This window comes from Benincasa hispida, chromosome 2 (genome assembly GCF_027475165.1).
Source record: "Benincasa hispida cultivar pf3 chromosome 2, pf3_genome.v1.1, whole genome shotgun sequence".
NCBI classification, from domain to species: Eukaryota; Viridiplantae; Streptophyta; class Magnoliopsida; order Cucurbitales; family Cucurbitaceae; genus Benincasa; species Benincasa hispida.
Window position 1 is genome coordinate 27,581,327 of NC_143479.1, and position 72,089 is coordinate 27,653,415.

At 36.3% G+C, this 72,089-nt stretch overlaps 1 protein-coding gene and 1 non-coding gene across 2 annotated transcripts; one reads left to right on the plus strand and one right to left on the minus strand.

Annotated features, from left to right (window-relative positions):
- Window positions 1-28,537: 28,537 nt before the first annotated feature.
- LOC150037781 (uncharacterized) lies at window positions 28,538-40,550 on the minus strand. The gene is made up of 6 exons (XM_090311028.1): window positions 40,542-40,550; window positions 40,161-40,321; window positions 35,225-35,345; window positions 34,063-34,125; window positions 29,338-30,039; window positions 28,538-29,197 (listed from the first exon to the last, which is right to left on the minus strand). The coding sequence occupies exons 1-6, from the start codon at window positions 40,548-40,550 to the stop codon at window positions 28,538-28,540; spliced, it is 1,716 nt and encodes a 571-aa protein (XP_090167154.1).
- Window positions 29,684-29,787, plus strand: LOC120072447 (small nucleolar RNA R71). The gene has a single exon (XR_005480503.1). It is a non-coding gene; the product is annotated as a small nucleolar RNA R71 (small nucleolar RNA).
- Window positions 40,551-72,089: the final 31,539 nt, after the last annotated feature.

Below are 72,089 nucleotides of genomic sequence, written 5' to 3' on the forward strand. Positions count from 1 at the left end.
ACAACCCGCAAATTTTCTTTGTCTCCCGCATCATTTTTTATCACATCCTTTCCTGCGGTGGGCTGATTCTTTGATTGTGATGGGCTGATCGAACCGGTCGCGTGTTTGAGGTTATCACATTGCTCCATGGAAATCATTTACTATGATCAGTGTGATAAATATCATAAGGATAAAAGGTATGAAAGAAAGAGTTTGCAATTACAAAGAGTAGTAATCATGCAAAAATTAAAATAGATTCATGAAAGAAAAATAACAAAAGGATACTAAAAAAAGGATATACTTCGTCCCTGATGAGTGTGTGCCACTTATCAACGTAGGGACTACATGTTTCTTCTTCATACTGGTTTCCTCATGTCCACGAAGGTTTTCTCGCATTGGAAATCTCCTCCATGATACATCTTGACTCTTTGTCCATTTACCTTAAATACATTGGTCCCATCTTCGTTTGTTAATTCTACCGCTCCATGCGGGAATACTTCCTTAATTTTGAATAGTCCAGACCAACGCGATTTCAATTTTCCTGGAAAGAGTCGTAACCTATAATTGAATAGTAGTACCTTCTGACCTGCCTAGAGATTCTTTTCACACAAACACTTGTCATGCCATCACTTCGTGCATTCTTTATAAATTTTGGCATATTCATACGCCTGTAGTCTCCATTCATCTAGCTCGAGTAATTGAAGTTTTCTCTCTTCCCCTACAGCCTTTAGATCAAAGTTAAGCTTCTTAACTGCCCACACTGCCTTATACTCTAATTCCAATGGTAGATGACAAGCCTTCCCAAACACCAACGCATATAGTGACATGCCTATAGGTGTTTTATAGGCAGTTCTATATGCCCACAACGCATCGTCAACCTTCATGGCCCAATCACTCCGCGATGGATTCACCACCTTCTCTAAAATCATCTTCATATCTCTGTTAGAAACCTTGGCTTGTTCGTTTATCTGGGGGTGATATGTGGTGGCGATGTTATGGTGGACATTCTATTTGATCAATAGTTTGTTAATGATACAATTGACAAAGTGGGTCCCATCGTCACTTATTATGGCACATTGAGTGCCAAAACGAGTGAAGATGTTTCTTTGTAAGAACTTGGAGACTGTTGTCGCATCATTTGCAATGCATGAAACCGTTTCAATCCACTCAGAAACATAGTCGACGGCCAACAAAATGTATTTATGACCATTTGACGGTAGAAATGGTCCCATGAAATCTATACCTTAGACGTCGAATAGTTCCACTTTCAATAAGATGTTCGTCGGCATCGCATTTTTCTCTGAAATGTTTTCAGTGCGTTGGCACTTATCGCATTTCATAGAATATTCCCATGCATCCTTAAACAAAGTTGGCTAGTAATACCTGCTTGCAAAACTTTTGCCGTTGTGCGCTGTCCCCCGAAATGTCCTCCATAGGGTGATTCATGACATTGAAAGAGTATGCACTGAAAAGCAGTCTCTAGAACACAGAGTCTCAATATCTGGTCTGATCTTCTTTTGTAAAGAATTTGCTCGTCCCAGTAGTAGGATTTACATACATGAATGAGCCACTTCTTTTGGTGGGATGTGTAATTTTTCGTAAATTGTTTGTAGACCAAGAAGTTGACAATATCTGCATACCAAAGTAGTTCTTCAATTTTAAGTAACTGCTCATCTGGGAAGGATACGTTCACCTCTGACTTAATGTGATCCACTTAAGATTCTCTGACTTCGATAAATGGTCAGCGACCTGGTTCTCCATTCCCTTGGGGTCAATTATCTCCATATTAAATTCTTGGAGGGGGTGTAACATTGTCTTTACCTTTTGTGCTAAAACTGTCCCTATCGCATACCCGTTGGCATCGCACATCAGCTCGAATGGCTTTGTCCAAATGGGTGCGATCAAAATTGGCACTGTAGTCAATTCGTTCTTCAGTGCTTTGAATGCGGTGAGGCAGTGTGAATCAAAGTCAAAAGTTCTATCAATATCCAGTGACGCATTCAACTGTCGAGCTATTTTGGAGAAGTCCTTCACAAATCATCTGTAGAACCCCGCATGTCCTAAGAAACTCCTTAAAGCTTTCACATTTGGTGGAGGTGGAAGTTTTTCTATGGCTTCAATTTTTGCTTTATCCACTTCTAGCCCATCCTTTGCAACCTTGTGCCCAAGCACAATTCGTTCTTTAACCATGAAATGACATTTTTCCCAGTTCAACACCAGATTAGTCTCTTCGCATCTTTTTAATATTCTCTCCAAGTTTTTCAGAAAGGTTTCATATGTTTGCCCATAGACTGATAAATCGTCCTTAAAGATTTCAACTGAGTCTTCAAGGTACTCGAAGAAGATTTCCATCATACACCTTTGAAACTTGCTGGGCGCATTGCATAGTCCAAAAGGCATGCGACGAAAGGCGAACATTCCATATGGACAGGTGAATGTGGTCTTTTCTTGATCCTCTAGTGTGATCATAATTTGGTTATAGCCTGCATACCCATTAAGGAAATAGAAATAGTCATTCCCTGCTAGTCGGTCGAGCATTTGATCAATGAAAGGTAAAGGGAAATGATCTTTCTTTGTTGCTGCGTTGAGCTTCCTGTAGTCCATACAAATCCGCCAGCCAGTGACGGTCCTCATGGGGATCAACTCGTTGTTTGCGTTGGGGACTACTATCATCCTGCCCTTCTTGGGAACGCATTACACGGGGCTAACCCATGTGCTATCGAAGATAGGGTATATAATGCCGACATCTAACCATTTAATGATTTCTTTTTTAACAACCTTTTTCATCGCAGGGTCTATCTGCATTAAGGTTCTATCGAGTCTTTCTGGTTTTCTTCGAGCCGAATTCTATTCATGCAGTACGTCGAGCTAATAGCTCTGATATCTGCGTGCGTCCATCGATTACTCTAATATATTTCTTCAGAACACTGAGCAGCATAGTTTTTTTTCTTTCGGTAACGCAGAGGATATGATTACTGGCAAGGTTTTATTTTGGCCATGGAAAACGTACTTCAAATGATTTGGTAGAGTTTTCAGCTCTAGTGTAAGTGGTTGCTCTAAGGAGTGTTTCTGTGTTTTTCTTTCTTCATTCAAACTTAACTTTTCTTCATTGTTCATTGTCTCTATTACTGCACGGTAGGTTTCTAATGCTGTCGCATCCTCTCTTACTTCATTTTCTTCCTTGGACTCCCAATCTTCAACGTAATTGTGTTCATCGTGGGAATATGATAATCCTTCATCTTCTGGGAACTTCATTTCCTTGATAATATTAAACCTGAGCTTCTTTCCATTGATGCTCATTGTGATTTCTCCCTTGTGGACCTCTATTTGAGCATGACAAATAGACAAGAATGATCGTCCCAATATGATTGGCACATCTTTATCTGCTTCATAATCTAGAATGATGAAGTCTGCAGGTAGAATGAATTTATCGATTGTGACCAAGACATCCTTCAATTTTCCTTCAGGGTGTACCAGGGACCTATCTGCAAGTTGGAGAGTCAACGTTGTGGGTGTCAACTGACCTACATTCAATTGTTTGAAGATTGAAAGGGGCATTAAGTTTATGCTTGCCCCAAGATCGCATAATGCTTGACCAATGTAGATACCTCCTATTGAGCAGGGTATTGTAAAGCTGCCTAGGTCGCGCATCTTTGGTGGGATTATAGTGTTTGATTCTTGTGTTAATGACACTGTGGCGAATTTTCCTGTGCTTCTTTTCTTTGAAACCATATCCTTCAAAAACTTGGCATACACCGACATCTGCTCTATCGCTTCTGTGAATGAAATATTGATGTGTAGTTGTTTCAATATTTCCAGGAAGTGATGATACTGACCTTCATCGTTTTGCTTCTTTCTCAGTCTTTAAGGGAATGGAGGTAGTTGTACTTTCACTGTTCCATGGTCTGGAGGCTTAGAGGTGATTGCATCTTCAGGTTCCATAATCTTGGGCTCCTTTGACTCAGTTTGCATCAACAGTTTCTTTGATTCCATCACATTTAAATTGGTCCTGTTAGGCTCCTTCCTAACTTCCACCATCGCCTTTCCACTTCTCAGGGTGACTGCTTGGCAGTGGTCTTTCCTTGTATTCCTCGGGTTGCGTGGGAGCTCAGTTGAGCTAGGCAGTGTCCCCTGCGGTCTGTTTTTCAGCTCTCCCGTAATTTATCCTATTTGGATTTCTAAATTGCATGTGGACATCGTTTGGCTCTAGAGGACTGTTTCATTTTTTTTTCGATGTATTGTTTTAACAAATTCTCCAGAGAGGAAGATGGTAGTGTGTGAGAGCTGCTGGCTTACTGTTGTTGTTGACCGTTAGTTCTTTGGAAACATTCTATTGGTCCTTCTCTTTGCGCCATAGGTTGACAGCCTTGTTGTTGGTTACTTTTCCAAGTAAAATTAGGGTGGTTTCGCCATCTAGGGTTGTACGTGTTTAAAAAAGGGTGGTTCTTGACAAAGTAGATTGACTGTGGATTTCGTGGACACTCTTCAACATAATGCGATCCTTCACATGTAGCACAGCTGGTGCTTGTCTGTTCTATCGCATTGACTTGCCCTCTTTGCGTTCCGGGATTGTTTATTGTGATGCCCTGTATTAAATTTATCATCGCATTCATCTGATTTTGATATGATGCGATGTCACCTTTACTTGTGTTACCTTCTCTAGGTTTTGCTCTTTGATCGCTTTCTTGCCAATCTTCGTGGTTTTTCGAGATGCGATCAAGAATGTTGTTTGCCTCATCATATGTCTTGTCTAGTAAACCTCATGCTGCTACCGCATTGGCAGCTGTCTGCGATACAGAATTTAGTCCATGATAGAAAATCTCCATTTGGAGGCAATCCGACAATCAATTATGTAGGCAGTCACGCACTAGTCTCTTGAATCTTGCCCACACGTCACTGATCGATTCATCTTCTTCTTGTTCAAAATTTGTGATCAATTTCCTCCTTCTCGCATTCTTTGTAGGAGGGAAATACTTCTTCATAAACTTCTCCACAATTTGCTTCCATGAAGTTATCTCTCTTGGTTCAAAGGAGTATGCCTATTTTCTTGCTTTATCGCATAGTGAAAATGTTAATAGCGTGAGTCGAACCTTTTCTGCGGAGATATTAGGGAACACAAAAGTGTTACAAATTTCAATGAATCTTCGTATATGGGTGTGCGGATCTTCACCACGCCATCCTTCAAACTGCCCTGCTATTTGTATCATTTGTAACATTACTGGTTTCATCTCGAACCTTGATCCATCGAATGTTGGTCTGATGATTCCTGGAGAGAAATCATATAAATTTGGTGACGCATAATCCCTGGTGGATAGGATTTTCCATTATGTTGAATTCATTTGAGGCTCGTTCTTCAGGTTATTCAGCCATTCTGTGAGTTCTTCTTTGTCTTCTGCAAAATGTTCTTTCGATCTCTGAGTTGTAGTTGGGCTTAAGAGGGTATCCTTCGCTCATATGACACTTGCTTCTTCCTTTATCGAAGGAATGGAAATGCACAAAGGTCGAAAGCTGCAAAGATCAAAGAGGTTTGATGTTAGTGCAATCTATACCGTAGTCCCCGACAACGACGCCAAAAACTTGATGCGTTGATTTATGATGCGATGATGTGTGTATGCGATAATGTACATATGCGATGATCATACAAGTTTTCCCAACAAAGCCCAAGTATAAGCCTTCTTAGGTTCCTGATAAATCCAGGGTCGAACACAGGGACTATTATATATATATATGCAATAGACTCTTTGATTCTATTACGATGGTGAAAAAGAAGTAGATGGTGTTTTGAATTAGATTTTCCTATGCGACGGAGTTGAAAGTGGAGTGATGAAATCGTAGAGTTACAATAAGTATGCGATGAAGGGGTTGAGAAAGGGTTTAGCTAACATTTCCCAAGATTGTGCATAAGTTATGCGATCATGCTATACACAAATATCAGTACTATATTTCTCAATGCAAGATGCCACAATTCCCATTTCTAGGATGCATGCGATGTATGAGAAACAGCAGATAGAACTTATTTCTAAGTTTCTACTCTTGCTTATGCGATCTAATCTGACTCTCTGAAGCCTAGATTCTAATTTGACTCTCTGAAGCCTAGATTCTATCTTTAGACTACTCTTTCAAGTACGTCCAAATGGTGAATGATGCATACATAAGACAAGATAATCGCATAAAATGCATATCTTAAGTCATGCTAGCTAAGTACTTTTCAATTCATTCAGAATTTAGTTACTCATGCATGGTATGGAGAGATTGAACATAAATCAAAATGAAGTTTCCATTTTCTGCAAATAAAGAACTAAATACAAAATAACAAATGCATTTAAGAGATAATAAGCCTAATAAGCAATGTCTTGCTTCCCGTGGCCTTTTACACTGCTCTTTATAACTTCAATTTTGTTCTAGTTATGGATTCTTGCTCTCGCAAGGGTTGGCCTTCTCTCCTTTGTATTGCTTTCCGGTAATCTCTCGATCTGTCCGGGAGCCATTTCTTTTGGCTTCGCCTCGTCTCCTTGCTCTCTCTGTCCTTTATTTATATGTATATGTATATGTATATGTATGTGTGTGTGTCCCTCTCTCTCTAGTGGCATTCGGTATTTATAGATTTCAAGGTGAAGCAGCTTTTCTTACTAATGATTGCAATGATGGGCGGCATTAATTTCCCTACTCCGTTGCGCCGTTTAAAAGTCACCAAAAGTTCAATGTACTTGCTATAGTATGGCTTTTAACGTCTTGTCAATTGAATTCGAAATCGACCATTATCAACTTTACGTCCCATCATGATTTATTATACTATCGCCTTGATGTCAGGTCTTTATGCGATCACTTTTTGAGAAACTTGTCACGATCGCATGACTTACGATCGCAACTTCAAGCGTGCAGTCGCATTGTGCCCTTGGATTGCAACTTCATATGCGCCATCACATTGTACCTGCACAAAATAGGTAAATTAACTACTTTTATACGATGAACATTAGCGATCACAATTCCTTTCAATTTGGTGCTTTCAGACATGATATTACTTATTTTATCATCACTTTCTCTCATTGTTTTACTAATTTGAGATGTAATAACTTGTATTTCTACAAGTTATCTTTGTCATTATGTAACTTAAGCATGTATGTGGTGACATACAAGTGGATCATCTCTTAAGTTATAACCAAAATGGTCTATAGTATATGGATATAAGAGGGAAACCTTATCTTGGTAACGCTACGGATGCGGCCCGCTTTATAGAATATTTACAAGTGTTGTGACTTGTTACATATGGTCTGATCCCAATCATTCATGTGGGGACATGCAAGCGGGGACATCCTATACAAAAAGTTTGTATAAGACCTGACCACGAAGTGTTAACGTCTCGTTATATAACGCAGTTCATGACAGATACTTCACTTTACTAGAATGGCCATAGGTAACATGACCTCATTCCTGAGTGAGTTGAGAACTCCTGCCATTGAGGGTGGTCCTTTGATTTGCATGGGCGTGAGTGGCTAGGTCGCCGACTCAAACCTACCACTTTGGGGATTTGTCTGATTTGGGAGCTGGAAACTCAGCTACATAAGATGGAATTCACTCCTTCCTTGAAGCAGAGGTAAGTAGATAGATTGCTCCCTTAAAGGCTGATCTCAGAGCTTGAATGATATGGTGCCATGATAATGGGCAGAAATACACGTAATCATAGTACTAAGTTCATAAACAATGTTGGATTGCATTGATGAAATATGTTAATTTGCGTCCATTAAGCATTGATTTCATAATATTACGATCGCATGCGTTCAACGCATTAAAACAGTCGATTTTTGTATTTTTGTATAGAATATGCATTGACGCAATGCAAGAATTGCAATCATAGGAAATCACTGGTCGAAAGCAACTTCACTGTAAGGCTTTACGATGATTTTGTTCGCAAACATTCGCCCAAGAAGAATCGCCGCAACTTTGTCAGCACAACATGGTGGGCACATCTGGTGAAAGGTTAATCAATCGTGATGGGACAGAAAGCTAATGATAGTCGAATCCGAATTAAGTTGACAGCCGATAACAGTCACAAAGTACATTCAGCTTTTCGTTGACAATTATTCGGCGCATCAGTCAAGAATTAAAGCCGTCCCATCTGTACAACCATGAGAGAGAAGCTGCCTTTCACCATGGATGCTTTTTAAATACCAAGGGAATTCTTCAGAAAAGAGGTTGACGAGTTGATGAGTTCACAATTCTTTAGTTCATACATCTTTGTTCTTAGCTTTCTTTCATTTTAAGACAAAAGCGAGGAAGGAGGTTGTGCCAGCAGACCATTCAGGTAAGCTTGGGAGAGCGCCGGAAGCTTCAAGGGCAGAAAGAGGGCCAACGCCTGCAGAAGCTGGAACATCTTTAGAACCGAATAGAGATTTCAGTGTAAAAGCCTCGGTCAGCAAGGAATTGCTACCAGGCTCTCTACCTCTAACTTCCATTGTTATTTTATACTTAAACTCATTTATAAAAATGGAATTTCCTTCTGTATATATGTTCGCTCTCTATTATTTATGCATGAGTAGCTAAATCAGTTGAATGGGTTGAGAAGTATTTAGCTAGCACAACTAGGGAATCTTCATTCTTTGTGATTATCTTGTATTATGTATGTTTCATTCGTCCATTAGAGATACTCGGGAGGGTAGTCTAAGGACAGGATCTAGACTTGGGAAGGTCATGTAAGAATCTAGGCTCGGAAGAGCCAGATTAGAATGCATAATCGAGAGATAGAAGCTTAGAAATGAGCACTATTTGTTATTAAGCATCGAATGCATCCTAGAGATAGGATATGATTGTATGCGGTCACCTTGCCTTCATGCATTTTGCATAATCGCATAGGACAAGAGTAGAGACTTAGGAATAAGCTCTATGGGCACTTTTGCAGTCAACACATGCGTCCTAGATTTAGGAGCATCGCATTGGCATTGGAAAATGACTTGCGGTGTATGGTGGTAACATGATCGCATAGTATGACGCATTCCCAAGTAACGCTAGCTAAAGATCTTCTCAACCCGTTCATCCCATACTCATTGCATCTATCACACAACTTCCTTTTCACAAATCCGCTGCATTTGTTTATTTTCTCATTAACGCAATCAACAATAAACCAACAATTTATTTACTTGGTTACCGCAAGGTTTTCATAAAAATTACCAATGCAATCTTTTTTCACAAGTCCCTGTGTTTGACCTTGGACTTACCAGGAAATTCAGAAGAATTTACACTTGGATTTCGCATGGGAAACTTGAGTGCACAACGCAATTTCATCAACGCATATCATCCATATTTCCACTTTATAAAATCAAGCATCAAGTTTTTGGCGCCGTTGCCGGAGACTTCGGCAAAATAGAGTACTAACGGTAATTTTTTTGATTTCTTTGTAGACTCTCAATCTCTGGCGAATTACGACCCGGTGATTGAGAGGACATTCAGAAGAAAATTAAGAGACCGCCAACAACAACAAGAAAGAACACCAAGAATGGCAGAACAACCGGTAGAAAGGGCTGCGAATGCGAACAATATGATGGCCAACTCCATCCTTCTGGCGAATGCCGCAATAGACCCATCCGAGACTATGTGTCACCTAACCTTTATGATTTCTCTCCAGGAATCATGAGGCCGGCGTTAGATGGATCGAGGTTTGAAATGAAGCTGGTAATGTTGCAGATGATGCAGGCTACTGGGCAGTTTGGAGAAAGGCGTGGCGAAGACCCGCATGCCCACCTCCGAAATTCATAGAAATCTGCAACAATTTTGTGTTCCCGAATATCTCAACTGAGGAAGTTCGACTAACTCTGTTTCCATTTTCTTTGTGTTATCAGGCGAGGAAATGGGCATATTCTCTCGAACCGGGGGAGATAACTTCGTGCGAACAGGTGGTGGAAAAGTTTATGAAGAAATATTTCCCACCAATCGAGAATGCTAGGAGATGGAAATTTTTTTAAAAAAATTGAACAAGAAGATGACGAATCGCTCAGTGATACCTGGGCGAGGTTCAAGCGGCTGGTAAGAGACTGTCCACATAATGGCTTACCAGACTGCCTACAAATGGAGATTTTCTACCAAGGATTGAATCCCTCTTCGTAGACCGCTGCCAATGCGGCAGCCGCTGGTGGTCTGCTCGACAAAACATATGAGGAGCCTAAGAGTATACTTCATCGCATTTCCAAAAATCATGAGGATTGGAGGGAAAACGATTAGAGATTAAGAATTAAAGATAATGACGCAAACAATGGGGTCATCGTATCCCTGCAAAATCAAATGACTGTGATGATGAGTTTGATACAAGGCATTGCAATTAATAACACGAGAGCGAAGAAAGGGCAGGTCCGCGTAATTACTCAAATGACCGCAAGTTGTGTCATTTGTGGAGATTCTCACCCAATGGAAGAATACCCAATAAACCCGCAGTCAGTATGCTTCATGAGAGATAATCCCAATTCCAATACATATAACCCCGAGTGGCGAAACCACCCATATTTTGGGTGAAAAAATCAACAACAAAGCTTTCCACCTGTGGCACAAAAAGCAGGGCCACCCGGATTTTTCCCGCAAAACAATCGTCCAACGCATAGCCAAGCTATCAGCTCACATACACCGCAATCTTCGTCCTTAGAGAGCTTGCTGAAGCAATACTTTGAGAAAAACGAATATGTGCTTTAGAATCAAGCTACATCCATTAGAAATCTCGAAATTCAAATGGGACAAATTGCGGGCGAGCTGAAAAATAGACCGCAAGGACCATTGCCGAGCTCAACTGAGCTCCCTTGCAATGCTGGGGGTAATGGGAAGGAATAATGCTTAGCAATTTCCTTGCTAAATTACAACATGACTGTGGAAGTAGGGGAGAAGTGCAATGCGACCAACTTGAATGCGGTGCTAACCGAAGACCCATTGACCTGTAGTTTGGAGAAGCCCGAGAAAATAGACCCTGAAGTTGCGTCCACCCTTAAGCCTCTAGATCTTGAGACAGAAGAAGTCCAACCACTAATAACTCCGCAAAGATTGAAAGAGGAACAAAATGAGGAAGAAAATATCGCAATAGTGGTTGCAGTGCAAAATGCTATGATCCCGCCTAAAATGGGCGACCCAGGAATCTTCACGATACCATGCTCTATCGGAGGGACCTATAGTGGCCAAGCACTATGCGATCTTGGGGCAAGTATAAACATAATGCCGTTATCAATCTTTAAACAATTAAATGTCGGCACACTTACGCCCACAAAGGAAACTCTCCTGCTCGTGAACAGATCTCGAATACATCCTGAAGGAGAGTTGAAAAATGCCGCAATCTTAATCGATAAATTTATCCTGTTGACAGACTTCCTCATTTTGGATTATAAAGCAGACGAAGATGCGCCCATCATATTGGGACGACCGTTCCTGTCAATCGATCACGCTCAAATTGATGTGCGTAAGGGGAAAATTGTAATGAGTATTCATGGGGAAAAACTCCGGATTAAGGCAGTAAAGATCCCAGAGGATAAAGAAAAGAGTGAAAACCCACCATGGATGTGAACAAACCAGCCTGGAATAAGTGGTCCCTGAGTTACTATATAACTCAGCCTTATCAGGGACACAATCCTTTTGAATATCCTTTTCCTGCATCAATTACTTCATGAACTTTTATCTTACGCGTTATTATCTAGTATCACAATTACTTTGTTATACTGACTATCTATCTACACTGTTCTTATTTCTAAAAAAAAAAAAAAAAAAAAATTGTTGTTTTGTTTTAAATCATTTGACCCTCTCTTTGTTTGTTTACAACGATTAAGGCACATGATTGTCGAGATGTAACATGAAGCAACAAACTATCTCACTGTATCACCGCAATCAAAAAAAGAGAGATCGTCGCAAAAATGGATGCATCAATACACAATGTGGGTGACAACGTAAATTTGGGGGTGTACTCTTCTTATCTTTATTTCAAATTTTGTGCTGTCACATTGCATGTTAGTTTTAAAAGCTTTTTCACCGCATCCTCTTTGATTACCGCAATCATTTGACGTAGATAAATTTAGTAGTTTACCATATTCTGTTTCTTTGCCAAGTATGATTTCAATGATGAAAAATATGCTTCTATTTCTTTCATATATACTAGAGTCAACTTAGTCTTAAGATAGTCACCTTAGGAAATATTTCTAAAAGTTCAAGGTTTGCTAGTTTTCTTCCAAACTCTCTTTACAACGAATTCTAAGAACATCGAATGACTCATTTCAATCTTTTGGCAATGAGGACACTGCCGCATTTTAAATTTGGGGGTGATGTATTTATTTTCAATCTTGCTATTTTCTAGAAAAAAAAATTGAGAATAACAACTCCATTGTCAAAGCAATGGGAAACCTATGTTGATAAGAGTTAAGTTGTGAAAGGCACTTACCCGTAGTTGGATATCTGCATGACACACGTGGGGGCAAGCCAAAACGAAAGTAAGTCACAAGATCAACACATAAATAAATTACCGCAACTCCATTGGCAAATAGGTATGAGTTTAGTCTGAGAAAGAGTGCATTGCTCGTAGTTGGATGTCCGCATGACACCCGTGGGAGCAAGCCAAAACGAAGGCAAAGCACTTGGATTAGCGCAAGGTCAGAAAAAAATATCAATGAAGAAAATTTTTATGCAAGGATAAAATCATTTAACACCCCGGTAAAAAATTTTCTTGAAAGGTAAGTTTGTAGTCCCTAGGTCTTAGAAATATTTTAAGAAGAGACTTGAATAAGACTTAAGGAAATCCTGGTATATAGGATTTGAATGAAGCATTCTTGAGAAATCTAGGAAAAGAACTTTGCGGTTGACTTACTAAAGGAATCTTTAGCTTATACTTGAGGACAAACATTGTTTAAATTTGGGGGTGTGGTAACGGGCAGAAATGCACATTATCATAGTGCTAAGTTCTTAAACAATGTTACATTGTGTTGATAAAATATGTTAATTTGCGTCCATTAAGCATCGATTTCATAATATTGCGGTCACATGCGTTCAACACATTAGAACAGTTGATTTTTGTATTTTTGTGTAGAATATGCGTTGACACAATGCAAGAATTGTGATCATAGGAAATCATTGGTTGAGCGCATCTTCACCGCAAGGCTTTGCGATGATTGTGTTTGCAAACATTCGCCCAAGAAGGATCGCCGCAACTTGGTCAGCGCAACATGGTGGGCACATCTGAGTAAAAGGTTAATCAATCGTGATGGGACAGAAAGCTGATGACAGTCGAATCCGAATTAAGTTGATAGCCGATAACGGTCACAAAGTACATTCAGATTTTCGATGATAATTATTCGGCACATCAATCAGGAATTAAAGTCGTCCCATCTGTACAACCATGAGAGAGAGCCGGAAGCTTCAAGGGCAGAGAGAGGGCCGACGCCTGCGGAAGCAGGAACATCTTTAGAACCGAATAGAGATTTCAGTATAAAAGCCTCGGTTAGCAAGGAATTGCTACCAGGCTCTCTACCTATAACTTCCATTGTTATTTTGTACATAAACTCATTTATAAAAATGGAATTTTCTTCTCTATATCTCTTCGCTCTCTATTATTTACGCATGAGTAGTTAAATCAGTTTAATGGGTTGAGAAGCATTTAGCTAGCACAACTAGGGAATCTTCATTCTTTGCGGTTATCTTGTATTATGTATGTTTCATTCGTCCATTAGAGATACTCGGGAGGGTAGTCTAAGGACAGGATCTAGTCCTGGGAAGGTCAAGTAAGAATCTAGGCTCGGAAGAGCCAGATTAGAATGCATAATTGAGAGATAGAAGCTTAGAAATGAGCACTATTTGTTATTAAGCATCGCATGCATCCTAGAGATAGGATATGATTGTATGCGGTCACCTTGCCTTCATGCATTTTGCATAATTGCATAGGACAAGAGTAGAGACTTAGGAATAAGATCTATGGACACTTTTGCATTCAACACATGCTTCCTAGATTTATGAGCATCGCATTTGCATTGGAAAATGACTTGTGGTGTATGGTGGTAACATGATCGCAAGTTTGACGCATTCCCAAGTAACGCTAGCTAAAGATCTTCTCAACCCGTTCATCGCATACTCATTGCATCTATCACACAACTGCCTTTTCTCAAATCCGCCGCATTTGTTTATTTTCTCATTAATGCAATAAAAAAAAACCAACAATTTATTTACTTAGTTACCGCAAGGTTTTCATAAAAATTACCATCGCAATCTGTTTTCACAAGTCCCTATGTTCGACCCTGGACTTACCAAGAAACTCAGAGGAATTTACACTTGGATTCCGCTGGGGGAACTTGAGTGCACAACACAATTTCATCAATGCATATCATCCATATTTCCACTTCATAAAATCAAGCATCATGTCACACACCTTCTCATGGCCCGAGAGGTGTCCATACATAGTAGGACTATGTTGTATTGTTTATTAGAGGGATCAGTGGTACTTAAGGAGTAAGATGTAACTAGGAGGGCAAAACGGTAAATTGGTCCAGTTGTACTTACGAGCATATGTAAAGGGTTATCGTATTGATGATTGGTTATATCTGATGGACAAAGAAATATATCTGTGGTAAGAAGAGTTCAGTTATCGGTCTTTAGTGGAATGCCTGGTAGTTAATGGATAGTGGATCTCGTGGCTAAAGAGTTGAGTTAACTATTGACGTACTATTGGAGCTTCGAGCCATTGGTCCATAAGGTCCCCTTGGTAGCTTGGATTCAAGTTGAGAATCAGTTTTCTGGTCAGTTTGAATTGTTCAAATTGACAAGAGGGAGTTCGATTATATATGATATGATTGAACTAGTTAATTATATATGATATAATTGACTTTATGTATGAGATATATTAATTAGAGAAAAATGGATATAAATATAATTTATATCTAGTGGAGGAGAAAACACTATGGTTAATATACGATATTAAACTATACGTTAATGAATATAATATGATTATATTTATTATTTTATTAATGGGACAATTGTAGGATAATTGACCACCGTTTGCTCTGTAATTGTGAGTCAGTGGGAACTTCCATTGGGTTAAGAATAAAATGAAAATTTTTTTCATTTTGCAATGAACATGGTTAATTGCTCATGAAGTGTTGCATTCAATCGCTTAGTGAAATGAGAGACTATACGATAGCTAACATTTTGCTACCCGATCGCTTACACCCACGCGCGCATCTACTAAACGATCGGCTACCTTTTGCTAAACGATCACTTAGCGCCCGAGCTTTACTAACCGATCATATAGACGATCGCTTACCTTTTCCTACACAATCATGTACCTCACCTAAACAATCAAGCACTTTGTCTATACGATAAATGCTGCCTTCTCCCACTTGCTTGATCGTTGTATACGATCTCTTTTCCTTTTCACCTCTACCAAATCCAAACAGAGCCCACTCTTTCAATTTTCACTCCGAAAATACTAGGGGTTCTGATTTGTGGTGTCATCTCTAATTTCTTTTGTTCGTGTGGAGTTCGTTTGTGGTAGATGATCGGGTGTTGCTGAACGATAGCTTATTGTTCCAATGAGAGCGAGAGCGTCCATTCCTAGAGAGGGCAAGATTTACCGAGAAGAAAGTCTTCAACTGGTAAGTTTCCTTGTTTTTGTGTTTATTTATCTCTAAGCATACCGATAATTTAGTAGTTTGATGCATATATGTTTTTGTGAACGTAAATGTGGTAATTCTGTCACAATGCTTTTGGAAAGATCCACTTCTACTCAAAGGTGCTCTTGAATAAGAGTTCCTTCAAAGTCTATGTGGTTTATCCAAATATAATGCTTATAAATAGATTTTAACCTACGATGTCTAGGTGATAAACCGTTTTATTACCTCACACCGCTCATGTACATTATAAAACTGGTTAACAACGCTTAATTATTCGGCCATAATCCCTAGGAAAGAGGTGTTCCATAGACTGTCAACTTAAGAACCTCTAGCCTTAGACAGGATTATATACCGATTGAGTTTGTAACCGTGTTTTATAAGATAACAACCTATTTTAACTATTAAAACAAGTGATGTGAATTCAACCATTGAACCATTGCATGTACCGAAAGGACCAATTACAAGAAGCAAGGCAAAGAAGATTCAAGAGGCATTCACACTACATCTTCAAAAACTAGAAAATTCACAAGAACTAAAAAATAATTTTGAGACCAAAGTTTTATATAATGTTAGTTCAATGAGTCGAGAAGAGAATGGCATGAAGATGGCACGGGAAAAGTCCTATAGTTTGGAAGATGGCACGATGGTAAAAAAAAAGTGTGTAGATTTTGTAAAGAAAATGTTGTCAAGTGTGCACTACATGGAGAAATGTGATGTCAAACCTTGTCAAACATGCACAACTACTTTGCTGGTTTCTAGAGGAGATATTTAAGGCAATTTGAAGACTTTCTACATTTCTATTTTTACATTTTGACTTATAATTTAGTATGCAATTAAGTTTTAAGTTTCTAGGTGTTATTTTCTACAATTTGCAATTAATTGTATTTGAATGACTTTTGAGTTTCTTGGTCTATCCACGACCATTTGGCCTATAAGATGGCTTGTAATGTTCTTCAAATTTTGCTTTAGATTTGATATTTAAATCAATTCATTGGATTAGTCTTGATCAAGTTAATTCTGGAGTGAGTTGTCTTAGGATCTAAGAGTGACCATCATAGATTCTAAGTTCGATCTAGGTAGTTTTCTTTGTGAGTGTTTGCAAGGATCCTAGAAGGACCTCTAGCTTTGCATCCAACAAGCATCGCAGACGCTTATCATTTGAGTGACCATCATAGATTCTAAGTTCGATCTAAGTAGCTTTCTTTGTGAGTGTTTGCAAGGATCCTAGAAGGACCTTTAGCTTTGCATCCAACAAGCATCGCGGGCACTTATCATTTGGTATCAGAGCATTTGTTCATCGTTCTTGGCTGACTTTAGAGGTGTTGTCTTTACTTTATTTAAATTTATTTTATTTCTATTTTTTTCTCCATAGCAATTGCTTTCATCTTGTAGCAAGATATACTACAACTTGTTTTATATCTTGTTACAAGATGTAAGCAATTAAAGTAATCAAAGATCCATATTTGTTTTATTTTTAGCCTAAGTTTAGTTACTCTAGTCCTAGTTTGTGAGAGTTGATCATTTTGAATTGGTTTTTATCAAACTTTTAGTGAGATTGCACCAAAAATATAAGCCATCCCTTACATCTTTGACCTAGTACCAAAAGCCTACCCTTGAGTGATAAACACGAGTGTTCTTGAGTGAAATTGGTGAGAAGTGTGGTGAGGTCCTTTTATTACTAACTTTAAAATGTCACAGGGTGAAGGAGTATCACAAGTACAAGATACTAATATGGCTATTCTTCAAGCCATTCAAGGCATTATGGAAATGATGAGGGAAGATAGGCAAGAAAGAAGGGCACAACAACAAAGAGTCTTACAAGAAGATGAGGGAGTAATTGACTTAGTTGAACAAGAAAGACAAATTGGAGGAAGAGGAAACATGAGAGGAAGAGAAAGAAATAATATGCACCCTAGACGAGGAGAAAGAATCCATGAAGATAGAGATAGTGGAGTCAAGCTCAAAATTCCACCATTTTGTGAAACGTCGAATGCGGAGGCATACTTGGAATGGGAAAGGAAGATAGAACATGTGTTTGATTGCAACACATTCAATGAGAATAAGAAGATGAGACTTGCCATTGCCATATTCACCAACCATGCAAAAAATTGGTATCAACATCTCAAATCCGAGAGAATGAGGAAAGAGGAGGATCCCATTGAAACTTGGGAAAAACTTAAAGAAGCCATGAGAAAGAGGTATGTTCCAAAACATTATGAAAGCGATTTGAGAACTAAATTGCAAGTTTTGAGGCAGGGAACAAAAAGTGTAGTTGAATATTATCAAGAGATGGAAACTTTAATAGAAATAGAAAATATTCAAGAAGAAGAAAAAGACACCATGTCTAGATTCCTTGGAGGTTTAAATTGAGAATTACTCATATTGTTGATAGATATCCACAACTATACTTGGAAGAAATGTATCATTATGCAATCAAAATTGAAGAAGAATTGAGAGAAGAAAAGGAACATTCCAAGAGGTATAATTCTAAAGCTAATACCTTTTCAAATTCTAATGTTTGGAACAATGATGGTTTTGTGAATAGGGGTGAAGCAAAAGGGAAGTTTATGACTCCTAAAAGAGTGGAAGCCGGGAGAACCTATATTAAAAAGAATGAAGCTTCAAAGAAGGAAAGAGAGAAATCTAGTTTCATTCAATTTTGGAAGTGCAAAGGATTTGGGCACATGAGTAAAGATTGTGTCAATAAAAAAGTCATGGTCATAAGAAATGGAATTATTGATTCGAAAAATGAATGTGAAGAACAAGGTGGCCAACTTGAGGAAGAATCCGAAGGCTTTGATGATGAGTACATTGAAGAAGGTAACTCCATATCTTTAGTTCCAAGAAGAGTACTTAATGTACAGATGAAGGAGGAGAAAGTTGAAGATCAAAGGGAGAACTTATTTCACACAAGGTGCTTGATTGAAGGAACCCCATGTAGCTTGGTGATTGATAGTGGAAGTTGCACAAATGTAGTAAGTAGTTTTCTTGTAAAAAGGCTGCAACTCACTACTCGTCCACATCCAAAACCATATAAACTTCAATGGTTAACAAACAAAGGAGAATTAAAGGTAAACTCCCAAGTTCTTATTTCTTTTACTTTGGAAAGATATAAGGATGAGGTTCTTTACAATGTAGTACCTATGCATGCAGGTGATATGTTATTGGGCCGACCTTGACAATATGATAGAGAAGTCATATATGATGGTTTGTTGAACAAGTATACATTTACTTTGAATGGGAAGAAGTTTTTTTGCATCCATTATATACATATGAAGTACAATGCGATCAAGTAAAATTAGAAAAGAAAAAAAAAAGAATTTGAGGATCAAGAGAGGAGAGAAGAAAATAAGTTAAAGAAGAAGAGCGAAAAAAAAGGAGAAAAGTGAGGGACAAAAGGTGAGTAAAAACCAAGAGAGAAAAAAGAGTGATTTTGAGGAAAAAAGAAAGAGTATGAGTGTGGTTATGAGAAAGGGGGAAGAGAGGAATATATTTTCATTTGAAGCACCAAACTTTGTACTTATGTGCAAAAGAATATGTTTAGTAATTGAACCTAACCCTAATGATGGTTTCCTAGTGCATTTAAATCTCTTTTGTAGGAATTTAATGACATGTTTCTACATTAAGATGAACCTATGGGTCTACCTCCTTTAAGAGGAATTGAGCACAAAATTGACTTCATACATGAGACAACGCTTCCAAATATGGCAGCCTACAGGACCAATCCAATCGAGGCAAAGGAAATCCAAAGGCAAGTAGAAGAACTCATGGATAAAGGTTATGTTCAAGAAAGCATGAGTCCTTGTTCGGTTCCAGTCATTTTAGTACCCAAGAAAGATGGAACATGGAGGATGTGTGTTGATTGTCGAGCCATCAACAAAATAACGGTAAAGTATCGACATCCTATTCCTAGATTAGATGACATGCTAGATGAATTACATGGTGCAAACTTGTTTTCAAAAATTGATCTTAAAAGTGGTTACCATCAAATTCGAATGTCCGTGGGAGATGAGTGGAAAACGGCTTTCAAAACAAAATTTGGTCTTTATGAGTGGCTTGTTATGCCATTTGGTCTTACCAATGCACCAAGTACTTTTATGAGTCTAATGAATCATGTTTTGAGAGAATACATTGGAAAATTTGTTGTGGTATACTTTGATGATATTGTTGTTTACTCTAAAATCTTGAATGAACATATGTTGCATGTTAAGACAATTTTGCTTAAACTTAGAGAAGAAAAGCTTTATGCCAATTTCAAAAAGTGTAGTTTTTGTCTAGACCAAGTCAATTTCTTAGGATTCATTGTTGGAAAGGATGGGGTGAAAGTTAATGAAGAAAAGGTCAAGGCTATTCGAGAGTGGCCAACACCCACCAATGCAACCGAGGTGAGAACTTTTCATGGTTTAGCTAGTTTTTATAGAAGTTTTATTAAGGATTTTAGTAGCATAGCCTCACCATTGAATGAACTTATTAAAAAGAATGTGAAATTTGAATAGAAAGAAATCAAGAAAATGCATTCAATGAATTGAAAGATAAAATGACTAATGCACCTTGTCTTGCTTTACCTAACTTTGACCAATCTTTTGAAATTGAATGTGATGCAAGTGGGATAGGGATTAAAGCTGTTTTGATGCAAGAAAAGAGACCAATCATGTTCTTTAGTGAGAAGCTAAATGGAGCACAACTTAGCTACCCCACATATGATAAGGAATTACATGCACTTGTAAGGGCTCTGAAAGTTTGGCAACATTACTTGTGGCCAAAAGAGTTTGTCATTCACACGGATCATGAAAGCTTGAAGCACCTCAAAAGCGAAACAAAGATGAACAAGAGGCATGCTAAATGGGTAGATTTCATTGAGACATTTCCATATATCATTCATTACAAGAAAGGTAAAGATAATATGGTGCTGATGCATTATCAAGAAGGTATGCATTATTTTCTTCCCTTAGTGCAAAAATTCTTGGTTTTAAACATATGATTGATTTGTACAAAGTAGAGACATCTGAATTTCATGATGTGTATATTTAATGTTTAGAAGGGAAAAACATGCATGCTTATATTGTGTTTGATGAAATGCTTTTTGGGAAAGGAAAACTTTGTGTTCCTAAGTGTTCCATTCGAGAGTTGCTTGTGAAGGAAGCTCATGGGGGAGGATTAATGGGGCATTTTAGGGAAGTTAAAACATATAACATGTTGGTTGAACATTTTTATTGGTTGAAAATGAGAAAGGATGTGAATAAAAGTGTGCAAACAATGTTTCAAATGTAAGAAGGCTAAGTCTAAGACATAACCACATGGTCTTTACACACCTTTAGATGTTTCTAGTGAACCTTGGATTGACATTAGCATGGATTTTGTTTTAGGACTACCAAAGACTAGAAGACATCATGATAGCATTTTTGTGGTAGTTGATAGGTTTAGTAAAATGGCACATTTCATACCATGTAATAAAACAGATGATGCTACTAACATAGCTAATCTATTCTTTAGGGAAGTGGTTAGATTGCATGGAATTCCTAAGACCATTGTTAGTAATAGAGATGCAAAATTTTTAAGTCATTTTTGGAAAGTTTTGTGGGGTAAATTGGGGACTAAGCTTTAGTTTTCAACAACTTGTCACGCACAAACCGATGAGTAAACTGAGGTGGTTAATAGAACATTTGGAACTTTGCTTAGGTCATTAATGTCTAAAAATCTTAAGTCTTGGGAGGAAACTCTACCTTTTGTAGAGTTTGCTTACAATAGAGCAATACATAACACCACTCATTGTTCACCTTTTGAGGTTGTGTCTGGCTTTAATCCATTAACTACGTTAGATTTGTCACCCTTGCCATCTAATATGTTTACTAGTGACGCAGCTATTTCAAGAGCAAAATACATCAAAAATTTTCATAAAGAAGTCAAAGAAAGGATTGAAATGAAGAATCAAAAGCTTATCAATAGAAAGAACCAAGGCAGAAAGAAAATGATTTTTAAACCCGGTGATTGGGTTTGGGTTCATCTACGAAAGGAAGGGTTTCAAAGGATGTCTAAACTTCAACCAAGGGTAGATGGTCTATTTCAAGTGATAGAGCGGATCAATGATAATGCCTATAAATTGGATCTTTCAGGTGAGTACAACGTAAGTTCTACTTTCAATGTGGCTGATTTGACTCCTTTTGATGTAGGGAATGAAGACCTTGATTGGAGGACAAATCCTTTTAAAGAAAGGGGGGATGATGTGAATTCAACCATTGAACCATTGCATGTACCTAAGCGACCAATTACAAGAAGCAAGGCAAAGAAGATTTAAGAGGCATTCACACTACATCTTCAAAAACTAGCAAATTCACAAGAACCAAAAAATAATTTTGAGACCAAAGTTTTAGGTGTTATTCCAATGAGTCAAGAAGAGAATGACTTGAAGATGGCACGGGAAAAGTTCTATAGTTTGGAATATGGCACGGTGGTAAAAAAAAGTGTGCAGATTTTGTGAAGAAAAAGCTGTCAAGTGTGCACTACATGGGAAAATATGATGTCAAACCTTGTCAAACATGCACAACTACTTTGCCGCCTTCTAGAGGAGATATTTAAGGCAATTTGAAGACTTTCTACATTCCTATTTTTACATTTTGACTTATAATTTAGTATGCAATTAAGTTTCAAGTTTCTAGGTGTTATTTTCTACAATTTGCAATTAATTGTATTTGAATGACTTTTGAGTTTCTTGGTCTATCCATTACCATTTGGCCTATAAAATGGCTTGTAATGTTCTTCAAAACTCAGATTATTGATGTAAAAAGCTTGTGTTTATTCAACCCTTTGGTGTTGTCTTTTTCTTTCAAATATTGCTTTAGATTTTATATTTAAATCAATTCATTGGATTAGTCTTGATCAAGCTAATTCTAGAGTGAGTTGTCTTAGGATCGAAGAGTGACCATCATAGTTTCTAAGTTCAATCTAAGTAGCTTTCTTTGTGAGTGTTTGCAAGGATCCTAGAAGGACCTCTAGCTTTGCATCCAACAAGCATCGCGGGCGCTTATCATTTGAGTGACCATCATAGATTCTAAGTTCGATCTAAGTAGCTTTTTTTGTGAGTGTTTGCAAGGATCCTAGAAGGACCTCTAGCTTTGCATCCAACAAGCATCGCGGGCACTTATCTATAAGTATTTAACCTATGCGAGCATGCAACTTATCTTTGTTCTGGATGTTAATGTCTAATACAATTTATAACAACTTATAAAAATAGACATGCTTTGTATCCATAACATTCAACAAAGGCATTCAATATTTAATATCATCCAAGCACAATTGCAAATCCCGCGAGACAAACCTTTCAAGAGCAAAGTGGAAGTCGATTTCCACTACTTCATTCTCTCATGAAAACATAATTCTTGGGAAGGGATCGAATCTTGTGCAGAACCATGTGATCACTTTGCCTCAATTTAATTTCAGAAAGTAAAACACGAAAAGTAAATATATAGAAGATTAAGCATGCCAAATTACAACATAGAGAGAAGAATGACTACTTTTTGTAGACCTTGTCTTCTTCTCTTCTCCAAGTCTTGAAGTTTGTCACGTATTCTTCTTTCACGAATAGAACACCACCAATAGAATCTTTCCTGCTATTCTATTGGCAAGGATGGGATTGTGGCATCCTTGTTGAAAGTGAAGGGAAAACGATATGTAGAGAACCTTTCTTTGTAATCTTGTTGGAGAGAGTGTGTCGCTTTCTTTTTCTGTTTTTCACATAAAAAAACAAAGAGACCTTCAATTGCAGAGATTTTGTAAATAATTAAAGTGAGAGGAGTTGTAACTCCGCTCATCCACTATAGGGAGTTATTTTTATTTGATTTATATTTAAAATAAATAAAATAATAATTAATTAATCATATTAATTTATTTATTTATTTTAACTAAATATCATGTAATTAATTATATACATTTTAATAATATTCAAATATACTTCTCTCCTATAACCTATAGTTTTAATATGAATCTTATTCACATTAATTTTACCCTATAATTTTAATATGAATCCAATTCATATTAATTTAATATTTGAATCTCGTTCAAATATTAATACTCTCATATTATATAGTTTAAATTTGAATATCGTTCAAAATTAATTTTATATTACAATGTATCTATATACATTATATTAACTGTATCATATACAATTAACATAAATTCACTTAATTAGTTTGAACATTTCAAATTCTTTCAAAACTAATTATCCTTGTTTTACCCATTGTGACTAGAAGGGGGACTTAATGGACCTCCAGTTATAAGCTCGAATGATATGAGATTAATTAATTAATCTCTTAAATTAAATTAATCAACATTCATTCACTATGGGGCACTCCATTGAAGATCTATAGCTACAATCCATTCACTATGGGACACTCCACATTAACTAACTATAGAATATTTTGTGTCCATTGATATAAGCATTACAAGTAAGTCGATCTTTCACAAGTTGTTCGTAATTATAACTGGATTAAATTATCATTTTACTCCTATAATTACCTCTTGCTCCTTAAGTACCACTGATCCTCTAATGAACAATTTGTTTATTGTCCAACCATAAACAAAGCCCCTCTCAGGCTCGTGAGAGGGTAGGGCCTCATTGCTGAAGTTTTAGAATTAGAACTTAAGGGAACAACTTATCTACTTACCCTAAAGGCAGGAATGAGTGAATTCCATCTTTTGTAGCTATGTTCCCAGCTCCTACTCGGTCACATCCTAAAATTCTAGGCATATTGAGTCAGAGACTCGAGTCACTCTTACCTGTACAAATCAAAGGATAATCCCTTATAGGCCGAAGTTCATAACTCACTCAGGATCAAGATCGAATTACATATGGTCATCATTTGAAATTTTAATCTCTTCAGTCAACGGTGTTACAAAGAGAGATTATATATTTTGTGGTCCGGTCTTATACAAACTCATTATATAGGATACTCCCACTCATATATCTTTACATAAATGATTTGGATCAAGTCATTTGTAACTGATACATGCCACGAAATGCATGTTTTTAGGTCTTTATTTGCATACTTTTACTTAGAAAATTGAATTTTTCATGTGTATTTCTCTAAATCCAATCTAAATTAGCTAAAACGAGCTTATGAGGGTTTAATTGTGATTAAAAGGTGTTATATACTGATTTTGAGGTGATTTGGTGAACTTTGGCAAGTAATTCTGATTGAACCGAAGTTTTTTTGTTTAATGCGACTACATTGCCAGATTCACTGTGGCCGCATGAGTAGGCCCTAATTTTCCATAATTCAACCCAGTCAATCGTGGTTGTGATTTTCACATTCCAAGTAGTTATTTAGCCTCCATTTCACTTGATAGACCTTCCAACATGGACTAGGCCCTCTTCAACTAATTTAGGGCCTATAAAAGGAGGAGAAAGTTTTCATTTCAGAATATAACTCTCGACCTCCGAAGTCACTATGATTTCTCCATAGTTTTTATCATTAGTATCAGTCCATTTTAATTTTTTCTCAACTTCTTAAGTCAGATGCCTCAAGATTTAAATTTCCTCAAAGATGTAACACCTCTAGGTCATATCATCCTGTGAAAGCGTGTGGTGAGGAATGATTCGTCCTTGAAAAGAGGGATTCAACCTAGGGGAAGATTAGGAATTTGAGGACATCTTTCAACTTCTATTTAGTTGTAATTTCCAATCCTTATAATTCACTTATTTCTTGTAGATCTTTTATTTTATTTTCATGATCGAACTCTATATTGTAGCTATGATTTATGATTCAATAAAGTTCAATATTTTATCATTAGTCATGAGCGAAATCTTCCTAGGGTTTCGACAATATGGATGCCTAGGGTTTTTATGGCTTATGTAATGTTGCACTTCAAACACTTTGTTTTACACACTCTCTTTGTTGAATTAAAAGGTAAAATTGATATGATAAATTGGCCATGTTTGCATGCTATCGTGTGATGCTTTAGGAGTGTATAAAGTAAAACAGATTGCAAGAATAAAGTCTAAGTGTTGCATTTTGCCTTGATGCATTTAAATGAATGCAATGCGTTGGGGTGTTAGTATTATACATAGAAGGCACACAACTCCTTATAATAACATTCAAGTTTTCCTAGATTAAACACCCAAGTATAAATCTAATCTAGGTTCCTGGCAAGTCCAGGGTCGATCACAGGGGATTCAGTTTTACTAACACAGATTATGCGTTGTACATGCAGTAGGAGGTTTTTCCTAAATAAATGTGAAAGATGTATTATTTACACTAACATGCTATGCCTGTGCAAAACAATAGAAAAAAGTTGAGTGGATAATGAAGGATCATGTGAAAATAGAATTTACGTAGGTGGACGCACCGGTTAAAGATAATTGCACACAACTGATGTAATGTGGATGAAATGGGATGGGTTGCTTATCTTTCTGTTCATGCGTTAGACATCATTCAACACTTCTCAATGCGAATAACATTCACACTTATCTCTAGGGTGCATGCGTCTAACTTAGAATGCAAGAAACACCAGTAAGTCTATCTCTAGCTGTACTAGGTGTTCTACTTAATACGGCTTAGCTATTCTTTCGAACAACTAAGTAAAGAAGCTTTCACCAAGTTATCAAGTTGGTTTAAGCGTTGGAATAGACTTATGCATGAAGTACTAATGCTTTCAACATAAACAAAAGATAAACAAAAAGTGATGATCAAATATATGAATTTTATAAAGGATCAATGAGTCTTTACAAAGAACTATATCCAATCAAAATGAAATGGAAATGATATTAAGAGAGAAACTGAGTCAAGCCAAAGAATACAATCTCTTGTAGTTCTTTTGCTCAATCTTGTTATGTACAATCACTTTAAAGAGCCGAGACTGAGTATCTTTCTCAAGAATAACTTTCTCCACTCCCTGACCGGCGATGGTGGTGGTTCTCAACTCCTTCGATCGTCTTACACCTCGGCACAGCTTGTACAAACTAAAACTAATTGTACAAATTTACAGAGAGTATGGAGCTTCTAATTGTCTGAACTCTTAATTCTGGAGGGTCTTCAAGTATTTATAGGCATTAGTCTCTCCACTTGAAGGATGGGCTGCATTTAAGTCCACGCTCTGGTCAGCATTAAACTCCATGTCCTGGTTGGCCGCCTAACCTTTGGAAGCTTTTCAGACGTCGCCTGCTGCAGGAAGATTTTTAGATGCCACCTGCTGCTGGAAGCTTTTCAGACGCTGCCTATTGCAGGTGCCCATGCTTGCAAGTGGTGATGTGACACAATCAGCCCGGAGTAATGAATCTTCTATGCGTTAAATTCCCTCCGACTCAATCAGCCTGGAGTAATGAATCTTTTATTGTCAGTTCTTGCATTGAAATCCAGCAAAGTAGTGCGTTAGCGCCGCGATTTTTAGTGATAAACTTATTTTACATGAAATTGCTATTGTTTAAGTAAATTCATGCGTCTCTATTAAAAATGAGGAGAGTTTATCATAAAAAAAAAAACTAATTGTTCTAACTTAAGAGCAAAGATAACTTATATTTTTACAAGTTATCAACCACCCCTAAATTTGAACAATGCTCGTCCTCAAGAATTCTAGATGTCACATATAAGAATGAAACGATGCGTCCAGTCTGGTGTTATTAACACTGGGGCTATTGTCAACGCAAACTTGAAGGTTTCAAACGCGTCAGTGCAGTCTTCGTTTTTTACATAGGGCTGGTTCGCCTCCAATAATGCGCTCAGAGGTCGCACAATCTGAGAAAAGCTTTTGACGAACCGTCTATAGAAGCCGACATGTCTTAGAAAACATCTTAGTGTTTTGACATTCTCTGATGGTGGAAGTTTTTCTATTACATCAATCTTGGCTCCATCCACTTCCAAGCCAGCCTTGGATTCTTTATGCCCCAAAACAATTCCTTCTGTCACCATGAAGTGACATTTTTCCCAATTCAGTACTAATTTTTTTCCTCGCACTGATCGAGGATGGCTTCTAAGTTATCCAGGCATGCGTCTGAATGCGAAAGTGCAAGTCTTCCAGGGTCTTCTCCAGGAAGTCATAGAAAATGGCCATCATACAACGTTGAAATGTCCCTGGTGTATTGCATAGCCCAAAGGGCATGCGTCTGAATGCGAAAGTGCCAAAGGGACAAGTGAACGTGGTCCTTTTTAGTTGCTGCGTTGAGTTTCTGATAATCCATACAAATTCGCCAGCCTGTGACAGTTCTTGAAGGAATGAGTTCATTATTGTTGTTTACTCTCATGGTCATTTCCCCTTTCTTGGGAACACATTGAACTGGACTAACCCAACTGCTGTCGGATATTGGATAAATTTAACGCCCGCGTCCAGCCATTTCAGAATCTCATTTTTTACCACTTCTTTCATAATGGGGTTAAGCCTTCTTTGAGGCTCGATTGACCCCGTCTTCCCTTCCTCCAGCCTAATTTTATGCATACAATAGGATGGACTTATTCCACGAATATCTGCAAGCATCCACCCTATTGCGCGTTTATATTTCTTCAACATTTGCAAAAGTGAATCTTTATTAGGCTTTGTGAGATTAGCAGAAATGATAACATGCAATGTATTATTAGTTCCAAGAAAAGCGTATTTCAAATGTCTGGGTAACTGTTTTAATTCGAGTTCAGATGGTTGTTCGAGTGAAGGACGCGTTGGTTTTGTCTGCCGCTCACTCAGACTTGGCGGCTCAGATTCCTTCAAAGTTCCCTCCAGCGAGTTGAAGGGTGACAAAAGTAGGTTGTGCCTTGCCAATCCTCAATTTTTTAAAAACTGAAAGGGCATGAGATTGATGCTCGCTCCTAGGTCGTACAGCGCATGACCCACATCTAATCCTCCTATTGAACAAGGAACTGTGAAGCTCCCTTGGTCCTTCTGCTTCTATGGTAGCTTGTTGCTTACTAGCGCATTGCATTCCTGCGTTAGTGCTATTACTTCCTTCTCACTGACTTTTCTCTTTTTCGTCAAAATGTCCTTAAAAACTTCACGTATGTTGGCATCTGCTCCAAAGCTTCTATGAGTGGAATGTTGATGTGCAACTGCTTTAGGAGCTCAAGAAATCGCTTGAACTGATCTTTATCATTCTTCTTCATCAGATGCCTGGGGAATGGTGAGTTCAGAGGCACCTCCTGCTTTCCCACGTTAGATGTGCTGGTTTCCGAATGGCTTATATTTTCTAGCGTTCTCTCTTCCTGATCCATTGAACATGTAATGCGTTCTTTCAAAGGACTATTGTTTCTTGGATTCATCTTTCTTTTTGCAAGGGCTCTTCCATTCCACAACGTCACTGCGTGACATTGCTCTTTCCCGTTATTATTCCTAGGTGTCTCTGTATTGCTAGGTAGAATGCCTGGCTGCCTGCTTTTCAACTCGCTTGCAATCTGCCCCACCTGGAGATCCAGGTTTCTGATTGATGACGCCTGGCTCTTCAGCATTGCGTCGTTCTGGGCTATGTATTCCTTCAATAGGTTTTCCAGTGGAGTTCCAGAAGTCGATGCGTGGCCACCTCTATTGAAATGTTGTTGATGTTGTTGATGCATTTGTTGATGCGTTTGTTGAAAGACAGGCGGCGGTCCATTCCTTTGCTGATGGCTCGCGCCTAGGTGGTGCTCTCTGATTTCCTCCTGTCCAAGAAAAATTCGGATGGTTTCTCCATCCAGGGTTAAGTATTAGAAAATGGGTTATTCTTGATGAAATATACTGACTGAGGGTTTTGAGGACACTCAGCATATGAGTGAAAATCTCCGCATCCCACACAGGTTACCATGGGTTGCCCAAACGCCTCCACTTGATTCACCTTCTGCTGGTTTGGTGCATTACCTAGCGTTATGTTCTGTAGAAAGCTGGTCATGGTAGCCACTTGAGCAGGGAGCGTGGCTATCGCGTTGGCATCAATAGAGTTAATGTTCTGAGATCTTCTTCTCCTGCCATTTCTTCCACCATATGTGTTATCTACCCACTCCATGTTATGTTTGGCAATGCGGTCTAATATTTCTTTAGCTTCAGTATATGATTTGTCCATCAGTCCTCTGGTTGCTGCTACGTCTGCTGCCATCTGTGATGCCCTATTTAGTCCGCCATAAAACGTCTCCATCTGAATAGTCAAAGGTAGTCTATGGTTAGGGCAGTTCTTGACTAAGCCCTTGAAATGCTCCCATGCATTGCTCAAGGTCTCAGTGTCTTCCTGTTCAAAGTTCATGATTTCCCGACGCCTCTTCGCGTTGGTGGTAGGTGGGAAGTATTTCTGCATAAACTTTTCCACCAACTTTTCCCATATGGTGATTTCCCCAGACTCTAATGAACTCACCCATTGCTTTGCGTCGTTTCGCAAAGAATAGGGAAACAAGGAGAGCCTGATTGCCTCTAGTGTGATTCCAGGAATCACAAAGGAATTGCACGTTTCCAGGAAATGCTTCATATGAGCACGAGGATCTTCGCCACGGCTACCCTCAAATTGCCCAATAGTCTAGAGCATTTTAAGCATAACAGATTTCAATTCAAGCCTGGTTCCATCAGGCGTCAGATATATGATTCCTGAAGAGAAATCATATAGCACAGGGGACGTGTATTCTCTCATAGGACGCGTGCTGTTGTTTGCCATCAGGATTGGGTTCTGTGTAGCGTGAGCCAGTTTCTGATTTTGTTGTTCTTCCACCATTGCTCTTTCCCTTTCTTGCTTTCTGAGTAACTATTGCCTCAACCTTTGACGACGGTTGGATTGATTCCTATGCCGGAAGGTCCGTTCAATCTCGAGGTCGTATCTGAACTTAGGAGTGTTCTCCCTGTTCATACACGTTCACAAGCCTGGGCATAGCTTGTAATACTTCCCTTAATTGAAGTGTCCCTACAACAAATACGAACAAAATTTCTGGTTAGTTCTTGTTGCTAAATTCCGCGGCAATGGCGCCAAAAACTTGTTCGCATGCTATCGTGAGATGCTTTAGGAGTGTATAAAGTAAAACAAATTGGAAGAATAAAGTCTAATTGCTACGTTCTGCCTTGATGAGTTTAAATGAATGCAACGCATTGGGGCGTTAGTATTATGCAAAGAAGGCACACAACTCCTTATAATAACGTTCAAGTTTTCCTAGATTAAACCCAAGTATAAATCTAATCTAGGTTCTTGGCAAGTCCAAGGTCGATCATAGGTATTCAGTTTCACTAACACAGATTATGCGTTGTACTTGTAGTAGGAGGTTTTTCCTAAATAAATGTGAAAGATGTATTATTTACACTAACATGCTATGCCTGTGCAAGACAATACAAAAGAGTTGAGTGGAGAATCAAGGATCATGTGAAAATGGAATTTACGTAGGTGGACGCGCCGGTTAAAGATAATTGCACACAACTGATGTAATATAGATGAAATGGGATGGGTTTCTTATCTTTCTGTTCATGCGCTAGACATCATTCAACACTTCTCAATGTGAATAACATACACGCCTATCTCTAGGGTGAATGCATCTAACTTAGAATACAAGAAACACCAGTAAGTTTATCTCTAGTTGTACTAGGCGTTCTACTTAATGCGGCTTAGCTATTCTTTCGAACAACTAAGTAAAGAAGCTTTCACCAAGTTGTCAAGTTGGTTTAGGCGTTGGAACAGACTTATGCATGAAGTACTAATGCTTTCAACATAAACAGAAGATAAACAAAAAGTGATGATCAAATATATGAATTTTATAAAGGATCAATGAGTCTTTACAAAGAACTATATTCAATCAAAATGAAATGGAAATAATATTAAGAGAGAAACTGAGTCAAGCCAAAGAATACAATCTCTTGTAGTTTTTTGGCTCAATCTTGTTGTGTACAATCACTTTAAAGAGCCAAGGACTGAGTATCTTTCTCAAGAATAACTTTCTCCACTCCCTGGGCGGCAGTGGTGGTGGTTCTCAAATCCTTCGATCGTCTTACACCTCGGCACAGCTTATACAAACTAAAAATAAGTGTACAAATTTACAGAGAGTATGGAGCTTCTAATTGCCTGAACTCTTAATTCTGGAGCATCTTCAAGTATTTATAGGCGTTGGTCTCGTCCACTTAGAGGATGGGCTGCATTAAAGTCTATTCCCTGGTTAGCATTAAACTTCATGCCCTGGTTGGCCACCTGACCTCTGAAACTTTTCAGACGCCACCTATTGCAGGTGCCCATGCTTGCAAGTGGTGATGTGACACAATCAACCCAGAGCAATGGATCTTCTATGCATTGAATTCCCTCCGACGCATGGCTCATGTGTTAGCACGTTTCCTGCGGCACTTGTCTAATGCGTTATGGTCCGTTCTTGCATTGAAATCCTGCAAAGTAATGCGTTAGTGCCGTGATTTTTAGTGATAAACTTCTTTTACATGAAATTGCTATTGTTTAAGTAAATCCATGCATCTCTATTAAAAATGAGGAGAGTTTATCATTAAAAAAAAAAAACCAATTGTTTTAATTTAAGAGCAAAGATAACTTATATTTCTACAAGTTATCAAGCTACTTAATTAAGTGATCTAGTGGAGCTCTAGTGTTGAGAAGGTTAGGGTGTAAATGGATGTCATAAAGGGATATGGGGCTAATAGCCTAGAAACAGGACTATTACGTCACTTCAGAAATAAGAAGCACTATTGGATAAAAAAACTGAAATTGAGCGAATCTAAGATCCAGCTAACTGTGGAAACATTAGGAATTAGTTGCTTAGACCTCCTAAAGAACTTGACACAAGACCAAATTGGAGTGGATTTCTGTTCATGTGTAAGTCATTTTCCTAGTATGATGTGGCCGCATCACTAAGGCATAACATCAGAAAGGTTGAAACATCGTTTGCCCCTATTCGTTCATCATTGTTTAGTGTTTTTAATCTTTTCCCTCTCCTACCACAATATAAACATTCCATTGGTTTCGTTGGCCCATAGTCATAATCAACTTTAAAATCAATCTAGTCCTATGAGATTCAACACTTGGAATTCTCCAAGTTTATTACTTCATTGATAGTGTATGCTTGCATTGAAACCTCATTACCTATAATTTTTGCCTCTCATACATTTGGTCGATCAAGTTTTTGACACCATTGTTGGGAACTAGAGGAATTTTTTAGTTTATTATTGACTGTGATTGATCAATTCAACTGTATTGACTCTATATCAAGAAAAATCTAACTCTTTGTTGCTGTTTATTTTGCAAGGAGGAGTTGATGCATAAGAAGAAGGTCTTGCCCTTTTCAACCAGATCCTGAAATAGAAAAGATCTTTTGCTAATGAAGACAAAAGTAAAGGCAAAAGTTTCAGAAGCAAAAGGAGTTGAGCGCAAGAAAGTTTTGCTGAAGCTGCATTCGTGCAGCAAATTCAAATGGACTACTCTTCTATAGATGATCCTCCTATCCCTTCCATCAACGGGGTACAACAGAATGACGACCAACACCCACCATCACATCCACAACCTCAACTGCAACTATAACATCAACAAACTACAAACCCTAAAAATCCTATCTTCATCGTAGAAGATAGAGATCGAGTAATTAGAGACTACAAAACTCCTGCATATAAACCTTGGACACTGACATCTAGATCCATCAATTGATGCATCCACATTTGAAATAAAACCTCTTATGTTTCAAATGTTGGACTCATTTGGTCAATTCGTTGGCCTACCTAATGAAGCCCCCTATAAACATCTGAAATTTTTTATGAGAATTTGTCGCTCTTTACACATTAATGGTGTTTTTAAAGATGCATTAAGACGTAAATTGTTTCCCTACTCTTTGTAGGAAGACACTGAAGAATGGCTTGACTCGTTACCTCCAACCTCCATCACCATATGGGATGACCTTGTGTATAAATTTCTAAGAAAATATTTTCTACTAGACAAAAATGCCAAATTCAGAGGTGACATCGTAGCCTTAAGGCAATCTCCATTTGAATCTGTTGATGGAGCATGGAATAGATTCCAAAAGTTGGTCAGGAAATGCCCACATCACGGACTTTCAACATGCATCATGATGGAGTAGTTTATAATGGGTTAAACTAAGCCTCGAAAACAATGGTGAATGCATCAGTGGGAGGATCTTTTCTAAAGAAGTCTGTGAACAATGCCTACGAAATTATGGATACGATTACAAATAATAACCAAAATTGGGGAGATGCAGAATGCACTTCAGCCACAAAAACAGTAGATGAAATACAAGAAGTTGATACACTTACATCCATGAACCAATAATTGACAGTCATACAAAACATGTTGCAAACTTTTGTTGGATAATAAAGAGTGGTAATTATTCAAGTTGAACCTCAAACTCAAATTTTTAATTTTGTACTGCTAATCATTTTTCTAATGAATGTATGTATAACTCTAAATCAGTGTGTTATATAGGTTATCAGAAGGCATAAGATCATTGGAATCCATATTTCAATACCCACAATCTAGGAGGGACGTCACACTCGAACTTCGCATAGGCGAAACCTAGTAGCAGTACAAGTACAACTCAATAAAGCATAAGGATAACTTCACCAGCATTCCCTCTAGCTCCACGGCAACAGCCGCGAGTGCAACTTCTAGTACATGCCCCAGAGCCTACAATGGTAGATCTAATAACTAGTATATGACAAGAAATGACACTGTTATGCGTAATCCAAAGCACACCTCCAAGGATGTTTCCCAATAGCACAAAAGCTCCGAAAGTGAATGGAAAGGAACAGTGCAAGGTTGTCACACTTGGAAGTGGACTAGAGTATGAAGGACGAAAAATTCCTAGAGAACAAGAATATAGTGAAGAGAAAAGATCAACGATGTCAAATCTAAGGAAGAAATGACCCTTACAGTTGCAGAAAAGAAGAAAATAGATGAAAAAGACATAAAGAAGGATGAAGGAAAGACATCGTTAGTTGCAAAGGAAAAGAATACAATGTCGGTATATAAACCACCAATCCCTTCCTTTAGAGACTTCAAAAGGAAAATCAAAACACACTTGTTAAAAAGATTCTGGATATCTTGAAGTAGTTACATATCAACATTCTGTTAGTTCAAGCATTGGAGGAAATGCCCAACTACATGAAATTTCTAAATGACATCCTATCCAAGAAGCGAAAACTGCCAGAATATAAACTCGCACTAACTGAGTGCTACAGTGCTTTGGTTAGCAATAAGATCCTGCCAAAACTAAAAGATCCAGGAAGCTTTACTATCTCATGTTTGATTAGAGGGAAAGTTTAGGCAGAGCACTGTGTTATCTGAGAGTAAATATCAACTTGATGCCTTACTATGTTTTCAATCAGGTAGGAATTGGGGATGTATAATCAACCATTCTGACCCTTTAATTAGCCGACATGTCAACTACCAAATCAATAGTGAAGATTGAAGAGGTGTTCAGCAAAGTAGACAAGTTTGTGTTTCCTACAGATTTCATAATTTTGGACTGCAAAGCTGATAAAGAAGTGTCATTAATTTTGGGACGACCATTCTTAAGGAGAACACTGATTGATGCGTAGAAAGAAGAATTAACTATGAGAGTCAATGATCAAAAGATGACCTTTAATGCGTTAAATGCATTAAATCTTGGAGATATGGATGAGTGTTCATTTATTGAAGATATTGATGTTTCGTTTTCTAATGTGTAGGGTTTAGTGCTTGGAGAAATATAGGAAGAAGGTCTTGGAGACATTGAAAAGAATACAGAGGAGGTCGCGGCAATAGGAGTAACAGCTAGCATAAAAGTAGAGCACAAAGCATCTAAAGCACTGAAGCCATCAAGAATTGAACCACTTGAGCTCGAATTAAAACCACTACTTTCACATCTAAAATAAGCATATCTTGGTCAGAACAACATAATGCCAATAATCATTGTTGCAGAACTAACAGAGCAGAATGAGCAATTATTGTTGCAAATTCTAAGAAAGCATAAGCAAGCAACCAGAAGGATAATCGCTGACATTAGAGGATTGGCCCCATATTCTTCATGCATCCAATCGACCTTGAAAAAGGAGCAAATAATTTTGTTGAAAAAAAAAGGTGATCAAATCGGAATATAAAGAAGGTTATGCATAAAGAGATCATTAAATGGTTAGATGCTGGATTATTCTATCCTATTGTCAACAACTCATAGGTTAGTCCAATCTAGTGTGTGCCCAAGAAAGAGGATTTGACTGTACTAACCAACAAGAAGAACAAATTGATCCCAACAAGAATAGAAACTAGATAACAAGTATGTATGGATTATCATAAACTCAACAAAGCCACCAAAAAGGGTCACTTCCCATTGTTATTTATTGATCAGATGCTGGATAAATGGGAAGGAAATGAGTATTATTGCTTCTTAGACAGATACTCAGGGTATTAGGGTATCAAAGTAAGATAATATTCACATGTTATTCACATGCCCCTATGGCCTTCGATTTCAAGCGAATGCCATTTGCGTTGTGCAATGCTCCAACCAAATTTTAAAACTGTATGATGGCAATATTCTCAGACCTTGTGGAGCGAATCGTTGAAGTTTCATGGGCGACTTCTCTGTTCATGTTGAAACATTTCGAGTTTGCCTCGAGTATTTGGAGCAAGTATTGGAGCGATGTGAAGAAACTAATCTTGTACTGAATAGAGAAAAATGTTCACTTCATGGTGACAGAATGCATCATAATAGGTATTAGAAGTGGATGAAACTGAGGTTGAGCTCATCTCAAATCTTCTTGCTCCCACTTCAGTAAAAGATGTGAGAAAATGTTTTGGGCAATGCAGGTCTTTACAAAGGATTCGTAAAGAACTTCTCACACATTTCAAGACTCTTGTGCAGATTATTGGAAGTTGATAGACCGTTTCTTTTCGACCAATAGTATGAAAAAGCATTCAAGGAACTTAAAAGAAACAATGAAAACCGCGCCCATTATAGCAGAGCTTGATTAGTCATTACCATTTCAACTAATGTGTGACGTCAGTGACTAAGCGATTGAAGCATTGCTAGCTCAAAGAAGGATGAGGTTATTCACTCGATTTATTATGCAAGAAAAATGATGAATGAGACCCAAGAGAATTATACAACCACAAAGAAGGAATTTCTTGCAATAGTGTTCGGTATTGAGAAATTTAGGTCCTACCTAATAGGGACCAACGTCATTGTCCACTCTAATCATTTGACATGAAAATATTTCCTAACAAAGAAGGATGTAAAGCCAATACCTATCAGATGGATTATGCTCTTGCAAGTATTCGACCTGGAAATTTTGGATAGAAAAGTGACGAAAAATCCAATAGTCGATCACTTATCACACTTGAAAAAGAAAGGTTAAGAAATTAGTTGAAGTTAGAGATGCCTTTATCGGTGAATAGTTGCTAGCTATCAACGATATGATGTGGTATGTTGACTTTGCCAATTAGATGAAGTCAGAAATTGAAAAAGTTTTTCCATATCTCAAGCACTATTATTGGGATGACCCTTATTTATTCATGCTAGGATTGGACAAGATTTTAAGGTGATGTGTTGCAAAAGAAGAAGTGCCCGATATTCTTTAGGCATGTCAGAAAGCTCCATGTGGAGGTCAATTTGCAAGAACTAAAACAGTAGCTGAGGTATTACACAGTGTGTACTTTTGGCCAACACTATTTAGAAACGCCTATAAATTCACTCAGGAATGTGAGAAATGTCAAAGGATAAGAAATTTGACAGCCCACAGTGAGATGCCAATTAATTACATCCTCGAGGTTCAAATCTTTGACGTATGGGAATTGACTTTATGAGGCCATTTTCACCATCTTTCGGAATTCCTATATCCTTCTTTTGGTAAGTACATTTCAAAATGGATAGAGGCAGTGGCGGCTGCTTCTAATGATGCCAAGGTAATAAAAAATTTTCTCCTAAAGATCATTTCTACAGATACGAAACACCGAGGGCCCTAATCAATGATGAAGAAACCTACTTCATCAACAGAACTATGGCAAGTCTGCCTAAAAAATACAATGTGAAGCACTGGATTGTCACAGCATCTCATCAACAGACTAATGGTCTAGTCAAGCTTTTAAATCGAGAGATCAAAATTATTCTCGAGAATATCGTAGATCTATCAAGAAAAGATTGGTTGTTGAGATCAGAAGAGGCACTTTGGGTTCATAGAACTGCTTTTAAAGGTCCATTGGGAATGTCGCCATATCAGATAATATTTGGTTAAGCTTACGACCTGCCTTTGGAAATAAAACATAAGGCATATTAGAATTGAGTAGCAAGCTAGGGACAAAAGAATGTTACAATTGAGTGAAACGGAGGAGCTCCGAGGAAGAGCAGCAAGTATTGTTATTTAACTCTAGACTAAGGTTGTTTCCAGGAAAACTTAAGTCGAGATGGTCGGGATGGTTCGTGATTCATGAGATATACTCGCATGGTGTGTTCGGACTTAGAGACTAACGTGTCGTGAACGGCCCTGGCCCAAGCAAAGATAATTTATTTTCACCGATCCAAGACTTAAACCACAAACGTAGCCAACTGATAAGACCGGGTTTGAATCCATAAGGAGACTGTTGAATTAGCTTAGATCAATTAATGAATCCCAAGTAAAAAAAGGGTTTTGGTTTTTTAGATTTGTTTTCAAAATAAATTAAAGGCCAAACAAAGAAGAATAAATAAAGGTTAGAATAGAAAAGATATTGAATCAAATTAATGGAAGTTCTTGGGATTAGTTTGCATGCTTTTTATTTTCTATCATTAATTACTAATTAATTCAATTATGTGAACCCCTCAACCTATTAGAAATTCTAATAGCCCAATTAGCCAATTTTGATAACAATCTAAATTAGCCCTAAATCAGTTTTAAACTTTTCCTTCATAACGACATACGAGTTAAAACTGAAAGGCATTGAGTAAAGGGTTCAATTGTCGAGACACACTACAAGCTTGAAAGCCACATCTTATAGCGCAATTTATTTAGGAAGATTATACTAGGAAATACATGGATTTAGCCAGAAAAAGTCTAGATCCTAAACATGTGATCCTAATATGTGCAACTTAATCACTCAATTATCACAGGCTAGAATGATTTTGCATACAAGAAATTTAATAAATTAGTTTCTCAGAAAAATTCATCAAATTTCTATGATTAATAAATCAAATCCACCAAAGGGTTCACGATAATTGAATAAATTAAATAGTAACTTCAAGAATTAAGGCATACAAACTATCTCAAGAAAATTACCTAGCCTCTAAAAGGCATATTAAAATCATCAGATGAATGAGTCGAGGCTAACTTTAAAGTAGATCGATCGGGAATTTGGCTTCAATTTCTCTTAGACTGAACTAAACTCTCATAATTCACTTTATTTAGAAAACGAAAATGTTTGGCAGCTGTAACCCTTTTTTTTCTACTTGTTTGTTTGCTGGACATCAATGTTGTATTTATAGGCTGCTCGTAGTGTCACAACACTGCAAAGTAGCGTTTCAATGCTTGCTTGCGCCGTGTGGGTGTCAATTTTGCATCAACTGTCGTAGTGTTGCAACGCATAAAGAGGGCATTGCAACACTGAGCACACTGCCTTACAGCGTTGAGTGTTGAGCATTGAGGTGCATTGCAACATTTCTATTGATTTAACTTCGGAGCGTCACAACGCTGCCTTGCATTTGATGCTACTGCCTTCCAGCGTCGAGTGAGTGTTGAACCAAGGCTTAACAAGAGCGTTGCAACGCGGAATGTTCCGCCAGATACTCAATATTCATTGCTTGCTACTTGATACTCGCTGCTCGCTTCCTCGGTGCTCAATATGTGTTTTCTTGGTGGAATTTGTTGATAGAACTCGATGGTTGACTGTACTCGATGGTAATTTGGTTGCCTTAATTCCTTTTAAGCCCGAAAGTTTAAATAATATTTTAATTGCTCAATTTAACCTTGTTTGGCTTCAAATCACCAATTTCACCTCATGATCGCTTAGTACCTACAGAATAAGGAAATAAACATGTAAAATCCGAAATGGACCAAAATTAAGGTAGGAATAATAGCTCTTTTTGAGAGCTAATATGGTGCTATGGACTTGAGGGATAAAATGACAATGTCTTCAAGGTAAACGGCCAAAAGATCAAGACTTACTGGGGCGAGATGGTAAACAAAGGTAAAACCTCCATTTTCCCTATCGATTTGGAGTAAGTAACAATCCTTAGGTACAGAGATGTTTATTTTATTTCATTATTTTATAAAAAAAAAAGGTTATAAGTTTTTTTGATCTATCTGCTCCAATAAATAAACTCTAGCTAGCCAAGTTTTGTCTAAGGAAGAGGGTATTTAATATGACCATAGGGAACATCTCGACCTAGAAAGCTACTTAGGAGTTTACTTATTAAAGTTAGCTATATGAATTTTTTTTTACTTCTTACTAAAATTTGCATGAATTAAGAAAATGAGAAGTATAAAAAAATGAAAAGGTAATATGCCCACATCGAAGGAAAAACCTAGAGATCGATGATGTCATTTAAAATGGGTGGGCCTGACCTATCTATAAATAGGTTAACTTTCCCTCATTAAATTCACACCTAACTTTTGACCTACCCAAAGTGAAGTCCACTCTCGCTCTCACTCTCCACAGTGATTGCATCCGCTCTAATCTTTTTTTGATATTCATCTTAGTTGTCGTTTGTCATCCACCCTATTAACAATGAAGACCACTGTAAGTTCTTCCCAGAAAGATCAATCACCATCAAGAGACCACACTTATATCTGAAGGAGAGCTCAACAAGCGTTTCAAGGAATAACGTCGATGTCTGAGGCTTCTCGGTGGGTGGTGCAGCAAATGTCGCCTCCTCGTTCTGTTGGGAATAATGTCCTAAATCTCCTTGTAATCTCATAGTTTCTAAACTCTATATAAACATATTGTTATTAATAAAGTAAGTGTTATTTTCTAAGCATTTACTCAATCCAATAAACTAACATCGGAGGTTATTTTATGTAAATTTAAACAAGTATGTAGAGACATACAGGTGGATCCTTGTTTAAATAATAACCTAAATGTTATGTAGTAGATGGTACCTTATCCATGGTGACACTACAGATACGACATACTTTGTAAAGAGCTACAATTGATCTAATCCTGATCATTCATGTAGAGACATGCGAGCAGGGGTATCCTATACGGGGAGTTTGTATAAGATCGGGCCACGAAATAATTAGTTTCTTTGTATAACTACGTTGATAATAGACACTTACATTTTAGTAGAATGACTATAGGTGACATGACCTAAATCTTGAGTGAATTGTGAACTCCTGCTCATGAAGGCAGTCCTTTTATTTGTATGGGTGAGAGTGGCCAGATTGCCAACTCAACAAATCTACCATTTTGGACATTTTTCTGATTGGGGAGTTAGGAACTTAGCTTCATTAGACGAAATTCACTCTTCCCCGATGCAGTGGTAAGTAGATAAATTGCTCCTTTAAGGGCTAATTCGGGGTCTTGGACATAGTGGCCGCACCATCTCTTGGGAATCAGTCATAGTGGGACCACATTAGAGGAATCAATGGTACTTAAAGAGTTAGATGTAACTATAGGGGCAAAACAATAATTTGGCCCAGCTGTACTTACGAGCAGTTTGTGAAGGGTCATCGCATTGTTGATTTGTGATATGGACACAAAAATATATCTGTAGGACGAAAAGTGCAATTGTCGGTCTATAGTGGAGTGCCTGATAGTTAACGGGTGGTGGATATCGTGATTAAAAAATTTAGTCAGTTATTCACGTACCATTGAAGCTTTAGGCTATAGGTCCATAAGGTCCCCTTGGTAGCTCAATGGATTCAAGTTCAGAATCAGATTTTGGGTTAGTTTGAAGTGTTCAAATTAACGAGAGAGAATTTGATTATATATGATATAATTAAATTAATTAAATTATATATGATATAATTAAATTAATTAAATTATATATAATATAATTTATATAATGTATTTGATACATTATTAGATTGGAGGAATTAATATAAATATAATTTATATTAAATGCTATAAAATAGAAAAAGAACTATGGTTTATATGTTACATATGATGCAATATTAAAACTATAGGTTATAAATTTAATATGATAAGTTAGTTATTGTATTTATTTATAATTTATTAATTATATGATAATTAATATTTCTTTTTCTCAATAACTAACTTGAGTGGGTGGTTATTCACGATTTTATGGTAACTGTGAGATAAAAGGAAAAATAGTTTTCCAAATCATTTGAACGAATAATCTCACAAAAATCGCTATCGGATTAATAATCGAGTGTCTATGCAATAGCACTGAGTATGCTAGAGGATAGCTTAAGAGACTACACAATCGAGTATCAAGTCTATACGATAGACTTCTTCTTCTACACGATCGTTTGATTGCATACTCAATTGTTTACCTCATCCTTCCCTCTATCCAAAATCATATAGAGCCCACAACTCCTAGATTCTAACACCGAGAATACCAAGGTAACCTTGTGGTGGTATCGAGTTCTGTTCGAGAATCGAGGATCGAGTATTACTCGCTGGTGATCGAGGATCTTCCAGTTGATCATTGTATTCATGTTGTTTGGACGCATTGGTGACTGATCGAGGAAAATACGTGAAGAAAGGGTTCTTCAAAGGTATTATCACTCGATCCTTTATATTTATTTTAAGAAGCAAGTTGTAATTTATTCTTTATGCATAATCATTTCTGTTTGACTTCAAATGTATGTGTTATTTCACAATGGAGTTTGAAACGATCCGCTTCCGCTCACTGGTTCTATAAATTTAGAGTTCCTACACATTTTACATTGACCACCTCTGAGCGGTCCACACATACACCTAAGTCAAAGGAAGCCCAATCGATGCCGAGGGCCAAAGTAGAGAAGGAAGGCTGAACTTCACAACCGACCATACAGGAGTTTAGAGAGTTGTGGGTTCGGTCTAAGGCTTTCTTGGAAAAGATCAGAAGAATAAGGGTCGAGAGACGAAAAGTCTTTGCTGATGAGGGTGTCGACCATGTATAGTTAGAGTGTCTACTGTTCCTATTGAGAAAGGTAAAACTAGAAACCCTCTCATCCTTCTTCATCATATGTGTCTGACATGTAGGTTGCAAGGAGACTCCTCTTAACACGCCTTTTATCATTAGAGTTATGAAGGGAAGTGATTAGGCAGATTGTTAGTATAGAGAGTACAAGAAGGCAACAATACGGAGAAAATCAGCGTTATGAGGAGGTTGAGAGAGCCTTGAAACAAGATCTTGCTGATGATGAGAAGGAGAAAAGAATAAAATAAGTTGAGAGGAAAGAAAGAGAAGATCAAAAAGATAAATTAGAATAGATATGGAACGATTCATGGTTGAGCAGGAAAGGAAATAAAAACATGGAGTTAGAGGGTTCTAGAATCGACAGAGAGTTGAAGAAGAGAAGAAAAAGAAGCAGCAGGATGATGCGGCAGCATCAAACAGGTCATAACAGATAACAGAGGTCGCATACCGCGAGTAACCTAAAGAAGTTGATGTGGCCCCAGAGCCCTTGTAACAAAGGGAGGGAAAGGCCCATATTAGGAAAGATAATGAGTTTGATGACCTCTTTGCTTACAACGTCAGGGAGTAGCGATCAGAGGAATAAGAGTAGAAAGACTCAACAACTGTGGAAGAAGTTCAAGAAGAGAAAGTTAGGCAATCTGTGCCTAAGTAAGTGGCTCTCAAGAGAGTCACAAGATGAGCAAGTAAAAAGGGAGATGAGGAAAGAAAAGAGTAGTTCGTGGCAATGAGGTCGAGAATGAAGAATGCCTCAAGGATTGTAATTTCTTTATCCAGTGATGACAATAAGACAGAGGATGACTTGGCCAAGAGGATGGAGATTTTGAAGAAGAGAGATCTTCGAAGAGAACATATTCTTCGGTATGGTCAGAGAGCTACTACCATTTATAACCTAAGTGGTGGCCCACTACGAATGGGAAACCTTGTGCAAACAACCCTCACCCACTAGCATTTCTCTTATGAGGGACTTCTACTTAAGGATGCAGCCTGAAAAGAACATATCCATTGTTAAAGAAGTAGAAGTGGATTTCTCTGCAAACACCATCAATTCTCTCTACCTCATCCCAGATGAGCACGACAAAGATAGCTTCATGAGGATGTCGTCCCAGATGAGCATGAAGAAGAGAGCTTCATGAGGATGTAAGCTCAATCTGAGGAGCAAGTGAATGATACTCTCAGGATGGTGAGAGGACCAGGAGCTAAGTGGGTGCTTTCGTTAACTGGATTTCGCTTCCTACGCCCCTGGACATCTAAGATCGGTTGGCTATATGGCTCTATTTCATCAAGCACCAAATCATGTCAACCACACACGACACTAAAGGGATCGAATCCCGAGCAGAAGTATGTGAATGCATTGCATCCCAAAAATTGATTTTTGAATAAACAAAAATAATGTTAGAAATTAGAACTCGTGAAAGATAAACATGTTAAAATATTTCTTTAATGAAGGGAAACTAAGAGGGAGAACTATTTCTTACCTTTGAATATTCCCAAGCTACTAGAAAGATCCTCTCTGTTTTCCAACGAACGTTTCCTCAATCGATCTTAAAAACAAATGTCTCCTCAATCGATCTTGAAAACTACCACAAGAATAACCTTGTTATTCTCTAGGATTCCAATAGAAGGATAGGTGGTATCCAACTATTAAAAGAGGAAGAGATAGAGAAATTTCTTTAGAGAGAGTAAAGATGATTTTCTTTTGGTGGCTAGGTTAAAATTCACCAAATAATTCATGCCCTAAAAGGGCCATAAGGAAGAATTTATATGGGGAACCCCTTCTCCAAGTCTTTCGTAATTTACCCTTATGCTCAATTAATTAAATATCATTTATTTTATTAATTAGAAAATTAATTAAACAACCATCTATACATTAAATCCAATTCAACGTATATATTTAATTAACATAAATAAACATCGTATGTTTATTTGCACCATCTCTCTATTAATTTAATTGATAAGTTATTTACGAATCTAAATCGTTTGAATTAAATATTTGAATCTCATTCAAATATTTCTCTCCAACTTAATTTAAATTATAGATCACATCCATATTGATCGCATTAATATAAAATTTCCTCATTTTGATTTGAACAATTCAAATCATTCCTCTTTAATATCCTTTAGTGAGCTAACAAGGGGACCTAGTGGACTTGCAGATCAGAAACTCCAAAGATATGAGATTAATTGGTGAAACTCATTAACCAAATTAATCAATATTCGTCAACTGTAGGTACACTCCACTAAAGACCCACAGCTGCACTCTTCTCACTGCAGATATATTTCTTTGCCCAAAGATATAGACCAATAATAGCAAGTTATTCCTTCACGAGTGTTCGTAACGCCAACTGGGTCAAATTACTGTTTTATCCTTGGGTTACCTCTGACTTCTTAAGTACCAGTGTTCCTCTAATGAAGAATTTATTTATGGTCCAACCAATAAATAGAAACCCCTCTTGGGCCAGATTGTATAATGTACAGGTCTCACAGACCTAGATTTTGTTGGGAATGTCCTAAAACTCGTAGTTCATAAATGTTAACATATTTTATTTATCAATAAAAGTATTATTGAGTGTTTCATTTAATAAATTGTTATTGATATTGCATTCTATTATAAAAATCCTATAAACAAATCTATGGCTATAATATGTATACTTTGACTTTATGTGGAGACATAAAAGTGGATTAAGTTTTAAGTAAATAGCCAAAATGGTCTATAAGTATATGGATGAGATAGGGTACCTCATCCTCATCCTAGTGACACTATTGGATACAGCCCACTTTGTATACTGATACAAATGATGTGATCCCAAAATCATTCTTGTGGAGACATGAGAGTGGTGGCATTCTATGCAATGATTTTGCATAAGACCAGATAGATAGTCACTTTTCTTTGTAACGACTGTTTACTGTTAAAATTGACTATTTCAATTTCGATAACCTAGGGTAACTCGATCTTAATCCTGAGCTAACTATGAACTCCTGTTTATTCGGAATTATCCTTTAATTTGCATAGGTGAGAGTCGTCCAATAGCACTGCTTAATAAGTCTCCCATTTTGTGGATAAGACCAGATAGATAGCTAAGGATATAATTTTGCAAGATGGAATTCACTCCTACCTGACTTAGGGTTAGCAGATAGGCTGTTCTCTTAAGTATTGATTTCTGGTCTTGAACAATGAGACCCTGCCCTCTCATGATCGAGAGGGTCATGGTTTATTAGTTGGACTATAAACCAAATTGTTCAACAGATGATCAATAAAAACTTAAGGAGCAAGAAGTATTTATGGGCGTAAAATGATAATTTTGACCTAGTTGTAAACACAAAAAGCCTGTGAAGGATTGACTTACTGTTTACAGTTAAAGTGGACACAAATATATCTACAGTGAGGAGAGTGCAACTATCAAGCTATAGTGGTGTGTCTCGGTAGGTAATGAATATTGATTAATTCTGTCTAAAGAGTTTAGCCAATTAATCTCATTAGAGCTCATGATCTGTAGGTCCATAAGGTCTCTCTACTAGCTCGTAAAAATTATATCTTGGATTAGTGAATTGAATGGTTTTGAAATATTCAAAATCGGAATTAGGGTTTTGAATTCGAAGTGTTCAAATTCAATTTAGGGTTTGATTAATTTTATTCGATATAATTAAAGCGTTTAATTTTTTGAAATTGAACGAACTCGAAGAGATTAGAATATTTAAATATTGATTTAAATATTGAATTACATGAATAGAATTCATGTATCAATTAGGTGTTTGATTCATTTAATATTTGATATTAAATTTTTATTTAATTAATTAATTTTTTAAATTAGATATTTTTTCAATTTTAAAATTCAAATTATGTTTTTAGTTTTATTAATTTTTATTTTGATGAAATTAAAATTAATTTGAAAAATAATAATAGAAAAATTGGGATGGAGGAAAATTGAATTTCTAGAAATTCAAAATCTTTCCACTTTCTCTCAAACCCTTTTCATTCCCTTCACAACATTAAGCTCAATTTGTGTCTCCACGTCACAATCTGAGTTAGAGGGTAGTAGAGAAGATTATTTTGCTGGTCTTCTATCAATTTGGAGATCCACTTCCTGGAGAGAAGCTGGAATTGTAGAGTTCAAACAAAGGTATTTTGTTATTGAAACTCTCTCCTTTAGAATTAGTTTCAATGCATGCTTTTAAACTCAAATTAAGTGTAATTAGAGTGCTTACTGATTCTGATTTCTTCAGTTGCATGTTAGTTTACTCTTTCAAATTTTCTAGAAGACCCTCGAACACTTTAGCCGTGAGAGCTTTCATAAATTGATCAGCAATGTTTTGCTCCGAGGCGATCATTGTGATGATCATATCTCCTCGTTGCACAATATTTCATTTCAGGCGTGATAGGTCATGAAAAGATCTGTGTTCTTAGTGTTAAATCCCTCAATTCTATGTTAATTGTTTGCTTAAAATGTCTATTTTATAGGTAAAGTTCTAATCCCGACACTAATGGAGTCAATACGAGAAGTTTGAAGCCAAATGGGAATCAAATTAGACAAAAGAATTAACTAAGAAGAAAAGGAGTTGATAAATTACCATGCTTCAGCACCACTTGGAGCGTCGCAATGCTCTTTCCAAAACATACTCCAATGCTAGTTCGACACTAGAAGACAGAGAACACTAAATTGCTGCAAAAACGAGGTAGCATCGCAACCGCATATCCAGTGTTGCAACGCTCTAGAAGTTTAAGGAAAAAAATAAAACACTCTTGCACATTGCACAATCGAGCATTGGAGCCAGCGTCGAGCTAGAGTCACAATGCTGCGACCCTCGTTATTTAAAAGCTTCGATTTTCCAATTTTTTTTTTTTTTATTGAGAGGGAAATTGAGAACGAAATTGAGAGATAAACCCACAAAATTCTTTTGTTTTGAGAGAGTTATTGTAAACTTCACAGGTCTTTTTGTGAATTGTTTCATGGATTCTATCAATTTTTCAATGGATTCTTTCAAGACTTCTCCAATTATGGCTAGGTAAGTAATTTTGTTGGGAAATTTTTAGTCTAGGTTTAAATTCTTGAGATCTTTGTGTAATTTTCTTGAATTTTTTGCATTCTTGAATGTTCTTTTATTGAATTTGAATAGAAATTAATGGAAAATATTTGACGCCTTGATTCTAATAATTTCTTGTATGCAAATTTTGCTTGGCACTATTGCATAATAGTAAGATAGGTTGAAAAAAATAGGATTTCTTGTTTTAATTAGGACTTTCTTTCAGAAATTAATACTTCAATTTCTTAATTTGGAGCATTCAAACAATTGTTCTTGAAATTTACACTAATGTGTTTCTTGAATGTCATAATCATGAGAATCCTAGTTTCTAATGAAATCCAAGAAAAGAACATGAATTTGCTGAATTGAAGTATTTTTTTTATTTAGATTAGGGCTAATTGATATTGTACATGTTAATTAGCTAACTGGGTCTTTAGGGTTTTTACCTTATTGAATTATGGTAGGTTGAATTTTCATGTATTTATTCAATATCAATGATAGAATGAACCTAGTTAATAAAGATTTCCCAAGAATCTCTCTCTATAAATTCTTTACTAAAAAAAAAGAGAAAAGTTTTTGTTTCTTTCTTTTACTTTGATTGTAGTTAGTTTCTTTAAAATAAACAACCCCCCACCCCTCCCTTTCCATTTGTTAGATTTTGGAATTCAATAATCAAAATCTTGCCAATTAATAGATGTTGCTTATGGATCAACCTCTTACTTTCGTTATAACTACGTGTTAGTTTTAATTGTGGTTTGAGCTTTATAAATTTTATATGTTGGGTTAAATTGAATTAACGACACCGATTTTATCTCAAACAAATTGGTGTCGTTGTTGGGGAATCGAGCAATTGGATAATTTGAATTTTCAATTCCTTTTAAAAAAAATAAAAAAATGATAAACCTAAAAATAGTTAGTATGATTACATTTCCTTTTATGCATGACCCATTTCTCTCAGAGTATACTTTGTGATTTGATTGTAGACATTGATTGTGAGGAAAGGTGACTTTGAAAGGAAAGAACGAGAGGAAAAGAAGAAGAATTTGAAGAGCAAGCTTTTGAGCATCAAGAAGAAGAACCTACTCAACCAAACAACATTAGAGAAGCAAGGGAAAGAACCTTGCGAGAACTAGCGGAGCCAGACTATACAACAAACGTTGTGTATCGTATATTCAGACACGACCATCCCGTTTGAACTATAATTGAGGCTTGTGCATCTACTACCCACATTCAAAGGGTAAATCGACGATCACCCGCATAAACACGTGAAGGAGTTCCATCTAGTATGTGATGGAACGCGCCCACACGGGGTAACACAAGAGCAACTCAATCTTAGGGTCTTTCCCTTCTCCTTGAAGGATATGGCCAAAGATTAGCTATATTACCTACAGTGGATTCCATTACTACTTGGAGCGGTTTAAAAAGGAAATTTTTAGAAAAAAAAAGATTTTCACATCTAAAGCTCATAATATAAGAAAAGAAATATATGGGATTAAGCAAAGTGTTGGATAATCTCTTTGCGAATACTGGGAAAGATACAATCAATTGTGTGCTTCATTTCCCCATCACCAAATATCTAAACAATATCTAATTCAATATTTTTATTCAGGTTTGTTTCCATTAGAGAGGAGCAACATTAATGTTTTTGTTGGAGGGGCTTTTGCAGACAAGAGGCCCACCGAAGCAAGTCAACTCATATCTACTATGGCGGAGAATTTCAGAATTTTGGGACAAGGACACTCGATCACACTATTGCTCAATCTAGTGAAGTAAGTGAATTAAGATCACAAGTATCTAACCTTGTTTCTCTTTTTACTCAGGTAGCTCAGGGAGGGCTTCCTCATGTCAAAACATGTGGAGTAGTCGGACAAACTTCCAAGGTTTGTCCACAAGCACATGTAAATGCCATTGGAGGATTTCAAAGGAAATATTACCGCCACGGGCAAACTTATAACTAAAGATGGAGAGAGCATCCCAATTTCAAATGGGGATCTCAAGGGAAATACGAGAACCGAAACCAATCATCATCTTCAACCTCCTCAGGTATGTCTCTAGAGGACGTTGTGAAGTCCCTTGCTGACCACTCCTTAAAATTTGAACAGTCTACCAATTGCAAAAAGACAACACCCAACTCCAACAAGAAACGAAACTTCTTCAACAAGACAAAAAATACTTTCAACAAGAGATTTAACAAGGCTTCTCAAACTTGGGCACTCAAATCACTCAGCTTGCAACTATGGTAAGCAAACTTGAGAGTAAAACATCCAGTAAGCTCCCTACTCAACTGGAACATGCGAATGTAAGTGCCATAACTCTTAGAAGTGGGAAGGAAATTCCTTCTTCCTCTTAAGAAGCTAGCCGAGTTCAATCACCTCCAAAGAAGCAAGAAAATGTAATAAATGAACAAGAAAGTAAGGTAAGTGAACCAAAAGAAACTTCCATTTTTCCCGAGGTATATGATTACTCTCCTCCTAAAGTAGAATCGTATATAGCTAAAGCACCATTCCCTAGTAGATTAGCGAGGCCTAAGGTAGAAGATGCCGATTTAGAGCTTATCAAGATGTTCAAAACCGTAGAAATAAACATTCTTTTGCTTAATGTTATTCAACAAATACCCAGGTATGCTAAATTTTTAAAAGATTTGTGTACTAAGAAAAGAAAAGGGAATGAAGAGAAGAGAGTAATGGTTAGTAAAAATGTATATGCTCTATTAAAGAAAGACATGCCTAAAAAATGTAGAGATCCAGGAATGTTTACCTTGCCATGAAAATTAGGAGATAGAATTATTACTCATGATATGATAGATTTAGGTGTGTCAATAAATATTATGTCTTACCGTGTTTATGAAGACCTAAAATTGAATGGCCTAAAAAAACTAATGTTTGCATACAATTAGTCGATGGGTCGTACAAACAACCTCTAGGCATAGTTGAGGATGTCTTGTTGAGAGTTGACGAATTAATTTTTCCATTTGATTTTTACATCTTGAAAATGGATGAACCTTACACTACTTTTAATATTTTACTTGGAATACCTTTCATGAAAAATGTAAAAACTAGAATTGATGTAGATAAAGGGTCTTTATCGATAGAATTTGATGGAGAAGTAAAGTCGTTCAATATATATGATGCCAAAAATTTCCCGAGTATTTGACTCTTTGATGGAGAAGTGATATGTTTGACGAATTATTGTTAACTATTGATGAAAAGTTTGACTGTTTGGTTTCCCCCTCCATTGATCTTGATGATGATGACTCTTCAATAGATTTTTTGCTTACTTCTAAAGATTTTGACTTGAATGTTAATTCTTCTAATAAGGATATCGATGAATCTCAGGTACAAGGGATCGAGCTTAAGGCTCTCCCTTCACACCTCAAGTATGTCTTCTTGGAGATGAAAAAGTCTTTCCAGTTATAATTTCTAAAGAACTCATGTCTTCTAAAGAATGTACATTAGTGGAAACATTGAAGATCTACAAAAAAAGCAATCGATTGGACTTTGGATGATATCAAGGGGATAAGCCCTTCACTCTGTATGCACAGAATTGTTTTAGAAAATGGAGCCAAGGCCACCATCCTGAAGGAACTCGTTTGAGGAGAACCTTGAGCGGAAGCGGATCGTCCAAATTTCATTAATTATTGAAAACATAATTTACACTAAACTTATAAATAGATATGCATTTACATTAAACTACATCATGCTTTCTCAAGAAAAAGGGTTCAAGATACATAACCTTTGAAGAACCTTTTTCTTCACATATCCCTCGAACAATCATGAACTCAGTAACTTCTTGAAGAACTTCTTCAATAAATCTCGAACAGTAACCCGGATACTACTACAAAGAGTCCTTGATATTCTCGGGGTGAGAACCCAGGAGTGTTGGGCTCTGACTTTTTTGGTTAAGAGGGATATTTTGAATTGAGGAGGAAGATTAAGGATTCTCTCACAAGAACTCACAGAACTTTTCTGCAAAGGTTCTCAATCATTTTCCAACGAAGAAGAAAAACAAAATTTTCTTTTATTCCTTTTACCATAAAATAAATAACCACCTGCTAAAGTGGTTGGAGAGAAAAGATGGGGAAGTTATTATTTAAATAATAATAAAATATAAGTAAATATGATAACTAACTTATCATATTATATTTATATTAAATTATATGTTATATCAAATATAACATATAACCTATAGTTTTAATATTGTATATCACATAAAATATAAATTATAATTTTTTTCTCTATTTTATGGCATTTAATATAAATCATATTTATATTAAATTTAACAACTATGAAACACATTGTAAAAAATATATTTGAATCTCATTCAAATATTTATTTGCTCCAATTAAACTATAATGTATCAAATATATTATCACAATTATATTATATATAATTGAAACACTTTAATTTTATCATATATAATTAAATCCCTCTATTAATTTGAACAATTCAAATTAACCTAAAAGCTAATTCTCTTCCAAATTCTTTTGAGCTACCAAGGGGACCTTATGGACCTATAGCTTGAAGCTCAAACAGTACATGAATAATTAATTAAACTCTTTAATTATATTGTTCACCATCCGTTAACTGTCGAGCACTCCACTAAAGACTGACAGTTGCCCCTTCGCACTACAGATATATTTTTGTGTCCATTGGATATAACCAATCAACAGTACAATAACCCTTCACAAATTTCTCGTAAGTACAGCTAGGTCAAATTATCGTTTTGCCCCTATTGTCACTTCTAGCTCTTTAAGTACAACTGATTCCTTTAATGAACAATATATCCTAGTCCCACTATGACTAAACTCCTCTTAAACCAGGAGAGGGTGTGGCACCACATTTTTCATGACCTGGAATCAACCCCTAAGGGAGCAATTTATGTACTTACCCCTGCTTCAAGGAAGAAGTGAATTCCATCTTATGTAGTTGTATTCCCAGCTCCCCAATGAGACGAATCCCCAAAATGGTAGACTTGTTGAGTTGGCGATCTGGCCACTCTCACCCATACAAATCAAAGAACCGCCCTCATAGGCAGGAGTTCATAACTCACTCAGGATTCAGGTCATGTTACCTACGGTCATCCTGGTGAAATGTAAGTCTCTATAATGAACGGTCTTATATAATGAGACTAAACATTTTGTGGTCTAGTGTTATACAAACTTCTTTGTATAGAATATCCCCACACGCATGTCTAATACATGAATGATTAGGATTAGATCATTTGTAGCACTTTACAATAATTGTAATACCTACAAAGCGGGTCATACTCGTAGTGTCACCAAGATAAGGTACCCAACCTTATCCATCTACTACAGACCATTTAGGTTATCACTTAAACATGATCCACCTGTATGTCTCCACATACATGTTTAAATTACAATGATAATCTTAGATGTTAGTTTATTAGTTTGTGGTTAATGCAACTAAAATATCACATATTTTGTAGACAAAGTGAATAAAATATCATATATTTTATTAATCACATAAATAGTTTGTTCAGCAATGTTAGGACCCTACGAGATTTAGGGCATTAACCTCAACACATTCAACCTCAAAGAAGACTTAATCAAACGATGAAAGAAATAGTTTAATAAGGAAATTATCAAACGCCATGAAGCCAGAATAATATACCCAGTTCCAGATAGCCACTGGGTAAGTCCAATACATGTGATACTAAAGAAAATCGGAATGACAGTTATAAAATTGATAAAGGTGAGATGATTCCAATGAGGGTACAAAATTATTACAGAATGTGCATATATTTCATAAATCTAAATGAGGCAACAAAAAAGGATCACTTTTCTATTCCTTTCATTGATCAAATTGTTGAATGGCTCGTTGGGAAACCGTATTTTTGTTTTCTCGATGGATTTTCAAGATTCTATCAAACACCAATAGCAAGATCAAGAAAAGACCGGATTTACATGTAATTATGGTACATATGTGTTTAGGAGAATATTGTTTGGGCTATGCAATGCCCTAAGTACATTTCGATGATATATGATGAGTATTTTCTCCGATTATGTAGAAAAGTGCATAGAAATTTTTATGGATGATTTCACTATGTATGGTAATTCTTGAAGACTGATTACATAATTTGAGTTTGACTTTAAAAAGATGGATAGAAACTAATTTAGTTCTGAATTATGAAAAATGTCACTTCATGGCTTCTCAAAGAATTTTTTTAGGACATCTTGTGTCATCTAAAAGGATAAAAGTAGATAAAGCAAAAATAAATGTTATTGCTAACCTTCCCTATCCTAAAAACATTAGGGAAGTGTGCTCTTTTCTTGGTAGTGCAGGATTCTACAGGAGGTTGATTAAAGACTTCCAAAATTGCACTCCCTTTGTCTAGCCTACTTCAAAAAGATGCCATATTTGATTTCATCAATGAATGTAAGGAAGCCTTTGACAAGCTTAAAGAGAAGTTGACTTTAACTCCATCTTCTAACCACCCCCACGGGACTTATCATTCGAGATCATGTGCGATGCTAGCAACCTAGTAGTTGGGGCAGTATTGGGACAAAGAGTTAACAAGAAGGGTCATGTTATTTGTTTCGCATCGAGAACTCTCAACTCAAATCAAATCAATTATTTCCATTACTTTTGCTTTAGATAAATTTAGATCTTTGGTTTTCCAATCATTGTTTACACTGACCACGCCATTCGTAGGTACCTTGTGACAAAGAAATAATCCAAACCCAGACTCCTAACGTGGATCCTTCTTTTGCAAGATTTCGACTAAACCATCAAAGATAGAAAATGACCAGAGAATTCAGTAGACAACCATCTAAGTAGAATCGTGCAAGAAGAGGAGTTAATTCCAATTAGAGAAGAATTTCCTGATGAACACCTTTTTAAGGTATCTACTTTCCTACTGTGGTATGCCGACATGGTAAATTACCTTATGACTGGTAAGTTTCCCTTTAACATGTCTTCATCTAGAAAGCCTAAACTCAAAAGTGACTCTCAATATTTTGTATGAGATCCTCATATTTTATGGAAATTTTGTTCAGATCAAATAATTAGGAGATGTGTTCCAGAAGAAGAGTTTGAGTTTGTTTTGTCATTTTGTCACGAACATGCATGCGGACAGTTGCACTCTTCGTTAACTACCGATCACTCCAGTAACTGATAGCAGCACTCTTCGTATTATAGATATATTTTTGTGTCCATTGGATATAACCAATCAATAGTGCGTTGACCCTTCAAAAATTGCTCATAAGTACAACTGGTCAAAATTACCGTTTTACCTATGTAGTTACATCTAACTCCTTAAGTATCACTAATTCATCTAATGAACAACTAGCTATAGTCCAACTGTAATCGAAACCCTCTGGGGCCAGGAGAGGGTGTGGTGCCACATTGTTCAAGCCCCGGAATCAGCTCTTAGGGGAGCAATTATCTACTTACCCTAACAATAGGGAAGAACTAAATTCCTTATTGTGTAGTTGTGTTATCATCCATACAAATCAAAGGACCACTCTTAGAGGCAGGAGTTCACAACTCCCTCAGGATTCAAGTTAAGTCACCTATGGTCATCCTAGTGAAATGTCAGTCTCTTCTAGGAATGATGTTATAAAGAAAGACTATTCATTTTGTGGTTCGATCTTTGTAACAACTACAAAGTGGGTCATATCCGTAGTGTCATCAGGATATAGTACCCAACCTTATCCATCTACTACAAATCGTTCAGGTTATTACTTAAATATGATCCACCTTTATGTCTCCACATACATGTTTAAGTTACATCTAATAACCTTAGATCTTAGTTTATTATTTTTTGGGTTAATCCAACTAAATGTTAAATAAAATACAACTTATTTTATTAGATAAATAATAAGTTTGTACAAATAAAATTAGAAACTACAAGACCATGTGATTTAGGGTATTAACCCCAGCACCTCTGAGGTGTAACGACTCTAGGTCATCTCAGTATGTGAAAGCATGCATAAGGAACCATTCATCCTTGAAAAGAGGGAATCAACCTAGGAAAAAAAACTAGGAATTTGAGGACTTCTCCTAAGATCTCTTGAGTTGTGATTTCCAACACTTATAATTCATTTCTTTCTTGTAGATCTTTTTTTTTTCACCATCGAACTTTGTATTGTAGCTATGATTTATGATTCAATAAAGTTCAATATTTTATCATTAGTCATGAGTTAAATCTTCCTAGGGGTTTAGCAATGTGGATGCCCTAGGGTTGTTATGGCTTAAGTAATGTCACACATTCGTTTTGTTGAATTAAAAGGTCAAGTCGATAAGTTAAACTGGCCAGTTATTTTAACAATCGAGTGAAGCTCTAATGTTGAGAGGGTTTAGGGTGTAAGCAGATGTCACAAAGGGATATGGGACAAAGAGCCTAGAAATAGGACTGTCACATCGCCTTAGAAATAAGGGCCATCATAGGATAAAGAATCTAAACTTGAACTAACCTAAGTGTTAGGAGTGCGAACAAAATCCCACATTGGTTAAGAAAGGAAATGATCATGGGTGTATATGTAAAAATAATTATCTCAATCGGTTTGAGACCTTTTGGGGTGGTTCCAAAAGCAAAACTATGAGAGTTTATTCCCATAGTGGACAATATGGTACCATTGTGGAGATATATGGAAGTCTATGGTCCTTATCAATTGGTATTAGATTCTTGATATAAATATAGATGTGTAGGTGAAATCCTTAGATAATGAACAAAGAAATTTAGTGAGCCTTGCTTGTTCTCTATCTGGGTAGCCTTGTGGTTCTCTTACCTTGGTAAACGCATGTGTAATCTGTGCTCGTGCTCGTATGCTCTGTTTGGATGTTGACTCTAGATGAACGGGATATGCCTCAAGATAAAAGAGCAAGCTAACTCGAGATGAATTGACGTGTCTCGAGATGAAAAGAAAGTGATCCAAGTTGAGCAAGAAGTGCCTTGGGATTTGGAGCAAGCTCTCATGGCTAGGAGTGGACGGATTTGTTCGAGGGGAGGCTCAAAGTGATACTTTATCCGAAGGGAGGATAATCAGGACTGCGAACAAAACTCAACATTGGTTAGGGAAGAAAATGGTTATCGATATATAAGTAAGGACAATTATCTTCATTGGTATGAGACCTTTTGGGGTGGTTCCAAAATCAAAGCCATGAGGGTTTATACCCAAAGTGGACAATATCATACCATTGTGGAGATATTTAAAGGTTCTTTGTCTTTATCGATTAGTATATTTGTTGGAATTCATTGAATCCTAAGCCTAATTAGAATTGGTATTTGTTGGGATCCCTTGAATCCTAAACCTAATTAGAATTGGTATTTGATATAATTAATTATTTAATTCTTTTCCTTCTCCACTCAAGGTTTAGAGAAATGTACTATATAAACTCTCTAATCCAATAGGCATTATTTGGTAGATTCTCCATTTTATGTAACATTCTCTTCTAATAAAAATTTTCTCCCTCTGCCCCACGGACGAAACTAACACATTGTTAGTGAACCACGTAAATTTGCATGTCGATCTTCTCTATCTTTCTTTACATTCTTTTGTATTCTTTAATTGTTGATTTCATAACAAATTGGTATCAAAGCCTATTCATTGATATTTTGAAATTCTGCATTTGTTTCACAATTAAAGATGTATGGCGTGAACGTAAAAATCAATAAATTCACCAAGAGGGCAGTGTAGTTTAGTTTTTCATGGACAACTTTCATAAAATTCTCGATTGTCAGAGTGTTTGTCGTTGGATCATGCTAATATTTTGTTAGTCTGTTTGAAACACATAGGGTCTTGTTTTTAATGGTTGGATTGTCGTTTTAAGCTCTGGTTTGTCCGTAATTATTGCTAAGCAGAATATATGATACCGTAGTGTAGTTTGATTTTTCAGCGATAACTTTCACAAAGTTCTCAATTGCTGAAGTCCCAACCATTGGATTGTGCTAAATTTTGGTCCGCTTATTCAAGGCACATAGTGTCTCATTTTGAATGGTTGAATCGGTGCTTTAAGCTCTGATTTTGTCTATAGCCGCTACTAAAAAAAATCTATAAAATTGCAGCGTGGTTTGCTTTTTTAGGGACAACTTCTACGAATTTCGAAAGTTTCAGCTGTTGGATCATACTATCGTCTCGATTTGAATTGTTGGATTGTTCTTTTGAGCTTCGGTTTTGTCCATAGTTGCTATTGAATAGAATCTAAAGCTGCAGTGTAGTTCAATTTTTTAGGAACAGCTTCCATAAAGTTATCGTTGTTGAAGTCTCAACCATTGGATCATGTTGAATTTTGGTCAGCCTATTAGAGACACATAAAGTCTCATTTTGAAAGGATGGATCATCGTTTTTATCTCTTGTTTTGTTTGTAATCGCTACTGAACAGGGTCTATGAAACTATAGTGCAATTTGGTTTTTTAGGGACAACTCGTCGATTGCCAGAGTTTTCAACCGTTGGATCATGCTGAATTTTTGTTTGACATGACTTGGTTTGGTTCATCCATTTTGGTTTTGTTCACGTTAATCCAGTCTTATTTTATTTGCAACTATGGTAAATATGCTAAATTAGAATAGATAAAAGAATGCATATAGTCAAATAACATGTTTTATATATATTAAAGATATGTCAACTTGTCACGGGAGTTTTAGTTTTTAATTACCAATATAAGTCAAAAGGTTTGATAAATAAGTTAATTAGAAAAAAAATTGTCTTTATTTGGGAAATGTTCTCAAAAAAGTTGTTGAAAATTCATCAAGTGTTCATGAATTGTAAATAAAGTGATAGCGTACTTTTATCATCTAGATAACACATAATGTATCCAGATTAGAAGATAAAGTTATAACAAAAACATATTGTATATTAGAGTCATGAGAAGCTAAATGACCTCAAAATTTAAGTATTATCTGAGTCCAAGAAAAAATTCTATGATTTGAGCCAATAAGAAAAAATTTTCCAAATTAGCTTGGAATGTCACACGATAAGGAATTTTAGACATGCCTCAAAAGGAAGAAAAATGTGAATAAATTAAATTTGATTTAACATATAAATTATTTGAATTAAATTTGAATTTAGGGAAATAACTTCCTTGGGAGTTATTTGTGAAGTGTGGAAGGGAGTTATAACTTCATCTCCACTCATGAAAACAAAAGGATAATTTTCTTTTCATTTATGAGGTTGATTCATCGGTACATGTCACAAAATAGAAAAGAAAAAGTTTCTATCTACAAAAAAAAAGAAAAAAATAGATCTTCTCCCTCACACAAAAAAAAAAAAGCTCTCTCTCACAAGAACTCTCCCTACCAAATTAAGGATCCAACAATCCTTGATCCTTGTCTGGAGAATAGCAAGGAACCCTAGTGGTGGTGTCTTGCTACGAGTTCATGTTCGTTCGAAATTTGGGAAGAAGTTTCGGTGTTCAAAATTCCATTCTTTCAAATGGTCCTTGTTTACCTGTTATGAACTAGCAGAGCTACCTAATGAACCTACAGATTAGAAGCTTCAATGATCAGAGATTAACTAATTAAACTCTTTAATTATGTTAATCAATATTCATTAATTGTGGATCACTTTATTAAAAACCTACAGTTGCACTCTTCGCACTGTAGAATATTATGCATACATGGATTTAACCATTACAAATAAGTTGATCTTTCATAAGTTGTTCATAATTGCAACTAGGTCAAATTACTGTTTTACCCTTGTAATTACCACTCCTTAGGTACTACTGACCCCTCTAATGAACAATTTGTTTATGGTCCTACCATAAACCAAGTCCCTCTCAGGCTAATGAGAGGGCAAGTATCCTTTGTTCAAGACCCGTAACTAGCACTTAAAGGAACTGCTCATCTACTTACCCTAAAGGCGGGAAGGAGGGAATTTCATCTTGTATAGTTATCTTCTCCAACTACCCACTTGGACTATTCTCCAAAATGGTAGGCTTATTGAGTTGATTACTCGAGCCATTCTCACATATACAAATCAAATGGCAGCCTTCATAGACAGGAGTCCATAACTTATTGGGGATTGAGATCGGGTTATATATGATATTGATCTTTTCTGTCAACAGTGTTACAAAGAGAGATTAAGTATTTCGCAGTTCAGAATTATACAATCTCATTGTATAGGATACCCCTACTCGCATATCTCCATACGAACGATTTGAATCACATCATTTGTAACACTTATAAAGTGGGTCATATCCATAGTGTTACCCTGATAAGACACCCAAGCTTATCCATATATATAGACCTTTTAGACTATTAGTTGAACATGATTCACCTGTATGTCTACTGCATACTGTTCGAGTCTTATGAAATAACCTTGGATTTTTCCATCATAAATAACTAATTTTTGCATGATTAAAATAATCAATTATTATATCAATTAACTAATTAACTATGAGGCTTTAGAGCATAAGTCTCGACAGATATAATGAGGGTTCACTTTCATAATCAATCCAAATGAAAGGTAGTGGACAAGGTTGAAAGATGTTTCCTATGGAAGAAACATAAATAGGTAAGGGGAGATAGAGAGAAAAGATGAAGAAACAAAGGAAGGGTGAAAGGAAAAGATAGTGGCCATTGACTTAGTTGCGTTGGTTTTGGGAAAGTGGTACTATAACTTTAAGTTGTTACTGAAATGACTTAACTGACAATTAAACATAGCTTTATTGGATACTCTATGTAACATCCCGAGTTTAGGAGGGAGACATGGATGAATAAGATCACATCTGAATGAGAGTGATCCCGAGGAACATAAAAGTATAGTTAAGAAAGACAAAAGAATTGAAAGTTACTACATATACCAACAAGGTACACCTTCCTTTTTAGTGGCTCAATCATAGGGACTCCAAAGTTAAGAGTATTTAGCTTGGAGCAATCCTATGTTAGGCGACCTCCTTAGAATTTTCCTAAGATGCATGTGAGTGAGGATAAAACATGCTAAAAGGACCAGTATTGGTTTGCGGAAACAACTTTCACTTCTAGAAACATTAAGGCAAGTAAATATAACGTAACCCAAGTCGCAGGGGACGTAGAAGGATGTTGGGGTCATTAGGTGCCGAATCTAGATTTTGATTCTTGGTCCGGATCTTGGACCTAAGATGTTACAGCTATATTTCTAAAAAGCTTAATGCTTTGCTTCAAATGAAAGTATAATTTGTGCTATTGAACTCAATTTTCCAACCTAATTTGCCCATTTATTGGGCTCAACGAGGACCCAATTTCCCAACCTAATTTGATTTATTGGGCTCAATGAGGACCCAATTTCCCAACCTAATTTGCCCATTTATTGACAAGTTCATGGACATCCATATGAATTTGATGTCAGTTTGGCTTCCAAGGGTGTGTATATGTTCAAGCTTAAATGTCGATGTTGCATGTCATCCTTTTTTATAACTCGCAATAATAAGAAATGCTCAAGGTCTTTTTATTGTCCGCTCAGACAATGGTGCTATCGTAAGGCTTGGAGGTTGGAGCTGCCAAAACTTTAGCAATTCTTCGTAGGTTAAAGCATAAATCATGGTGTGGGTAACGTGTGGATTGAATCGAATGCATTAGTATTGGTGAAAACTATTTATACCACCGTTTCATTCTTAACCTATTGCAGTTATCTTGGGAGAAATTTGTAATGATATGTTAAGGATGAGAACAGTGAACTTCAGTCATATTTCTAGGTCATGCAACTAGATGACCAATAATTTGGCAGGCCATACTTTATCCACTTTTCTGCTCAATGTATGGACTAACAATCCTTTTGAATTACTTTCATAGTTGATCCAGGTTGATAGCGTAGATTATGAAAATTGGGAATAACTCTTGAGTTTATTTAACTAAGGGTTTTCTACATAGATAGCCGTAATTGTAGGCCTATATTATACTATGGCTTCTATCTTCAATTTATTTCATAAATAACCTAATAGACTATAAATTTTCACTAATGATGGTGTCTATTTATCATTAAGATCTCGTCCATGATTTTTTGAAATAAAAAAATTAGAAAAAATACCTAGGTTTTGTGTATCTCTCCCCTATACATAGTCTAGGGCTTTGTGCACAATGATGTCACTTCAATATCTTCAATCTCTCTCTCAAAACCCTACACTATTCCATCTTCTTCAATTTCTCTCTCAAAACCATCTCTCTCAAAACTCTCTCCTTCATCCTTTCAGCTGGCGGATTCAACCATCATCTTCCTCCCTCAGTCCACATTGCCACTGTCAACTATGTCGTTTCTGTCGTTCAACTCGTCTATTGTTCCTGTTTAGGTTTATTGTTTTTATTTGCACCAGTGGTCGTTGTTCTCGCCTCACCAATGGTCGTCGAGCTTCGTCGAAGTGGATCTTCGTTCTAGCTCCGTCGACTGTCGAGCTCCGCCAACATTCATCAACAGCTCCGTCAACTGTTCGTCTCTGGTTCTAGATTTGAGCTCCTTTCGCCACTGTCGTGTGAAAAGTTGACCGTCGAGCATTCATTCAAGAATCCATTGTCCATTCGAGCATTCGTTGGTTCGTTCACTGTGGATCTCTGTTCAAGCGTTTGAGCTTCATTGTGGATCTCCATTTCAGCTCCGTCGATCGTTGAGCTCTGCTAACCTTTGTCAAAAGTGTTGAGATTGTGACGGATGGACGGGGTCTGGGTGTATGTATTGGGTAACGTCTACCTCAAACATACCATCAAATATTTGTATTATGGGGGGAAAAGAATATTATTAACACATTTTAGAGCACTAGCTTAAGAAGTTTAACTCTACGAATTTGGTTTGCTTTTTTAAATAATTTGATATTCCATCTATCTTAGTTTATGGTCTAATTTGTAGCATATAATATGAGATATATATTTAGAAGATAACTAAATATACATGTATACATATGACAAAAAATGTGGAATATATAACTCAATAGAAACAATGCTACAATTAAAATATGTAGTATATATATTATAAACAACATTAAATTTGTTCTTCTTCTAAATACATTTGGAATAACTTCATATATATTTGAAATAAGTCTCATATATATACATAAAAATGAAAAAGCAAAAATGCTTGCTACGTGAAAATTGTTTGAAAATTATATTAATGAAAAATAGGGAAAAACAATCCTCAACTAATTAATATTCTATAATAAATGCATATTCTCTTTCCAACACATTAATTAATATAAATTTCTCAAATTCTCTCTCCATTATTAAGAATGATTGGAAAGTATGGAAAGAAGTTGTCTAATAAATATCAATAAATGTTGCATTGGGCAACGTAAAAAGGATAAAATTGTCCATAATTATCTCTAAACGTCTCATTGAAAATTTTCAAATTTAAAGACATTTATGAAATATAAGCTTTTTAAAATAGTATTGTTCGAATTAATTTGAATTTAACTTATACTACTTCATAACAATTTTTTAATTTGAAAATGTTTTATCTCTATAGAATAATCATATTTCATCATCTTTTTTAAAAAAAAAAAAAAAAAAATCATTTTTCAACTTTTTATTTCGTGTGTATTTTATATTGGATTATCATGATTAGTATACTTTTGAAATTGTAATATGAACTTTATGTAACTTAGATTAAAAAATTTCATAAAATCGACCTAATTTAAATCCTTTCCCTTTCTCGATTCTTACCCCTGCCACCGACGTTACTTTTATTTAAAATTAAAATTGAGTTAATAGTCTAGATTTAAGATTGGTAGTATTTGCAAGTATTTATTAAAAAATGTTAATATTCTAGACTTAGGTATGTTAGAATTGGCTAGAGAAATGGACTTTTTCTCTAAAAAAGTCATTTTTATTTGTTATGATAAAAGTTATTTAAAATATACTTTAAAAGTATTTCAAAAATCAGTTTTGAGTAGTAGGCAAATCCTTTAATTTTTTCTAAAATGATTTATTTTCAAAAATAATAGAAGCTATAACTCACATTGATATAAAGGAATTCAATGATGGCTTTGAAGAAGATGGATTCTACGGTGAAGGAAGAAAGTGAACCGATTGAAAAAGACAAATCGTCGCATTTAAAACGTGGTGATTTTGGAGCGAAAACTAAAGATCGACTCTCGGTTGATTTTGACTTTTGATTTTCATCTTGGTGAAGAATCTGAAGAGTCACGTTTGCTTTGTTGGGTGTTTGGGCAAAAATCAGTGAAGTTGAAAATGATTGAATTAGTGATCTTTTCATTTGAGTTGTTGGGGAAGATCGTGAACTATATGATTGGCTTTTTGGTCTTTTCAAATATTTAACCCTAATTTGGTGTCATATCTAGAATCTATCCTTATACTATATTTACTAATATTTTGTGTCTGATTGCTATTTATACAACCAACTCTTTAGTATGAACTATTTATGCAACCAATCCTTTACAATATGGGGAATGATAGTGATAATATATTGTGTATTTCCTTCAACAAAATTCACTCTCGTTTTCACTAGGAGGAGAAATATAGGTGTTTGGAAAATTTGAAAAAGATATAAATCATTTTAATAATTGGATTATCCATGATTTCATGGGATCGATATATTACCTAAGCGACCCATGAATCCCATAGATCTTTTTTAATAAAATATATATATATATATATATATATATATATATTAAAGAAACTATTTGACTTAACACTATATTATTAATTAGTTGCCTTGTTCCACATAACTCACCCAACTAAACCTTCTCGGTCAACAATGGAAAATAGTGGGGGTTCGACGATATTCTCTGGCGAAAAAGTTGAGGTCTTAGTATAAGAGGAAATATTTGGGAAGTATTAATGTTGAACCAACTATATTACTAATTTACTTTTCACACTTTTAGGCTAGGCCGATGACTTATATTTTGTGTACAATGTGGTGCATTCATTGTTGATTGCCGATAGGATTTGCAGTGCCCAAATGGTGGGCGATGCACCTGATGCGTTTTGATTGTGTTGGAGAGGAAATGGTGGAGAACATGAAAGATCTGTGAAATAATGGAAGGTAGATATTCTACCACAAGTTAATAATGTTAATAGAATTCCACGGGAAAGAAGATAACTATGCAGAATAATAAATTAACACCAAGGATTGGTAACCCAATTCGGTATAAATCACCTACGTCTGAGGGATAATGTGCGCAGGAATGATAACTTCACTAATATCAAAAGGAAGTAATTATAATATAGTATTTATCTGTAATAGGTGCACAATTATAGTCACACTTATGCAATTTACGTCATTCAACTAATTACCTAGACTCCCCCTTGGTGTGAAACTCCTTATCTTGTTATCTTAGGCTTCCCTTAAGAACGATTATCACTGAAGTAAATCTTAGGCTCATCCTAAGATCGAGACTCCCTTTCTATTAGACTTGAGCTCCCCCTCAAGTCTACATGTATTTTTCCTCCTAAGAACAAAGACTCCTTTGCTCTAATGGTTTAGGCTCCCCCTAAGCTAGAGAATCTCTTCTCAATAAAACTCGTTGCCGACAATGTAAGGAGTAAGAGCTATATCTCTCAGAAACTCAATTCTTCCAATATAACGTAACGATGACAAAAACACAAATTATTATTTCAATTTTGAGCTTCACACGTAACAAAATCAGTGGCCACCCGAAGAACTAAATGTCCCATTTAAATATGCACAGTGGAAAGACAAAGAGAAACACTAACTTCCACATCAATCGCATGATAAAAAGAAAAGGATATCAACAACAAATAATTAACTAGGAAACCACTGATAATGAAACAAATTTGTAGAGTCAGCATTATTGAAGAGCATTCTTATTTCTAAAACCACCAATGCACATACAATTTCCAAAAACTTCTCTACTATTCTCGACCTTGGGTCGACTGGTGGAACTTTGAATTGAGAGGGATTGAGATGGGTTTGAGAAAACTTCAGAGCAAAAACTATTTTTTGCCGAATTTCTATTAAATTCAGATTGCAGGAAGCTTCAATCTCAGAATTTAAATTTTATTAAGATCAAACATGCAAGTACTCACTCATTCAGCTAATTGACACTTCAATTAGCACTTAGTAATTGGGTTAGGTGTTAAAACGTGGATTAATCGACTAAAAAACCTATTTTGGGATAAATCCACTCAAAGTGTCAAATTTCCAATTTTTTTTTAAAAAAGATTTAATTCTAAATTGAATGAAATTTCAATTTCTAAAAAATTGAATTTATAAATTGGAAATTGATTTAATTTTAAATATTTAATTAAAAAATGTTAATTAATTAATTAATTAATAATTTAATATCAAATATTAAATGAATAGAAAATCTTTTAAACATGAATCATGTTCATGTAATCAATATTTAAATCATTATTTAGATATATTAAACTCTCCAATTACGTTCAATTTTCAATAAATTTAAACATTTAATTATATCAAATATAATTATCCAAACCCTAAGAAATGATTTTGAACATTTCAAATTCCAAATCCTAATTTCAAATTTGAATGCCTCAAATTTGCTCAATATTCTAATCCAAGGTTTAATCTTTCATGAGCTAGTAGAGAGACCTTATAGATCTACAGATCATGAACTCCAATAATCTGGCAAACCATACTTAATCTTTTAGAGCTAGTACCGAGACATACCAATATAGCTCAGTACTTGCATTCCCCTCATTGTAGATCTATTTCTGTCCACTTGATTTAACCATAATTAGTAAGTCGACCTTTCACAGATCGTTCGTATTTACACCTAGGTCAAAATTACCGTTTTACCATTGTACATACATCTTGCTCCTTAAGTCTTCACTGATCCTCTATTGAACAATTGGTTTACAGTCCAACTAATAAACCATAACCCTCTCGGCCATGAGAGGGCGGGGCCCTTTTGTTCAAGACCAAGTATTAGGACTTAAGGGAACAACCTATCTGCTAATTCAAAATTGGGTAGATGTGAATTCCATCTTGTAGGACTATGTCCCCAGCAATCTATCCGATCTTATCCCCAAAATGGGAGGCTTATTGAGAAGCGTTGTTAAACTACTTTCACCTATGAAGATCAAAGGATAATCTCAAATAAATAGAAGTTCATAGTTAGCTCAAGATTAAGATCGAGTTACTCTAGGTCATCGAATTGAAAGTCGATTTTAACAGTAAACGATCGTTATAAAGAAAAGTGACTATTTCATAGTCCGATCTTATGCGAATGTCTTTTGCTTAGGATGCCCCCACTCGCATGTCTCCACATGAATGACTTTAGGATCATATCGTTTGTATTAGTATACAAAGTGGCCGCATCCATAATATCCCCAAGATGAGGTACCCAATCTCATCCACATACTTATAGACATTTTAGGCTATATACTATAACTTGATTCTCTTTTATGTCTCTACATAAAATTAAAGTATTGATAATATAGTGATAGGTTCGTTTATTGGATTTTATAATATAATGCAATTTTAATAATATTTTTATTGAAAAATATAATATGTTTCATATATTACAAACTGCAAGTTTTTAGGACATTTCCAACAATCTCCCATTTGGACTACAACTCCAGTGGGTTATTGATATATACAAATATACACTGTTGAGAAAAGAGAAAATACAATAAACTATGGCATCTATATACCCTTGACATTCTCCCACTTGCCATAGATTTATGAAGCTCGTAGTCCCAGTCCTACCAGGTGACCCTCGAACATTTTAACCGGGACGGACTTCATAAATGGATCAACAAGATTATTCTCAGAGGCTATTTTCATGACTATCACATCTTCTTTGTGTACTATCTCCTTGATGAGATGGTATTTTCGCTGATGTGTTTTCGCGCTTTTGGCTCCTAGGTTCCTTTGATTTGGTAATTGTTCCACTATTATCATAATACAGAATGATCGATGGATGCATATTTGGAACCACTTCCATATCTGTCAGGATTTTCTGAGCCATACTACTTCTTTAGTTGCTTCACATGCAGCTACATATTCAGCTTCCATCATGGAATTAGATATACAACTCTGTTTGATGCTTCTCCACACTATTGCTCCTCTGTTTGGAGTGGATACTTATCCTAAAGTAGATTTCCTAGAATCTACATCAATCTGAAAATCAGAATCAGTGTATTTTGTAAGGATCAAATTCTTAGAACCATACATGAGCATATAGTCTCTCATTCTCCGAAGGTACTTGATGATGTTCTTAACAACAGTCCAATGGCTAAGTCTAGGGTTAGACTGAAACTTATTGACTATTCCAAATGCAAAGCATATGTCGGGACGTGTACACAACATAGCGTACATCAACCTTCGACTGCTGATGCATAAGGAATTCTTTTCATTTCCTCAACTTCTTGAGGTGTCTTAGGATACTGTTCCTGTGACAAATGAATTCCGTGTCTAAAAGGTAGCATACCCTTTTTCGAATTTTGAATATAATATCTTGAATACATCTTATCAATATAAGATGCTTGAGATAGCGCTAGCATTTTCTTCTTGCAATTCCGAACAATTTGGATTCCAAGAACATATTGTGCATCTCCCAAATCATTTATTTGAAATTGCGATGCTAGCCATCTCTTTACGTCAGCAAGGAATCTTGTTTCATTTCCAATGAACGGGATATCATCAACATAAAGTACCAAGAAAGCTATAGTCTAGTTGACTATTTTCTTGTAAACACAAGATTCGTCAACATTCTATTCAAAGTCATAAGATTTAATCGTAGTGTCAAATATTATATTCCAGGATCGAGATGCTTTTTTTTATCCATAAATGGATCTATTAAGCTTGCAAACTTTTTGCTCCTAACCCTATTCAATAAACCCTTTTGGTTGAGACATTTAAATACTTTCGTCGAGATGACCATTAGAAAAGGTTGTCTTGACATCCATTTGACAGAATTCATAATCATAGAAAGTAGCAAAGGATAAAAGTATTCTAAAAGATTTTATCATGGCAACATGAGAAAAGGTTTCTTCATAGTCTACCCCCTCTGTTTAGGTAAAACTTTTTGCCACGAGTCTGGCTTTGTAGGTTTGCACCTTACCAGTTTGGTCTCGTTTTCTCTTGTAGATCCACTTGCAACCATTAGGTTTTACTCCATCTGGTTGATCTAAAAGTTTCCCGATAGAACTGAAGTACATTGACTCCATTTCTAGGTTCATGGCTTTTATCCATTGATCTCTATCTACATCTTCCATTGCCTGTTTAAAGGTCAATGGATCCTTTAAGCCATCATCAGATATGATGACTTGAGTTTCTATTAAACTCATATAGAAGTCTAGCTGTTGAACAACCCTCCCACTATATCGAGGCATTCTCAACTCATAAGAAGGATGTGATGGAGTAACAACTCTTGTTGAAGGACCGGCTTTATCAACAATTTTTGTTGGTTTATCTGTAGATTCTTTGGACATCTCATCTAATACTAGTTTACTGCGAGGTTGATGATTTCTTATGTGATCTTCCTCTAAGAATGTAACAGTTGTCGATACAAATACTTTATCTTCTTGAGGATCATAAAATAGACCACATCTTATTTCTTTAGTGTATCCTACAAATAGGCATATTTTTAACGTCGTTCCAGTTTCTTAGGGTTTTGCACCAACACATGTGACAGGAATCCTCTAATTTTAAAGTGACATAAACTATGTTTACATCCTCTCCATAACTCATACGGTGTTTTGAAACATTTTCTTAGGGAACCATGTTCAGTATATGTACAACAGCTTGTGCTGCATACCCTCAAAAGGATTTATGTAACTAGGCATAACTTATCATTAAATGAACCATGTTTAACAAGGTTCGATTTCTTCTTTCTGCTACACCACTCTATTGAGGTGTACCAGATTCCATGAGTTGGGATTAAATTCTATGTTCTAATAAATAGTTCTAGAATTGTAAATCCATATACTCATAACCCCGATCTGATCGAAGTATTTTAATCCTTTTACCTAAAGGTTCTCAACCTCAGTCTTATACTCTTTGAACTTTTCAAGAATCTTGGACTTATGATGCATTAGGTAAATATAGCCATATCTGGAATAGTCATAAATAAAACTAACACATGATCTAGAGTTAGCATCAGTAGTGTTGATGCTAAAGATTTGGCAACATTATTTGTATGGGGAAAAATGTCACATACTTACATATCATAAAAGCTTGAAGTATGTCTTTGATCAGAAAGAGTTAAATATGAGGCAAAGAAGGTTGCTAGAGTTGATCAAAGATTATGATTGTACCATTGATTATCATCCAGGTAAGGCTAATATGGTAGTTGTTGCTTTGAGTAGGAAGGCATTATGCCCAAAGGCTTCATTGAATACTATCAGTTCAACACTTGTATGTGAACTAAAAGGGTTGTAATATAGTGTTAGTAGTAGATAATTAGGGAGATTTAATTGCACAAATTCAAGGAAAGCCTACCCTAATTGATAAGATTGTTGGGGCACAAAAGAATGATGAAATATTGAAGCATATACAAAAAATAGTGGAGCAAGGTCATAAAAAAGACTATGATGTAAGGAACGATGGAGTTGTAATAAGATATAACTGCATATGTGTTTCTAATAGGGTGGACTTAAAGCAAGAGATTTTAGAGGAAGCTCAGAGCTCAGCCTGTTGAGTTGTATGTCCTAAAACTCACAGTCTGTAATGATAAATGATAACGGACAGAAATGCACGTTATCATAGTGCTGAATCCTTAAACAATGTCAGATCGCGTTGATGAAATATGTTAAATTGTGTCCATTAAGCATAAATTCTATAATATTGCGGTCGCATGCGTCAAATGCATTAGAGCAGTTGATCTTTATATTTTTTGTGTAGAATAATACGTTAACGCAATGCAAAGAATGTGATCATAGGAATACATTGGTCGAGCGCAACTTCACCACAAGGCTTTGCTTTGATCGTGTTCACAAACATTCACCCAAGAAGAATCACCGCAACATGGTGGACGCATCTGGACGAAAGGACAATTAAGATCGATGGGACAGAAAGCTAACAACAGTCGGATCCAAATTAAGTTGATAGCCGATAACGGTCACAAAGTACATCCAGCTTTATCAGTGACAATTATCCAGTGCATTAGTCAGGAACTAAAGTTATCCCATCTGTACAACAAGGAGAGAGAAGCCGCCCTTTCACCTTTGATGCCCTATAAATACCAAGTGCATTCTTCAGAGAGGGGGTTAAGCAGTCGATTATTTCATAATCTTACAAGTTCACGTCTATGTCCATAGTCTTTTTTCATTTTAAGGCGGACGCGGGGAAGAAGGTGCGCCGATAGATCGTTCCGACAAGCTGGGAAAAGCACGAGAAGCTCCAAGACAAAGAAAGGGCTGACGCCCGCGGAAGTGGGAATATTTGTAGATCAGAATAGAGATTCAGTGTAAAAAGCCTTGGTTAGTAAGGAATTGCTACCAGGCTCTTTACCTTTAATTTCCATTATCATTTTGTACTCAATTCAGTTATAAAAATGGAACATCTTCCTCTATATCTGTTCACTCTCTGTAATTCACGCATGAGTAGCTAAAATAGTTGAATGGGTTGAGAAGCATTTAGCTAGCACAACTAGGGAATCTTCATTCTTTGTGATTATCTTGTTTATGTATGCTTCATTCGTCTATTAGAGATACTCGGAAGGGTAGTCTAAGTCAAGATCTAGACTTGGGAAGGTCAGGTCAGAATCTAGGTTTGGAAGAACCAGATTAGAACATATAAACGAGAGATTGGCGCTTAAGAATGAGCACTATTTGCTATTAACGCATCGCATGCATCTTAGCAATAAGATATAATTGTACGCAGTCATTTTGCTTTCATGAATTTTGCATCAACGCATAGGACAAGAGTAGAGACTTAGGGATAAGCTCTACGGACATTTTGCCTTCAACACATGCGTCATAGACTTAGGAGCATCGCATTTACATTGGGAAATGACTTGCTGTGCATGGTTGTAACATGATCGCAAAGTTTGATGCATTCCCGAGTAACACTAGCTAAAGATCATCTCAACTCATTCATCGCATACTCATTGCATCTATCAACGCAACTCTCTTTCTCAAATCTGCCACCTTTATTTACTCTTTTTTATCAACGCAACAACACACCCACACTTTATTTATTTACTTGGTTACCACAAAGTTTTCATAAACATTATCAACGCAACTATTTTCACAAGTCCCTATGTTCGACCTTGGACTTACCAGGAAACTCGGAGGAATTTACACTTGAATTCCTGGGGAAACTTGAGTGCACAACGCAATCCGTCAACGCATATCTTCCATATTTCCACTTCATAAAATTCAAGCATCAATAAACATATTCTATTATCAATAAAGATGTTATTGATGTTTATTCAATAAAATTATTGTTGAATATGTGAATTGCACTTGTAAAATCCCAATCCAATAAAGTAAATATTCATGGCTATTATTTGAATACATGAACTTTATGTGGAGACATAAAAATGGATCAAGTTCAGTAAATAGCCAAAACGATTTATAGAAGAACTGAAGTGAGTGTCAGTTCCCGGACGAGCAACTGTTCCACATAGAAGAACTGCCCTGGTATGCGGACATCGTTAATTATTTGGTTTGCGAACAATTTCTTGAATCTTACACCTATCATCAATAGAAGAAGCTCAAGCATGAATA

Bases quoted from the DNA above. Each gene is read 5' to 3' on its own strand.
- LOC150037781 (XM_090311028.1), bottom strand. The intron at 34,126-35,224 runs GTATTCTTTTCA...CTACCATTGTAG, and splicing joins CTATTGCCGCGACCTCCTCT to GCTCTGGGGCATGTACTAGA. The intron at 29,198-29,337 runs GTAACCTGTGTG...TTTCTTGGACAG, and splicing joins AGGCGTTTGGGCAACCCATG to GAGGAAATCAGAGAGCACCA.